We start from the raw sequence: 72,089 nt of genomic DNA on the forward strand, positions 1-72,089 counted from the left end.
ACAGATAAATTACCAGTACTATTTGTTTGTTAAGGGTGGAATTTAAGTACAAATAAAATTCTTTGTCAGAAGACCCTACAGGTCTTCCAAACTCGATTTGGATATTGAGAGATAAATACATTTACAAATAAAGACAGCTCAAAAGACATGATTGACAGGGGAAAGAGCAAAGACATAAAGAAGATGTGTTGAGGGGATGGAAATTTTAGCTCTGGCCCAAACAAAGTGTAATTAAGTAAAGGCAATCCACTTTCCATTGCCTCCCCTTCCCTTTCCCAAAATCACACAACACAGGCGAATGCTAATGCAAATAATGTGGAGCCTTGCTTCTGTTTCTCTCTACTTGTACGAACAAGACAAGATTTTGTTACTAACAACCACAAAGACAGCAACAAACTTGGGAACTATGTGCTTTCACATTACTATATCCCTGAACTTATGGGTCTTGGGAAATAATCAAACCAGACTTTCTGAGAATTGCCAGCTGACTAAGGCTACCTGCAATTAGGAATAAATGTTCATGCCAGGGCACAAGAAGTTTTCAAGAGGCTCAGTCAAGCTTTCAGGCCAGTGTCCTCAGCTGTGCAGTTGTATTGCAGAGACTGGTTGAGCAAGCAGTTACCACATTCCCAGGTCTTACTGGATGCCTCCAGTGGGCTCGTACCATGAGGTTATAGCACAGATGACTTCTCAAAGAGCAATGAAGCAGTATGGGGACTATCTTTTCTAAAGAAAGAAATGAAACCATATGGTCTAGTAACAGGACCTGATACCCAAATGTATGGCCATCTTGAAACTGTTAAAATGGAAGGGTGCAGCAACCATTTCTCTGAGGAGGATCTTCTTTCTATACCAATGCTGTATAATAAAAATATACAGTGTGTAAGGTATTTTTCCCCGCTGAGAAGGAAGGAACGGGGCTTGAGCCACAAAGTGTTGAAATAATAAACGGCTTTATTGAGTACAGAGCGCACATCCCACCCAGCAAGGTTCCCTGGCCCCGAGGAAAGAAAGATGGAGGAGAGATGGAGGTCAGGGAAGTTGCACAGATTAAACCACGTGGGAGATATTTAAAGGGTCCCTCTAGGGAAGTGGAGCTAACATGACGTGGTAAAATTTCACTGGCTGGCAGACGATCGCTTCTTTCCAAATTGTTCCTGGGAAGCTTCCTTTGGCGGGCTTGATTGTGGGCGGTCCTAGCCAAAGTTCACGGGCCTGGGTTCCCCACGTGACCATCCCCCATTATCCACCGACCTTACACAGTGAATTACAAAAGTGAATCATATATAAATTTACTTATGGACACATTAAAAGAGTAAAAGGAAAACAAGTGGAATTCTTTTTAATAACTATTTTATTTAACCTAACCAGTCTAAAATAATATAATTCCAAAATATAAACAAAATTTTTACAGTATAAACAGGTATTTTACTTTTTTTATTTTAAATCTTTGACATCCAATATGTCTTTTCTACAGGCAGTACATCTCAATTTGAACAAGTCATACTGCAAGTACCTAATAGGCATGGGAGTGTCCAGTGGCTATGGCATTAAAGAGTGTAACTCCAAACCAAAGGAACTATCTGTGGGCCTCCTTTCCCTGCACCACTCTGTACTGCTATAATCCCCCAATAATCAAAGGACTCACCAGGGCTAACCAAGATTCTGACTAAGAATTTATAGTAAATATCCTTGGTTTATTCATTCATTCACTCATTCATTCACTTAGCAAACATTAATTCAGCAACTATTATTGTGTGTCAAACGATATGCTTCATGTGGAAACAAAATACTCCATAAAACTTGGTCTCTTCTTTTGAAGTCTAGTTGAAAAGAAAAGAAGAAAACAATGATGCAATTTCTTGAATTTGTTGAGAGGCTTAGGAGCTCAGAGGCAAGTCAGGGAATGAGCACAGAAGAAATGGGAACTGAGGAATCATTCAGAGCACTGCAGGCCTAATGAAAGTTTAATTGGGACTATTGAAAAGTGAAAGAAAAAATAGACCTTAGGAAAAAAAGGAACATGTGTAAAAACCTAAGGCACCATTCTACAGAAGTCAAAAGTAAAATCTGTGATAAGGATGTTGAGCAAATGAGTTTGTAAAATTTGTGTTTTTTGAGTTTGCTCATTTTTATTGTTAAAAATGGCGCTGGGCAGCACCAAGTATGTGATCTGTGAAATTGCTAATTACCTTCCTGCTTGGGAAGGGCCATTGTTATGCTAATGTTTGCAGAAGGAAAGGTTTTGTGCCAGAGAGCAAAGTGAGAGAAGGGAGAAGGTGTGCAGATAGGGAGATAAGGGGCTTTTGCAAGCTCAGCTGAGACTGGTGAGGCCTTTGATTCTTGGAGAAACTGGAGAAAATTTTACTGGTTGTGGAACCAGAGAATGTGTCAGTAGCTTTGTGAGCTCTGAGTAAAAGGGAAGTGTTTTCCCTGTGTGTTTGCTAGTAGGCCGGTATGAGACTTTAATAAAGGAATGGCCCACTATTTTTTGGCTCCACTGTTTCTTTACCATTTGCCCGAATCCAGTGGAAACCTGCGTGTGAATGGCCGCGATGGCAGCATCCCCTGGCCTTGCAAGGAGTTTTCAGGGCTGGCAGAGAATATGTTAGGAAAACTTGTGTATCTGTGTTACATATACCCAGTAACAATTGGCATAGTGTGAGACCAGAGAACCTACAAGCTTCCAGCACTTAATTTAGAGTCTTCTGATAAGTTCTATACAAATCCCTACAACTTGTTTTTAGATAGGGACAGGAGATGCCTGTTATCAACATTCTAGAGCAAAACTAAAAATCCAACAAATAACGCTGCAAATGTAGAAGCTGGATGTGAATGTAAATTACTGTCATAGTTATTCAAACTTAAAGTATTTTCAAGCCAAAGGCTGAGCACTTAAGGTCAGATGTCTTACTTATAAAATAGAATTTTTGTACCAATTCAGAAAACTCTTTGTCAAATATTTTTGGTGATAGTAGCAGAATTACACTTACCTTGATTGACCCACTTTGACTTTAAGATGGAGGGCAAAGTTCATCATCCCTACATCTCCAGCCTCACCTCCACCATCTCCTCCACCTTGACACCACACTCAAGTACACTGCTCCCCTGTTATTATAAATTTTTTTTTGTATTTTTCTGAAGCTGGAAATGGGGAGAGACAGTCAGACAGACTCCCGCATGCGCCCGACCGGGATCCACCCGGCACGCCCACCAGGGGCGACGCTCTGCCCACCAGAGGGTGATGCTCTGCCCCTCTGGGGGGTCACTCTGCCACGACCAGAGCCACTCTAGCGCCTGGGGCAGAGGCCAAGGAGCCATCCCCAGCGCCCAGGCCATCTTTGCTCCAATGGAGCCTTGGCTGCGGGAGGGGAAGAGAGAGACAGAGAGGAAGGAGGGGTTGGGGGGTGGAGAAGCAAATGGGCGCTTCTCCTATGTGCCCTGGCCGGGAATCGCACCCGGGTCCCCTGCATGCCAGGCCGACGCTCTACCGCTGAGCCAACCGGCCAGGGCCCCCTGTTATTATAAATTACTTGTGGTTCCTGAAACATAGAGCTGCAATCTCTCAGTTGCAGACCTTTGCCCAAAATAATTCCCAGAATGCCATGCTAATTTCTACCTGGCCAAGTCCTTAAAACTCATCTCAAGTGCAATCTCCTTGAGAAAGCCACCCCATTCTCCCCACTCTCTGTACCTCTGGGTGGGTGCCACTCTTGTGTGCTCTGGTGGACCCCAGAGAATATCTCCACCATAGTTTTTCCTTCCATGTACTTGTTACCTCCCATGAGACCAACTCCTAGTGGGAAAAAATTTTTTTTTAATTTTATATCCCAAGCACCTACTTAAATGCTCAGTAAGTGATTGATAAATAGATAAATGAATTAAATAATCATATTATCTATAAAACAAAATGATTCAGGTTGAAAAATTTATGTTATAATAATTTAAACACAAAAAGAAGAGTTGTAGCTTATCAATCAAGTATTGTTGTGACTAATTTAAAAGAAGCCAAATTTGGGCTTAAGGTAAAACTTCCTAGCAGTTAGGGCTGTCCCACAAAAGAGCGGTCTGTCTCCATGTAGGCAAATTATGCCAATAGGCCAATTCCAGCCTACCACGTGTTTTATAAATAAAGTTTTATTGTAACACATTCATACCTGTATCTTTACATATTGTCCATAGATACTTTCAAACACAAAGATAGAGTTGATTACTTGCAACAAAACCCTAAAACCTACAAGGTCTACAATGTTTACTATCTGACCCTCTATGGAAAAAGTTTGCTGACCCATGGTCTACCAATAATGCTGTGAGATTACTATTGTAAGAAATAGTCAAGTAGGGGGTCAGATCTGTCCAGACTACAGAAAGAATATGTTCCTTAAAAGGGAGAATGATCACCTTTAAAATTCCTCTTTCTGGACAGGTCTATGATTATAAGCCTGCTTTATTAATGACAAAAATCATTTTTATTTGACTGACAGCCCTATAATGGGCAGCCTCGCTAGTAGAAAAGAACACTATCACCTATATGGTTATGGCTTAGGTAATGCACCTGACTTCCTTAATCCAGTGTACTGCCACTGAAGAATGAAGGTAATAGATTTTTGGCTTCAAGCACCACCAGGGCACTTTCATAAGGAGAAACCACAAAAGATCCGAAGGCAGCCAAAGAAAGAGTAACCTGACCTACTTCTCACTGCATTTTCCAACAGACCTAAGAAGTAGGCTCCCCTCTGGACCACAGATACTAATCAAGGGGCGGCCCTTCAGCCTTTGCTATTCATTAAGAAGGGGGACACCCATGAGATTACCTCTTCTGCTTGCTTTATTCTTACTGACTCCCCTCAGCAGTGGAGGAGGGCAGGTCTTGAAGAGGGCCTTTCCATCTTTCGGTGGGCATATTCACTAGGAATTAAAACTTCTCAAACTGAGGAAGCATTGTGGATGAAAAAGAATTCCTTTTCAGAAGTCATTTTATTTTCACATATTTAAATGACACTGTGAAATAGTTTTAGTGTTGAACTAGAGCCCCCATGTACATTTATTTGGTGTTTATTAGGAGGGTTCAAATGTCTGCATGCTTCCATACTTTTATTTTCAGAGGATGTAGCTTTGGGTAAATTAAGGACAGAGCTGCTGCATCAGGAAGGGCGAAGTGTCCCTGTATCCTGTGACACTGGGCAAGCTTTTGCCAAAGACAGCAGATTTGGGACAAGGTATGTACTCACTCCCGTTACCACATCAGTGAAACACATCAGAGATCTTAGCACATTTCTGGTATTACTAAAAATATTGTTTTACAAGTAAAAAAGGAATGGGAGTGATTCCCAAAGACTCTATTTTAAAGCGGTTACATGAGCTATCCCCAAAGATATTCACTCCATCCCCTCTCAAATGCCTTCTCTTCAACCATGTCAAGTCCCAGAAGAAACTAAAAGATGGAGGGAGCTGAAAAGCTCCCAAACATTTGTGGAAGAAACTATTTATAGCTGCTGTTTACTGCTTTCCAGTAGTCACCTTTGAAGATGCCATGGGTCTCTCTCTCTTTCCCGCCTGTCCCTTTAGGAAGTGGTCCAGTCTCCTTATTTACCATGGCTATTGTGCCAAAGAGCACACTCTCAGATTGCTGCCGACTCTTGTCATCAGTCCGCAGGACTTGGCTGCAAAGAGATCTCTCTGGCGTTCCGTAGTATAGTGCGAGCTGTGTGAGTTACAGCTCTGGCGTTCAGTAGTATAAAGTGCGAGCTGTGTGAGTTACAGCTGTCGGGGCCAGCATGCACAGATACTTGGCGTTTGTTCTTTCCCTCCTCCTCGCCCCTCCCCTGTGCTGGAGTATACCTGCTGTAATAAAAAATAATAGGGAAAATTTGCTCCAACAAAGCCTTATTGAAATGCTCCACTGGTAAGAGTGACTGAAGGTCAGGAGGGGAAACGCTGGGTCACTGGGATTCAGAACAATGCTCCCCCTTCTGAACTCCCGTGGCACCAAATGACTGAATTCGTCCATGACATTTATCAAGTCCTGCCCTGCTGTGTTGTCTGTGCATATCTGTCGCCTCCACTCAAAGAGTATGTCAAAATTACTTAAAGGTAATATAATCCCACATGCTCTCCTTTGTACCTTAATAGCTCCTAACACAGGGCCTTGCACCCTGAAGTCATTAGAAAAAAAAATTGATGTGCTACTTCTAAAGTCTATGAACTAGTTTGAATACATTTTAATATCTTTTGGAAAAGTTTTATAAGGAACCAGATCACAAAAGAGAAAGGGGCAGATCTTTTCATTTCTCCTCACTATGATAGACAGAGTGATAGTATCCCCAAAGATGTCGAAGTCCTAATCCCCAGAATCCATGAACATGTTATGTTACACAGCAAGGGAGAATTAACTATGCAGATGAAATTAAGGTTGCTAATCAGCTAACCTTAAAACAGGGAGCTTGGCCCTGGCCGGTTGGCTCAGTGGTAGAGTGTCAGCCTGGTGTGCGGAAGTCCTGGGTTCGATTCCCGGCCAGGGCACACAGGAGAGGTGCCCATCTGCTTCTCCACCCCTCCCTCTCTCCTTCCTCTCTGTCTCTCTCTTCCCCTCCCGCAGCTGAGGCTCCATTGGAGCAAGGGATGGCCCGGGCACTGGGGATGGCTCCATGGCCTCTGCCCCAGGCGCTAGAGTGGCTCTGGTTGCGACAGAGCAACGCCCCGGATGGGCAGAGCATCGCCCCCTGGTGGGCATGCTGGGTGAATCCCGGTTGGGTGCATGTGGGAGTCTGTCTGACTGCCTCCCCGTTTCCAACTTCAGAAAAATACAAAAAAATAATAATAATAAAAATTAAAAAACAGGGAGCTTTTTTCTTGATTATCTGGGTTGACCCAATATAATCACAAACATTCCTAAAAGTGAAAAAAGAAAGCAGAAAAAAATTAGTGTCAGTAATGCTGTGTGAGAAAGATTACTAGCCATTGCTGGCTTTGAAGTTGGAAGGGAGCTACAGGCCAAGCAATGCGGGCTGCTCTGGAATCTGGGAAGGCCAGAACACATTCTCCCTGGAGCTCCCCAGAGGGGAGCACGGCCCCGTTAATTCCCTGATTTTATTTAGTGCAGTTCCGATCCCCAGAACTGTAAGATAAGAAGATTGTGCTGTTTTAAGCCACCAAATTTATAGAAATTTGTGACAGAAGCAATAAGAAACTAATAGACTCAGCTATCCAAGATTCATGCAGAAGGAAGGTAAGTGTAATATTGAGACATTTTATTCTTGATAGTTTCTAATCCTATTTGACAAGAAAGTTTCTAAGTGATAAGGACTAAGGACTCAAACAACTATAAAGCAAAATCTTTGGTCTCCCAGGCCCTTGTATGTTCCATACAATTGCCCCTTGTGGAAGGCAGAGCTAGCCTTGCTCTTACAGGAAATGAGCAGTTGCCTCTGCAGTGATTTTGTGGGGGAAAAACTAAGGTCCCCTAACCTGCTTCCCAAGAAATGTCCCTCCCGCTTCTCCAGTGGGCCTTAAGAACTGGGAAGCTAATATCACAGTCAGTTGAATAGGGAACCATCTCTGCTTTCTCTAGGGAAATCTTATATCTGTTGATATAAAGGGTCTAGGTGGTGTCCCCAAACCTGATAATAGTGGATGTTGCCAAATGAGATCGGCTCAGAGCCAACAATACTTGCTGGAAACACAAAGGAATACATGTAGACACAAGTGTTTGCCAAGCCAGGAAGTAAAATAGAGATAATTGAACTCCAAAGACCATCATTGCTAATATCATCATTTTATTTACTGTCAACACTTAAAGGTACAAGCTCCCCAATTCAGCCTATCAAGTTGATTAGCCTAAAAAGGGCTGCCTCTAGTATAACCTCTGAGTAAAATAAGCCTAAAGCACTCTTGTAATTGTTCAGTGCCCGAAGTACAAGTGAACACTTTTATGGGACTTGGCCTCTACCCCACTTCTTATGAATACACATAAACACACCTTTTATTACTCAATAATGTTTTCCCTTTTGCAACTTTTGATGAGCCACTACGAAAAAATGGGGCTTGTATTTTAATTTTTTCAGGAGAAGAAACCAAAACTTTACCAAATTTTCCAAATGGGAACTTCTCTTGCCTGCTGCTTCAACCAAAAATTATTTGTCAGGGGAGTGGTCAAAGCTTCAGCATCCACAACTCAAGATATTAATTTGGTTCAAATTCAACTAACTTGCTCTCCAGACTGAATTTCTGCATTTCTCTTTATGAGCCCAACCTCCCTCTCTGGGGTACTTAAGGTGCAATGCAGCAGAATTCATCAGCTTTTATATCTATGGGATGTGCTCCCTACCAGTTCTGTTACAAATCAGCACTCTCTCGCCGTGGCTTCCATCCAAGAGAGCAAGAAGCTCTTTCATCCATGCACACCTTGTCATTACCACCTCCACACCGAGTTCAGACTTTCATGACCCCTTACTTGGACCATTGCACTAGCTTCCTAACTGGTCACCCTGTCACCAATATTCACATTCTCCAATTTATATAATCACATTGCTACCAGATTACTATTGAAGGAGCAATATAATACTGCCTCAGCTTAGATGTTTCGATTGTTCTTCATTTTTCACAAAATAAAGTTCAACCTCCTTAACCTGGCATTCAATCCAAATTACATTTTCAGATGTATGGCTCACTCCCACTCTCCTGCATTCTGCGCTGCTGACAATCTAGATGGTTTGGCACTCTGCAGCGTACCCCATATGTGCCTTTATACTTGCCACTTTGAGTTCTTTGTTGCAAGCCACAAAAACTTACTTTGGCTACCTTAAGAACCAGGGGATATATGCTGGACGTTCACAGAATCTAGAGAGCAAGGCACAGAAAGGATAGAAATCCGAGCTGTAAAGGAGGGCTGCTCAGTAACAGGAACTTTTGGGGACAGTCTCTTTAGGGCACAGCTAAAGTCAATAAATGAGCTCCAGATTTTTGAGATTTTTGTTTGTTTGTTTTGGTGTTGTTTATTGCCAGCCTACCAAGATTCTATTAATAGTTCCAAAGTGTTCAACTGACCTGACTTTGGCTAGAGAAAATCAGAGCACCTTAATAGATAATTTTTCAAATTTACCCAAGTGGAGAAGAGAATTCTCCAAAAGTAAATCAGAGCTTTAGTACCAAAAGAACAAACAACAGAGATGAATCAGACAAAAGCAACAAATACCTGCAACACGTTATCTCCACCTGGAATGCTCAAGACTCTGCCTATCCTCCAAGACTCAGTTCAGACATCATTTTGATATAAGTGCTCATATGTCTTGTTTTAAACTTTTAGTTCAGAGTGTGCTCCTCTCCTAGTCCTCCTTACTTTCTTCATGTTTTTAGTTTGTTTGTCTTATCCTCTTTCTTACTTTCTAACTTTGTAGTGGAAATTCACCTCCCCTCTCTAGGTTCTAGTTCCTAGATCTGCAACAAGGAGATAATAACAACTATCTCCCAGCATCATTGTGAGTAAGATTACAGTATGTGTGTAATGTAATTAGGTCAGTGCCTGAAACAAAATAAGCCTTCAGTATATGGTATTGCTGTTATTATTTCTATTAGCCTATCACCATTATTGTCAGTATATAACTCTTATAGACTAGGAGCCATGATTTACTCATCTTTATAAGACCCAGGTCAAATATATACAAAAAAAAATGTGCTACTTCTGGTGAATAAATGACTCAATCAATAAAGAAATCAATCAATGAAGGGAAAAAAATTGGAAGCTGACATTGAAACTGATATTTCAGTAGTCCTGCCCTTTCTACTTTCACAATCCAATAAAGAGACCCAACTGTGTAGAAGCAAGAATCATCACCAGTGTTCCAAGAAATGGATAGGAACAGAGCTTCCATTGATCATTCTGTAGTTCAGGGGTATTTGGAAATACAGGCCCAGTTCTGTTCTTTTACAGCATCAGCCTGTGTCTGCATGAAATTTTAAAATCAATAATGAAAGGAAAGACTGAAGGAGGGAGGGAAAGAGGAACAGAAAGAGGCCACTAATGAGAACATTAGGGTGACCCACTGTGACAGGAAACAAACACCCCACTGCTGACCTAATTTTCTCACTCTGCCAGTGGCTCTTCAGGAGATGTCCGTGGTGCTGCTACTGTGTGCCATAGTTAGGGATGCCCCTCAGGCCTCCTCATCTCCCCTGGTTACCATCACGGGCCTGTCTTCTATGAATTTATCCAAGCCTTCAAATTTATTTTTAGACTCATTTTTTGCCACTTTCCATTTGTAACTTAAAGCTTTGTTTTAAGTCTCATCTGAATGGCTAGTGAAAAATGAAAAAAACATCCCTTCCATTTAAATCTTACCTGTGTCACTCACTCAACATCCTTGGGCCAAACATTTGCCCTCTGTGATTGATTCACTTTGATTCATTTAAAACTTATATAATAATCTTCAGATTAGTACATTAAAGATTAATTAGATTTAAATTTTTATTTTTCATAACAGAATATGAAGGAGATTATATAAATGTTACATCTAATAGATTCTGAATAAGAATTTTTTTAATTTAACTAAATATTTATCCCTCCTGATTACACCTTTTTCCTTCATGTCATCATATTTTTATACATTTTGGATAAGCCCTGTAAGACCACAATATATGATTGTGGAGATTTTGCATTATATTACTCTAGGGTTTGATGGTCATATAATTTATCATAGATATGTCCATTCATTATGAAAATGTCCAGATCAATGTCAGTAAATTGTCTCAAGCCAAGGTACCTTTCTCTGCTTCACACAAAGATATTAAGAAGACGTTATGGCTAAATTTGAGACATGAGTATATCTTAACTCACTTTATCTTTGGGCCTTTCATAAACTGCCATTTGTTAAATAGATTCAAAAAAGTCCAGTGGTTATTTTCTGCACCAGACCTTCCACTCACACAGCAGACAGGTCTTTGATCTGAGCTGTTTTCCATGGAACTCATTTTTTGGGGCCCAGCACTTCCTCTTCCAGCCCAGGTTCTGAATCCAGAATATACACACTTTAATGCAGGTCTACAAATTAATCATGCTTGCATGTCTTCTCTTTAGATATCCTATGTCTGGCATAGAAATTGTCTCAGGTTGAATGTGAGGATGCCAGGCAACTTCACAGAGCAATATTAAATGATATTCCAATTAACATTATCTTTTATTTTCTTCTCAAAAGGAGATTGGCTACTGTATTTGGCTCCTTTTAGGCACTGCAGAGTATATTCTTAACTCTCAGAGTAGAGCCAAGAAAAACATCTCTTGATCTGTTTCTAGATTTAATATTTCCAGGTGGATTTAAGAAAACCACAATTAGGAGGATTCCAAGATGGCAAAGGAGTAGGCAGACATTTCAACTGCCACCTTCCAGGACCAAATTGGATTACAAGTTAATTTAAGAAAAATCACCCTGAAAAACCAACTTCAGACTAAAAGATGAGGAGTCTATAACCAAGGATCACAGAAGAAGCTACACTGAGACTGGTAGGAAAGGAGGAGAAGCAGAAAAGGCTGCCCCGCTCCCAGGAGCGAGCAAGGAAGAGGGTCCAGAGGGGAGGTTCGCCTTGAGAGGGGAGGGTCCTCAGCCTCAGACCAGGTGTCCCAGCCTAGGGGCATTAGGTGGTGAAAAAAACAGAGGTTTCTGTCTGCGAGAAAGAAATGGAACTCTCAGAGACACAGGCTCCATCTTAAAGGGACAGCACAGAAAGTCTCACTCATAGTCATTTACCTGGGGCTCCGGCAGAGGAGAGCTGAGAGGCCTAGAGTTGCATGAGGAGAGTGTAAAGTTGGAGGCCCTGGGAGAGACACTGTGAAGAACGGCCACTGGACCCCCTGGGCTGAGTCATTCTCCAGTACTACAGCCGCCATCTTTCTTGGGTGGAGCAGTCCCCTTGCAGCATCAACCTGGGGAGAAGCAACTGCTCTGCCCTTGGGAGCCTCTCCTGTCCCAATAGTGAAGACTGGGTCATTCTGAGAAGCCAGAAAGCAGGGGGCGCATCAGTGACTCAGTTTTCTGCTGTGGTGGCCGGAGTTTTCCTCACACGCTCCTGAGTCTATGACTGATCCTTCCACCTCAGGAAGACTCAATAGATAACTGTCCAGACTGCAGGCAGACCACACCTCTGGGTCTCAGAGGCCACACTCACCAGACTCCTGGGGCCATACCCTCCTGAGGTCTATGACAAAGTCTAGACGGACTGACACCTGGGGCCAAGGGGCAGAGCCACACCCACCGCCATTCTTAATCCATGAATTGCCACAGGCTCTAGGCTTCACCAGAGGTTTTCTCAGTGGTCAGGCCCAACAAGCAGCCAGCAGACACATGCTAGAGGCCGGATTCAGGGAACCTTGGCTTTTAAGCAGACATTCCCCCAGGCCCAGTGTGGGTAAAAGCCAGCCTAGGGGTGTGACTTGGTATTTCCATGTGCACCTGGGCCCAGCAGAGGCAGCCACAAACTCTGGATTGCTTGTGGCTTCAAGAGGGTTGCTGAGGGCCAGTCACGGGCAGCGTCTCCCAATGGTCTGTGCCAGGTTCCCTCCAAGGAGGCCCAGGGTTAGTACATCCAGTGGCCAGCTGCAAAGGGCTTTGGTTCAGGACCAAACAACCCTTGCTAATGGGCTGTCCTAAAGAAGGATTTCTAAAACCTAGCTCAGCTGAGGCGAGTTCTACTTTCTTTGATCAGCAGTAGCACAGCAGCTCATGTGCATTGGATAAGGTAGAACTGCACAGTCAGCTGGCCCAAGTGCTGGATATCTTGCCCCACTTGGCTAGGTTCCTCAGGGGAATGGAGAGAGGCTTGGAGCATAGACATTTAAAATATAGATCCCCACGAGCCTATAGTTGGGTTTGGTTGAGGGGTTTAGCCGCTTTCTGGGGAGGCAGAGTCAGCCCCAGGAGAGGACTCTCTCATGCTTCCTCCCTGAGCTCAGGGTCTCACCAGCTGTAAGAACTTATGCAAAGCGGACTGTCAGCACCATTGAATCTGAAACTGCTGCTCAAATTGCTGGGGAGAAATAAAATTTGAGTATCCAAGAGTGGCTAAGGGATTAGGCTCTAGAGAAGAGGACACTTCCCCTGTACTAAGCTCCTGACCAAGAGACCCATCAAGTAGAGGGTCCTCCAAATGTATTCCCAACCTCAGCTCCCATAACCCAACAAGCTTACAACTTGTAGAGGGGTTGGTTGGGTGAGGCCAGTCTAAGCCCATACTACAGACTTACGACAGAAGAACAGGCAGCTACAAGAGGAGATGGAGCAGCAGAAAATTGGAAACAAATCTTACAAAGCTTGGGGTTTTTACGGAGCTGCTGTCATATATAAGCAGGAAAAAGCTGATCCTTATTACAGGTTGGCCCCTCCCATAGTACCCAGGCACTGGAAACACAGACACAAAAAGTAAACAGAGTGGTAGCTCCAGACAGGTAGACCACAGCAGGTTACAAACAATGGCTGATGCCAATCTAAGAAAATCTAGAACCAATACAAACAGTAGTGGGTGGCAAACACAACAACCCAAGAATCAGCTAACTACAGAAGCACAAGCCCAAAGAAGAGTCCAGCAGGCACCAGACACTGTGGAGAATAAATGCACCCAACAGGACAGACATAGCTCTGTGTATAATACACATGATTAAGGTTGACCCTTAGAGCCAGCCAGCCTGAAGTGATAAATGCTCCCATGAAAGGACCAACTAACTGCATTCAATACTCGCATATAACAAGAGGGGAAATCGTACCCTCAAGAAACATTCCTAGAGCAAAGAAAACAGGTGGACTGGAGGTCAGTACTACCAAGCACATCTTTCTCATAAAGACACCACAAAAATTTCTAAGTCAGACAGAGCTACCTAACACAGACAAAATGAGCAAAGAACTGCAACCCAAGCAAATCAACAAGAGAAATCCCCAGAGAAAGAACTAAATGAAATGGAAGTAACCAAACTACCAAATGCAGGGTTTAAAATAATGATTTTTAGGTTGCTCAAGAATCTTAAAACAACAATGGATGTTCACAATGAGAATGAGAACTTAAACAAAGAGATAGCAAGCATCAAAAAGAACATGGAAATCATAAAAAAGAATCATTCAGGAATGACAAATGCAACATCAGATATGAAGACTGCACTAGAAGGAATCAACAGCAGGCTGGATGAGGCAGAGGATTGAATTAGCAATTTAGAGGATGATATAAACTGAAAGCACAGAAGCAGAGTAGTGAAAATAAAAAGAGGCAAAAAATCACTGAGGATATTCTAAGAGACCTCTGTAACAATATGAAGAGAAACAACATCTGCATCATAGGGGTTCCTGAAGGAGACGAGAATAAACAAGAGATAGACAACCTGTTTGAAGAATTCGTAGCTGAACATTTCTCTAAATTGATGAAGAAAGAGTCACACAAGTTCAAGAAGCACAGAGAGTCCCAATTAAAGAGGAACCCAAGGAGACCTACACCAAGACATCATAATTAAATGCCTAAGTTAAGAGACAAAGAAGGAAAACTAAAGGCTGCAAGAGAAAGGCAGTTAATTACCTACAGAGGAGCCCCCATAAGGATGACATCTAACTTTTCAACAGAAACACTTGAGGCCAGAAGGAATTGGCAAGAAATATTCAAAGTGATGCAAAACAAGAACCTACAACCAACACTACTTTATCCAGCAAGGCTATCATTAAAAATTGAAGGAGATATAAAAAGTTTCCAGGACAAATAAAAAACCCCAAGGAATTTATTACAACCAAACCAGTACTGCAAGAAATGTTAAAAAGCCTACTGTAAAAAAAAGCAAAAGAAAAAAGAAAAATATAGAGAAAAAGAGGATTTTAAATGGAAAGACTAAAATGGCAATAAATAAGTACACATCACTAATAATTTTAAATGTAAATGGATTAAATGCTCCAATCAAAAAACATAGGGTAACTGCATGGATAAGAAAACAGGACCTGTACATATGCTGTCTACAAGAGACCCACCACAGAACAAAAGATACACATAGACTGAAAAGTAAGGGATGGAAAAAAGTATTTTATGCAAATAAAAATTTTTTAAAGCTGAGGTAGCAATATTTATATCTAGCAAAATACACTTTAAAACAAATGTATAGTAAGGCATAAAAAAGATCACTATATAATGATAAAGGCACCAATCCAACCAGAGGATAGAATCATTGTAAAATTTATGTGCCCAGAACAGGAGCACCTAAATACATAAAGCAGATTTTGCTGGATATAAAGGGCAAGATTGACAGAAATACTATAATAGTGGGGAATTTCAATACCCCACTAACATCAATGGATAGATTCTTAAGAAAGAAAATTAACAAAGAAACAGCAACTTTATTACCTGTCTTGTTAATAATAGCTAATCTAACAGGTGTGAGGTGGTATCTCATTGCAGTTTTGATTTGCATTTCTCTAATAACTAAAGAAGATGAGCATCTTTTCATATATCTGTTGGCCATTTGTATTTCTTCCTGGGAGAAGTGTCTGTTCATATCCTCTTCCCATTTTTTTATTGGATTGTTTGTTTGTTTGTCGTTGAGTTTTATGAGTTCTTTGTATATTTTGGATATTAGGCCCTTATCTGAGCAGGTGTTTAAAAATATCATTTCCCAATTAGTTGGCTGTCTGTTTATCTTGTTATCAATTTCTCTTGCTGAACAAAAACTTCTTAGTCTGATGTAGTCCCATTCATTAATTTTTGCTTTCACTTCTCTTGCCTGTGGAGTCAAATTCATAAAATGCTCTTTAAAGCCCAGGTCCATGAGTTTGGTACCTATGTCTTCTTCTATGTACTTTATTGTTTCAGGTCTTATGTTTAGATCTTTGATCCATTTTGAGGTAATAGTAAATGTTGGAGAGGTTGTGGAGAAAAAGGAACCCTCATCCACTGTTGGTGGGAATGTAAAGTAGTACAACCATTATGGAAGAAAGTATGGTGGTTCCTCAAAAACCTGAAAATAGAACTACCTTATGACCCAGCAATCCCTCTACTGGGTATATACCCCAAAAACTCAGAAACATTGATACGTAAAGACACATGCAGCCCCATGTTCATTGCAGCATTGTTCACAGTGGCCAGGACATGGAAACAACCAAAAAGCCCATCAATAGATGACTGGATAAAGAAGATGGGGCACATATACACTATGGAATACTACTCAGCCATAAGAAATGATGACATCGGATCATTTATAGCAAAGTGGTGGGATCTTGACAACATTATACGGAGTGAAATAAGTAAATCAGAAAAAACCAGGAACTGCATTTTTCCATACGTAGATGGGACATAAAAGTGAGACCAAGAGACATTGATAAGAGTGTGGTGGTTACGGGGGGAAGGGGGGAGAGGGAGAGGGGAGGGGGAGGGGGAGGGGCACAAAGAGAACTAGATAGAGGGTGACAGGACAATCTGACTTTGGGTGATGGGTATGCAACATAATTGAACTTTAAGATAACCTGGACATGTTATCTTTGAATATATGTATCTTGATTTACTGATGTCACCCCATTAAAAATAAATACAATAAAAAAAAGAAACAGCAACTGTAAATGACACACAGATCAACTAGATTTAATTGATATCTTCAGAACTGTTACCCCAAAACAGCAGAATATACTTCCTTTGCAAATGCTCATGGTACATTCTCTAAAATCAACTACATGTTAGGACACAAAACAAGTCTCAATATATTTAAAAAGATTGAAATCATATCAAGCATTTTCTCTGATAACAGTGACATGAAACTAGAAATCAACTACAGTAGAAAAACTAAAAAACACTCAAATACTTGAAGGCTAAGTAGCACATTACTAAATAACAAATAGGTTAACAATGAGATCAAGGAAGAAATAAAAAATTGTTTTGAAACAAATAAAAATGAACATACAATAAAAAATTTAAGAGACACAAAGTCATGCTGAGAAAGAAATTCATAGCATAACAGGCATACCTTAAGAAGCAAGAAAAAGCTCAAACAAACAACTTAACCCTGCATCTAAAAAAAACTAGAAAAAGAACAACAAGTAAAGACCAGAGGAAATAAAAGAAAGAAAATAATAAAGATCAGAGAGAAAATAAATTACATAAAGGCTAAAAAAAGAACACAAAAGGTCAATAAAACCAAGAGCTAGTTCTTTTAAAAAGGTAAACAAAATCGATAAATCTTTAACCAGACTCATCAAGAAAAAAAGAGAGATGACCAAATAAATAAAATTAAAAATAAAAGTGGAGAAGTAAAAGCTGACACCACAGAAATACAAAGAATTGTAAGAAAATACTATGAATCTATATGCCAAAAATAAGACAACCTAGGTGAAATGGATAAATTCCAAAAAACATACAATCTTCTAAAACTCAATCTGGAAGAATCAGAAAACCTAAAGAGATGAATTACAACAAATAAAATTGAAACAGTTATCAAAAAACTCTCAAGGCATCAGCCTGGAACGCTGATGTTGCTGGTTCGAAACCCTGGGCTTGCCTGGTCAAGGCACGTATAAGAGTTGATGCTTCCTGCTCCTCTCTCATTTTCTCTCTCTCTCTCTATCTATCTATCTATCACTCTCTCTTATTCTTTCTCTCTCTCCTCTCTCTCTCTCTCTGAAAAAATGAATAAATAAAAATCTAAAAAAAAAAAAACTCTCAGCAAACAAAAGTCCTGGACCAGATGTCTTCAAAGACAAATTTTACCAAACATTCAAAGAAGAACTAACACCTATCCTTCTCAAGCTACTTCAAAAAATTCAAGAGGAGGAAAGAATTTCAAGCTCCTTTTATGAGGCAAGCATGATCCTCATTCCACAACCAGGGAAAGACACTACAAAGAAAGAAAACTATGCGCCAATATCTCTGATAAACATAGATGCTAAAATTCTCAACAAAATATTAGCAAACAGAATCCTGCAATACATCAAAAAGATCATACATCATGATCAAGTGGAATTTATTTCCGGGAAGCAAGTCTGGTACAATATTCACAAATAAATCAGTATGATTCATCACATAAACAAAAGGAAGGATAAAATTCACATGATTATATCCATAGATGCAGAAAAGCATTTGATAAAATCCAGCACCCATTTATGATCAAAATTTTCAGCAAGGTGGGAATACAGGAAACATACCTCAACAGGAGAGAGGCCATCTATGACAAACCCACAGCCAACATCATGCTCAATGGGCAAAAATTAAAAGCAATCTCCTTAAGATCAGAAACAAAACAGGGATGCTGCCTTTAATCACTTTTATTCAATATAGCTCTGGAAGTCCTAGCCACAGCAATCAGACAAGAAGAAATAAAAGGCATCCAAATTGAAAAACAAGTAAAACTATCATTATTAGCAGTGAATAAATTTAAGCAAGGAAGTAAAAGACTTGTATTTGGAAAATTATAAGACATTGAAAAAAATAAATCAGGGAAGATACAAAGAAGTGGAAACAGAGTTCATGTCCATGGATAGAAAGAATAAACATCATTAAAATGTCTATATTACCCAAAACAATACAAAGAAATGAAAACAGAGTCCATGTTCATGGATAGGAACAATAAACATCATTAAAATGTCTATATTACCCAAAACAATCTATTAATAAAACACAATTTTTATTAAAATGCAAATGGCATACTTCAAAGACATAAAACAAATATTCCAAAAACTTATATGAAACCAGAAAAGAACACAAATAGCCTCAGCAATCTTGAAAATGAAGAATAAAGTGGGAGGTATCACAATCCCTGTTATCAAATTATTCTACAAGACCACTGTAATCAAAATAGCCTGGTACTGGCATAAGAACAGGCATACAGATCAATGGAACAGACAGAGAACCCAGAAATAAACTCACACTTTTATGGTCAATTAATATTTGACAAAGGAGGTAACAGCATACATTGGAGTAAAGACAGCCTCTTCAACAAATGGTGTTGGGAAAATTGGACAGGTACATACAAAAAAATAAAATTAGACCACCAACTTAAATTGTTTATAAAAATAAACACAAAACAGATAAAAGACTTAAATGTAAGTCAAGAAATCATAATCATCTTGGAAGAAAACATAGGCAGTAAGCTCTCCAATATTTCTTTTTTATATAGATTCTTTATATTTTAATTTATTGTGTTTACATAGATTCTAGTGTCCCCCTGAATGCATCCCCCCTCCCCCGGATTCCCCTCAACATACCCCTTGCCCCCTCCCCAGAACGCCCTCTCCCATTCCCTCTAGGATTTGCTTTTCTGCTTTCTAAACACTGTGTTATTTGTATATAATTTCACCAATCCCTTTCCCTTCTCTGATCCCATTCTATCATTCCCTTTTCCCTTGTCTGCTTTCCCTCTGGTCCCTTTTATCCCGCCTCTGTCTCTATTCTGTTCCTCAGTTCACATTGTTCATTGGATTCCTCAATTGAGTGAAGTTATATGATATTTTTCTTTCTCTGCCTGGCTTATTTCACTTAACATAATAGTTTCCAGGTATATCCATGTTGTCACAAAAGGTAAGATTTCTTTCTTTTTCATGGCCCCATAGTATTCTATTATGTATATATACCACTGCTTTTTAATCCACTCATCCATTGATGGACACTTGGGCTATTTCCATATGTTGGCTATTGTGAACATTGCTGCCATAAACATGGAGGTACATTTCTTCTGTTGAATCACTGATGTGATGTTCTTGGAATATATTTATAAAAGTGGGATAGCTGGGTCAAAGGCAGTTCTATCCTTAATTTTTTTGAAGAATTTCCATACTGTTTTCCACAGTGGTTGCACCAGTCTGCATTCCCACCAGCAGTGCAGGAGGGTTCCCTTTTCTCCACATCCTAGCCAGCACTTATTATGTGTTGTTTCGTTAATGGTGTGAGGTGATATCTAATTGTGGTTTTAATTTGCATTTCTCTAATGATTAGTGATGTTGAGCATTTTTAATATGACTATTGGCCATCTATATGTCCTCTGTGGAGAAGGGTCTATTCATTTATTTTGCCCGTTTTTTGATTGGATTGTTTACCTTTGTGGTGTTGAGTTACAAGTTTTTTATAAACTTTGGTTGTTAACCCCTTATCAAACTTATTGTCGAATATGTTCTCCCATTGTGTGGTTTGTCTTTTTATTTTCTTCATATTGTCTTTAGCTGTGCAAAAGCTTTTTAGTTTCATATAGTCCCATTTGTTTATCCTGTCTGTTATTTCACTTGCCCATGGAGATAAATCAGCAAATATATTGCTGCAAATGATGTCTAAGAGCTTACTTCCTATGTTTTCTTCTAAGATGCTTATAATTTCATGACTTACATTTAAGTCTTATCCATTTTGAGTTTATTTTTGTGAATGGTGTAAATTGGTGGTCTAGTTTCATTTTTTTGTGGGTAGCTGTCCAATATTCCCAACACCATTTGTTAAACAGACTATCTTTACTCCATTTTATGCTATTACTTCCTTTGTCCAATACCAATTGTCCATAAAGGTGTGGGTTTATTTCTGAGTTCTCTGTTCCATTCCATTGACCTATATGTCTGTTCTTATATCAGTACCAAAATGTTTTGAGTATGATGGCCTTCTATTATAACTTGATATCAGGAAGTGTGATACCCCCCACTTTATTATTCTTTTTTAGGATTGCTGAGGCTATTCATATTCTTTTTCGATTCCATAAAAAATTTTGGAATATTTGTTCTATATCTTTGAAGTATGTCATTGATATTATAATAAAAATTGCAATAAATTTATAGATTCCTTTGGGTAATATAGACATTTTAATGATGTTTATTCTTCCTATCCATGAACACGATATATATATGCTTCTACTTGTTTGTATCTTCCTTGATTTCTTTTATCAATATTTTATAATTTTTTCAGTATAAGTCTTTAACCTCTTGGTTAAATTTACTCCTAGGTATCTTATTTTTTTGTTGTTGCAATAGTGAAGGGGGTTGTTTCCTTAATTTCTCTTTCTGACAGTTCATTGTTGGTATATAAAAATGCCTCTGATTTCTGTATACTTTATTAATTTTATATCCTGACACCTTGCTGAATTCATTTATCAGATTCAGTAGTTTTCTGACTGAGACTTTACAGTTTTGTATGTCCAGTATCATATCGTTGCTAATAATGATAGTTGTACTGCTTTTCCAATTTGGATGCCTTTTGTTTCTTCTTCTTGTCTCATTGCTGTAGCTAGGACTTCCAGAAGTATGTTGAATAAGAGTGGTGAAAGGGGGCACCCCTGACTTGTGCCTAATCTTAAGGTAATTGCTTTTAACTTTTGCCCATTGAGTATGATGTTGGTTGTGGTTTTGTCATAGATGGCCTTTATCATGTTGAGATATGTTCCCTGTATTCCTACTTTGCTGAGAGTTTTGATCATAAACAGGTGCTAGATTTTATTAAATGCTTTTTCTGCATCTATTGAAATTATGTGGCTTTTCTTCTTCCTTTTGTTTATGTGATGAATCACATTGATTGATTTGCAAATATTGTACCAGCCTTGCCTCCCCAGAATAAATTCCACTTGATCATGATACATGATTTTTTTTCATATATTGCTGGATCCGGTTTGCTAATATTTTGTTCAAAATTTTAGCATCTAAATTCATCAGGGATATTGGCCTATAGTTTTCCTTCTTTGTATTGTCTTTGCCTAGTTTTGGAATCAGTATTATGCTCGGCTCATAAAAAAAGCTTGAAAGTCTTCCTTCCTCTTGAATTTTTTGAAATAGCTTGATAATAAGAGTTAGTTCTTTTTTGAATATTTGGTAGAATCCGCCTGTGAAGCCATCTGGCCCAGGGCTTTTGTTTGTTCAGAGTTTTTTGATAACTGTTTTGATCTCATTTGTTGTACTTGGTCTGTTTGGGTTTTCTGATTCTTTCAGATCTATTTTTGAAAGATTATATGTTTCAAGGAATTTGTCCATTTCACCTAAGTTGTCTAATTTTTTAGCATGCAGTTCTTCATAGTATTTTTTTACAATCCTTTGTATTTCTGCTGTTTAATTTTATTTATTTGTGTCCTCACTCTTTTTTTCTTGGTGAGTGTGGTTAAACGTTCATCAATCTTGTTTATGTTTTCAAAGAACCAGCTCTTAGTTTATTAATCCTCTGTATTTTTTTAGCCTCTATGTCATTTATTTCCACTCTGATCTTTGTTATTTTTTTCCTTTTACTTCCTCTGTTCTTGACTTACTGCCTTTTTCTAGTTCTTTCAGATACAGGGTTAAGTTGTTTATTTGACCTTTTTCTAGCTTAAGGTATGCCAGTAATGCTATAAACTTTCCTCTCAGGACTATTTTGCTGTGTCCCATAAATTTTGAGTTGTTTTATGCTAATTTTTATTTGTTTTAAGAATATTTTTTATTTCTTCCTTGATCTCATTTTTGACCCATTGGTTATTTAATAACATGCTATTTAGTTTCCAAGTGTTTGAGTGTTTTTCAGGTTCTCTATTGTAGTTGATTTCTAGTTTCATGCCATTATGATCAGAGAAGATGCTTGATGTGATTTCAATCTTCTTAAATTTGTTGAGACTCGTGTTATACCCTAACATGTGGTCCATCTTAGAGAATGTATGATGACCACTTGAGAAGAATGTGTATTCTGCTGCTTTAGAATGAAAGGTTCTGAAGAAATCTATTAAATCCAGTTGATTTAGTGTGTTCCTTAAGTCTGCTGTTTCTTTGTTAATTTTCTTGCGTGAGGATCTATCCAGTGATGTTAGTGGGGTATTGAAATTTCCTACTATTATAGTATTGCTGTTGATCTCACCCTTTATGTCCATCAAACTCTGCTTTATACAGTGTGTCTGTAAAGTCATGATGCACTTTTGATTGGTCACAGGAAAGCAACAAAGGATGATAGAAATGTGAAATCTGTACCACATAAAAGGAAAACTCTCCCAGTTTTATACCTATTCAGTGCAATTCAATGTGGGCTCATGCACAGATTTTTTAGGGCTCCTTGGGCAGCTATCCCATGTAGCCTCTACAGACTCATCACTGACTGATGGCCTTCCAGAACAGGGTTTCTCCACCAAACTGCCGGTTTCCTTCAACTGCTTATCCCACCGAGTAATGTTATTCCTATGTGGTGGCGCTTCATTATAAACATGCCGGTATTCACATTGCACTTTGATCATGGATTCGAATGTACTGAGCCACAGAACATACTGAACTTTCCTCTGTACCATCCACGTCTCGACTGGCATGGCCATAGGCTGCTCCGGTGTATACATGGTGTTACGTCATCATCTGCGCATGCGCACATGGTGCCATATCATCCTATAAAAACTGGGAGGGTTTTCCTTTTATTTGGTGCAGATTTTACATTTCTATCATCTTTTGTTGCTTTCCTGTGACTGGATAAAAGTGCAACATGACTTTACAGACACACTGTATATTTAGGTGCTCCTATATTAGGTGCATAGATATTTATAATAGTTGTCTCTTCCTGTGGATTGCTCTTTTTTTCATTATGTAGTGACCTTCCTTATCCTTTACTAGAGTCTTTCTTTTAAAGTCTATTTTATCAAATATAAGTATTACTACCCCAGATTTTTTTTTTCATTTCCAGTTGCATGAAATATTCTTTTCCATCCTTTTACCTTCAGTCTATGTGTATCTTTTGTTTTGAGATGGGTCTCTTGTAGACAGCATATGTACAGATCCTGTTTTCTTATCCATGTAGCTACCCTATGTCTTTTGATTAGAGCATTTAGTCCATTTACATTTAGGGTTATTATTAATATGTAGTTGTGTATTGCAATTTTATTCCTTAAATCTACATTTCTCTTTTACTTGATTTTTTTTCCACTTTTTTCTATTTACAGGAGACCCCTTAACATTTATAGCAGAATTCATTTGGTTGTAATGAATTTCTTGAGTTTTTTTCTTTTGTCTGGGAAACTTTTTATTTCTCTTTCAATCTTAAAAAATAGGCCCTGGCCAGTTGGCTCAGTGGTAGAGCGTCGGCCTGGTGTGTAAAAGTCCCGGGTTCGATTCCCGGCCAGGGCACACAGGAGAAGTGCCCATTTGCTTCTCCACCCCTCCCCCTCTCCTTCCTCTCTGTCTCTCTCTTCCCCTCCCGCAGCTGAGGCTCCATTGGAGCAAAGATGGCCTGGGTGCTGGGGATGGCTCCTTGGCCTCTGCCCCAGGTGCTAGAGTGGCTCTGGTCGTGGCAGAGCAATGCCCCAGAGGGGCAGAGCATCGCCCCCTGATGGGCAGAGCGTCGCCCCCTGGTGGGTGTGCCGAGTGGATCCCGGTGAGGCGCATGCGGGAGTTTGTCTGACTGTCTCTTCCCGTTTCTAGCTTCAGAAAAATACAAAAAAAAAAATAGCTTTGCTGGAGAAAGAATTCTTGGTTGTAGGTCATTTTTCTACATTACTTTGAATATTTCTTGCCATTTCCTTCTGGCCTCAAGTGCTTTTGTTAAAAAGTCAGATGTCATTTTTATGGAGGCTTCTATGTAGGTGATTGACTGTTTTTCTCTTGCAGCTTTTTTTTTTTTTACAGAGATAGAGAGAGAGTCAGAGAGAGGGATAGACAGGGACAGACAGACAGGAATGGAGAGATGAGAAACATCAATCATTAGTTTTTTATTGTGCATTGCGACACCTTAGTTGTTCATTGATTGCTTTCTCATATGTGCTTTGACTATGGGCCTTCAGCAGACTGAGTAATCCCTTGCTGGTCCAAGCTGGTGAGCTTTTGTTCAAACCAGATGAACCCGTGCTCAAGCTCGCGACCTCAGGGTCTCGAACCTGAGTCCTCGGCATCCCAGTCCAACACTCTATCCACTGTGCCACCGCCTGGTCAGGCTCTCTTGCAGCTTTTACTATTCTTTCTTTATCTCTTAGCTTTGGTATTTTGATTATGATGTGTCTTAGTGGGGGTCTCTTTGGATTCTTTTTTAATAGGGTTCTCTGTGCTTCTTGAACCTGTATGACTCTGTCCTGCATCAATTTTGCGAAATTTTGGCTATGATTTCTTCAATCAGGCTCTCTATTCCTTGTTCTTTCTCTTCTCCTTCAGGAACCCCTATTTTGAGGATATTGTTTCTCTTACTGTTGTCACAGAGCTCTCTTAGATTTTCCTCAGATTTTCGGGGCTTCTTTTCTTTTTGCTGTTCTGTTTCCATGCTTTCACTTATATTGTCCTCTAAGTCGCTGATTCTATTCTCTGCTTTATCCAGCCTGCTTTTAATTCCTTCTAGTGTAGTCTTCATTTTTTATATTGTGTCGGTCATTTCTGTCTGGTTATTTTTTATGATTTCAGTGTCCTTTCTTATGCTTACAATTTGTTATTTAGGTCTGCATTAAATCCATCCATTGTAGCTTTGAGATCCTTAAGCATCCTAAAAATCATTATTTTAAACTCTGCATCCGGTAATTTTTTTACTTCCGTTTTGTCCAGTTCTTTTTCTGGAGATTATTTTTGCTGATTCATATGGCTTACAATCCTCTGTCTTCCCATTCTTTCTGTGTGTGGTTTTCAGACTTGTTTGAGTTGTGGTCTCCTTAACTTGTAGAGCTGCTTTAAAGTCTGGATTTGCCTGCAGTCTGTTTGCTTAACTCAGCAGGGAGCTTGTTTGCTGATCTTAGCAGGGGTCTTAGCTGAAACTGTATCCAAGAATGCAATGTGTGTGACCTCTGAGAATCTGAAGATGTGTTCTGCCAGTTACTCTCTGGGGCAGGATGCATTCTCAGTATTAAAGGGGTAGTGTAGCTCAGGTCTTTCAGGTAAACTGAGTCACTGCCCCTTCCCCTTACTTCCTCCTTTCCACAATGTCTTTCACACTGATTGAAGCTGGAGAGCTTTTTGGATGTGGGACACCTGGATCCACTTTAGGCTTGTGTTGGGTGGAGGGATCAACCTCTCCCCCAGCTATGGTCACCTCCACACTAGAGACTGAGTCAGCTTAACTCAGGTCATCCCAGGTGCTCCTCTTCCTGTCACCATTTGTCTTGCTCTCTCCACTTTCCTTATGCAAGACTAGCCAGTTCTCTCAGCCCTCCATGCCCCCAGAGCTCCAGGCAAGGGGCTGTGAGTGATATTTTCTGCTCTGTCCTTTTAAGGCACCCCAGCTGTTTCCCACATACAGAACTTTTGCTCTTCTTTCCACTCAATGCTGTCTGGCTGTCTCTTCCAGTCCCTGAGTTTCATGGCTGGGTCTCCGGTTCTGAGACAGATGGCCCCCATCTCTCAGGGTCTCTCTCCTTGTAATGAGAGCCCTTCTGGATCCTCAGCCTCAGGCTCCCCTTGCTCCTGGAGCAGGGGAGCCCCCACCATGTCCCCGCACTTTCTACCAGAATTAGTGTAGATTCTTCTGTGCTCCTTATTTTTTGAGTCCTGTTCTTTTAGTCCAAAGTTGGTTTTTCAATATGATTGTTTCTAAATTAATTTGTAGTCCAGTTTGCTGGTGGGAGATAGCAGTCTGTGCATCTGCCTACTCCGCTGCCATCTTGTGGTTCTGATATTTTTCATAGCAATAATTTTGCTAATATATCTCCATGGGTAGGTGAAATAAAGGACAAAATAAATAGTACTTTATCAAACTAAAAAACTTTTTCACAACAAAAAGACACCATTAACAAAATAAAATGACAACCCACACAAGGAAAGAGCATATTTGTCAATTCGTCTATTAGGGGTTAATAACAAAAATTTATAAAGAACTTCTAAGACTCAACACCAGGAAGATAAACCATCCAATTAAAAAAATGGGCAAAAGAACCGAATAGACATTTCTCCAAAGAGGACATATAGATAAACAATAAGCATATGAAAAATGTTCAATGTCACTAATCATCAAAGATATGCAAATTAAAATCACAATAAGATACCACCTCACACCTGTCAAGATGGCACTTATTAAATCAGTTCACAGTAAGTGCTGGTGAGGGTGTGGAGAAAAAGGAACCCTCCTACACTACTGGTGGTAATAGAGACTTGTGCAGTCACTGTGGAAAACAGTATGGTGTTTCCTCAAAAAACTAAAAATGTAAAATAAAAATACTAAGAAAAAAACAATAAAAAAACTAAAAATGTAACTGCCTTTTGACCTAGCTAATCCACTTTCAGAAATATGTCCTAAGAATCCCAAAACACTGATTCAAAAAAATATATGCACCCTCGTGTTTATTGCAGCATTGTTTACAATAGCCAAGGTCTGGAAATAGCCCAAGTGTCTGTCAGTGGATGAGTGGATTAAAAAGCTGTGGTACATATACACAATGGAATACTATAGAGCTGTAGAAAAGAAGAAAATCTTATCTTTTGCAATGGCATGGGTGGACCTGTAAATTATTATGCTAAGTGAAATAAGCTAAGCAGAGAAAGAAAAATATCATATGATCTCACTTACATGTGCAATCTAATGAACAAGATGATCTGAGGAATAAAATAGAGGCAAATATGGGTCACAAGGAGCAGAAGGACAGGTGTTGGAGGGTAAGGGCATGAGAGATGGGATCAAAGAAAGTGAAGGGATTAGTAAAATTATATATACATAACACATAGATACAGATAATAGGACAGCAATCCCAGAGGGAAGGGAGGTAGACAATGGGGGTGTAATGGATAGCATGCGGTTGGGGGTTGAGGGTGTTATATCAAGTGGGATATTGAATCCATGTTAACACAATAAATTAAAATTAATTTTAAAAAAGGGAAAACCACTATTATATTGCTCTAGGTGCAGGCATAAATTCATGTGTGGGCATACATATGCACATACACATCATTATCATCACCCATATAAAACAAGAAATAATTAATTAACAGGAATTGCACACTTTACAAATTTAGGAGCAAGAATTCTCAATGTGACAAAAGCAATCATACCTCAAGTGTTCATTGAGTTCTTAATACTCTGCTTTTGTTGAAACCACAGAAAAGGCAAAATTCTTGCTTCAGAATAAGAATAAGAAGATATCAAGTTGCTCTACTAAACCTCATTTTTCCTATTTTTAAAATAAGTATAATACTTACCTCTTGGACCATTAGTTAACAATAATAATAAACATGAAATCTCTTAAGTAACTAATAAATATTTAACAAATACTTTTGGAAAACCTGCTGCAGTAATTGAAAATATAAGCATTGTTCTTGCCTTCATAGTGTTTTCACTCATGTTAGAACATTTTTTAAGAGGTTCTTTAAAAAGGGAGTGACCAGTGGTATGCTAGAGGCAGCTTGCATTTGCTTGCAAAACCCATTACTAAATATACAAAACTAGTTGCTAAACCACTACCAGTTTGAAATATGGGAATATTTACACCACAGTAATTGCCAAGCACTATAAATCAGGCATTTTTCTTCAAAAAGCTAGCTTTCTTTAATACCTTTGTGAGCAAAATATGAAAGCATAAAAAATATAGCATAATGGTTAAGAACAGGAATTTGGCATTGGTGATACATGGATCAAAATCCTAGCTCTACCATCTGTAAGCTATGAGACTTAGAGCAAGTCATTTTGCTACTCTGAGCCTTATTATCTTAATATTATAATCTACTTATGTTAGTCTAGTCAGGCTGCCAGAGCAAACATAGACTAGGCGGCTGAAACAGCAGTTTTATCAGAATTCTGGAGACTAGAAGTACAAAAGCAAGTGGCCAGCAATGTCAGTTTCTGGGGAAGACACTCTTTCTAGCTTGCAAATGGCCAGCTCCTCTCTGCATCCTTATATGGTCTTCTCTTTAGTAGCTATATATGGAGATAGAGCAAACAAGCTCTCTCTCCCTCTAATATCTCTTCTTATAAAGATACTAATCTTTACAGATCAAGACCCTATATTTAAGACTTTACTTAACCTTAACACCTCCTTGAAGGCCCTCTCTCTAAATAGTCACATTAGGGGGTAGGGTTTCAACATATGAATGTTGAGAGGACAAAAAAATTTAGTCCTTAACATTGTGTTGTTAAGTTGTTGGGAATATGAGACACAGTACATAAATACAATGCCTAGTGCTTCCTGAGTGCTAATAAATATTATCTATTATTATTATTACTTCTTAGACAAGTGAGTCTGGCTTTGTGGGGTGGTGGGAAGGAAAATTAGAGATGGAAAGCCTACAGTCAAGATGGTTATTCAGCAGGCTATTGGAAAACCTCAGACAATTACAATCTAGACAAAGACAGATCTCATTAAATGAAAAATTAACAAGATATAGAAACTGACTATATATGAAGATGACAAGAAGAAATGGCCAGAAATAGCTCGAGGGAGCCTGGGTGAAAAGAATCAACAGAAAAAAGATACTATAAGATGAGAGTCAGTTTTAGAAATTTAGCAGTAAACTAAAGTTAAGATAATGCTCAGAAAAATCCAAAATGTTCAACTTTAAATTCTGAAAGTTTGTTTTTATTGATCAAATGTTTCTTGAGTTTTTGCTATGTGCAAGACATTGTCAGGGCTACAAAAATGGTCAGGACAAGGTTGCTGTCTTTGTGTGTGTGTGTGTGTGTGTGTGAGAGAGAGAGAGAGACAGAGAGACAGAGAGACAGAGACAGAGAAAGACAGAAAAAGAAACAGGTAGGGACAGACAGACAGTAAGGAAGAGAAATGAGAAGAATCAATTCTTCATTTTGGCTCCTTAGTTGTTCATTGACTGCTTTCTCATATGTGCCTTGAATGGGGGGCTACAGTAGAGCAAGTGACCTTTTGCTCAAGCCAGTGATCTTGGGCTTCAAGGCAGCAACCTTTGGGCTCAAAATGGCAACCTCAGAATTTCAAACCTGAGTCCTCTGCATCTCAGTTCAATGCCCTATGCACTCTGCCACTGCCTGGTCAGGCAGGTCCCTGTCTTTGATAGGTCTATGGCCAATTACAGGAAAGGACATGAAAAGAAAAATGTCTCACCAGCATGAAAGAGATTCAAATTAAGTGCACTGAATTTTTTTAAAAAGGAAATGGATTATTGTGGTGGATAAGTTAAGATGTTATGGAGGCAGGGGGTAGAACATAAAGGATATATTTAGGTAAATACATAGATGAGGATGAAAGTAGAGAAAGGCATCTTCATTTAGGCTTCTCTATAGCATAAAAAAAAGTATTCAGTTGAGAAAGTGTATTCAAAAGGCAGTTCAGTTCAGGCAAAGCATAGATAGCCAATTCAAGAATAGCAGAAAACTGAAGTAGGAAGGTTGTTGAAGACCAAAGCACAGAGAATCTTAAAATCTAGTTTAAAATTTTTGTCATAATAAAGCATTGATGAGGGAACTAAACAAGATACAGATAAGTGGAAAGACATTTCATGTTCCTGGATTGTAAGAATTAATATTGTTAAAATGTCATATTACCCAAGGTGATCTACAGATTTATTGTAATCCTTATTAAAAATTCCAATGGCATTCTTTACAAAAATTTTTAATCCTCAAATTCCTATGAAACCAAAAAAGACTCTAAATAGCCAAAGTGTTCTTAAGCAAGAAGGAAGATGGAGGTATTACATATCCTGATTTCAAAATATTGTGCCCAATGGAATAGAATACAGAGCTCAGAAACACATAACTACAGTCATCTGATCTTAAACAATGATAGCAAGGACAAACAACAGCCTATGCCAACCCAAGAAGACCTAGAAATAACACAACTGAAAATTAAAGGCAGACAACACCAACCCTCGACTTAGCCAGCTCTACAAACAACACACCCAAATGAGGAGAGTATACAGAGACAAAATGGGAAGACAGAGAAGTGCAATCCAAATGAACCAACAAAAAAAACCTTTATAAAATGAACTGAGTGAGATGGAAATAAGGAAACTACCCGATGCAGACTTTAAAATAATTATTATTAGAATACTGAAAGATCTTAGAACAACAATGGATGGACACAATGAATACATAAGTAAAGAGATAACAAACATCAAAAAGGACATTGAAATAAAAAAGAAGAACCAGTCAGAAACGACAAATACAATATCAGTAATGAAGTCTACACTAGAAGCAATTAAAAATCAGGCTGGATGAGCCTGACCAGGTGGTGGCGCAGTGGATAGAGCATTGGACTGGGATGTGGAAGGACCCAGGTTCGAGACCCCGAGGTCACCAGCTTGAGCAAAGGCTCATTTGGTTTGAGCAAAGCTCACCAGCTTGGACCCAAGGTTGCTGGCTCCAGCAGGGGGTTACTTGGTCTGCTGAAGGCCCGTGGTCAAGGCACATATGAGAAAGCAATCAATGAACAACTAAGAAGTCGCAACGAAAAACTAATGATTGATGCTTCTCATCTCTCTCCATTCCTGTCTGTCTGTCCCTGTCTATCTCTGCCTCTGTAAAAATAAATAAATAAATAAAAATTAAAAAAAATCAGGCTGGATGAAGCAGAGAATCGAATCAGATATTTAGAAGACAAGATAAACAAAAACATGAAAGCAAAGCAGCAAAAAGAAAACAGGCTGAAAAAATATGAGGAAACTCTAACAGAGCTCTGTGACAACCTAAAGAGAAACAACATCCATAACATTGGGGTTCCTTAACAAGAAGAGAAAAAACAAGGGATAGAGACCTTGTTCAATCAAATCATAGCTAAAAACTTCTCTAAATTGATGCAAGAAAAAGTCACACAAGTTCAAGAAGCACAGAGAACTACATTAAAGAGAAACCCAAAGAAACCTATACCAAGACACATTATAATTAAAATACCAAAGCTAAGAGATAAAGAGAAAATATTAAAAGCTGCTAGAGAAAAGAAGGCTATCACCTACAAAGAAGCCCCCATAAGGATGACATTTGACTTCTCAACAGAAACACTTGAAGTCAGAAGAGAATGGCAAGATATATTCAAAGTAATGCAAAACAAGAGCCTAAAACCAAGACTTCTTTATCTGGTAAGGATATTGTTTAAAACTGAAAAACAAATAAAAAGCTTCCCAGACTAAAAAAAAGAAAATTCAAGAAATTCACTAAAACCAAACAAATGCTGCAAGAAATGTTAAGGGGCCTGTTGTAAACAGAACAAAAAGAGAAAAGAATATAGTAAAAGAGGAATATCGCTTTAAAGAATAAAATGTCAATAAACAACTACATATCAATAATAACCTTAAATGTAAATGAATTAAATGATCCAATCAAAAGACATAGAATAGCTGCATGGATAACAAAACAGGACCCATATATATGCTGTCTACAAGAGACACTCCTCAAAAAAAAAAACATACATATAGATTGAAGGTAAAAAATATAGAAAAAAATATTTTATGCAAATGGAAATGAAAAAAAGCTGGGGTGACAGTACTTATATCAGACAAAATGGACTTTAAAAAAAGGCTATAGTAAGAGATAAAGAAGGCCACTACATAATAATAAAGGGAGCAATCCAACAGGAAGATATAACCTTTATAAATATCTACATACCTAATATAGTAGCACCTAAATATATAAAGCAGATTTTGATGGATATAAAGGGTGAGATCAACAGCAATACTATAATAGTAGGAGATTTCAATACTCCACTAACATCATTAGATAGATCCTCAAGAAAGAAAATTAATAAAAAAAAAAAAAAGGCAGACTTAAAGCACACACTAGATCAACTGGATTTAATAGATATCTTCAGAACCATTCACCCTAAAGCAGCAGAATACACATTCTTTTCAAATGCTCATGTACATTCTCTAAGATAGACCACACATTAGGGCACAAAAGCAGTCGAAATAAATTTAAGAAAATTGAAATTATATCAAGCACTTTCTCTGATCACAATGACATGAAACTAGAAATCAATCACAACAGAAAAACAAAAATATTCAAAGACATGAAAACTAAATAGCATGTTATTAAATAACAAATGCATTAACAATGAGATCAAAGAAGAAATAAAAAAATTCCTAGAAATGAGTGATAATGAGCATACAACAACTCAAAATTGATGGGACACAGCAAAAGCAGTACTGAGAGGGAAGTTCATAACACTATACATATACATTTAAAAGCTAGAAAAAGCACAAATAAACAACTTAAACCTTGCATCTAAAAGAACTAGAAAAAGAACAGCAAGTAAATCCCAGAGGTAGTAGAAGGAACAAAATAATAAAGATCAGAGTGGAAATAAATGACATAGAGGCTAAAGAAACAATACAGAGGATCAATGAAACCAAGAGATGGTTCTTTGAAAGGGTAAACAAGATCAATGAACCTTTAACCAGACTCACTAAGGAAAAAAGAGGACTCAAATAAATAAAATTAGAAATGAGAGTGGAGAAATAACAAATGACACAACAGAAGTACAAATATTGTAAGAAAATACTATGAAGAACTATATGCCGAAAAATTAGACAACCTAGGTGAAATGGACAAATTCCTTGAAACATATAATCTTTCAAAACTTAATCTGGAAGAATCAGAAAATCTAAACAGACCGATTACAACAAATGAGATCGAAACAGTTATCAAAATACTCCCAACAAACTAAAGCCCTGGGCCAGATAGCATCACAAGTGAATTTTACCAAAATTTCAAAGAAGAACTAACTCCTATCCTTCTCAAACTATATATAAAAATTCAAGAGGAAGGAAGACTTTCAAGTTTCTTTTATGAGGTGAGCATAATTCTGATTCCAAAACCAGGCAAAGACAACACAAAGAAAGAAAATTTTAGGCCAAAATTCCAGATGAATTTACATGCTAAAATTCTAAACAAAATATTAGCCAACCGGATCTAGCAATACATGAAAATATCATACATTATGATCAAGTGGGATTTATTCTGGGGAGGCAAGGATGGTACAATATTCGTAAATCAATTAATGTGATTTATCACATAAACAGAAAGAAGGAGAAAAACTACATGATAATTTCAATAGATGCAGAAAAAGCATTTGATAAAATCCAGCACCCATTTATGATCAAAATTTTCAGCAAAGTGGGAATACAGGGAACATACCTTAACGTGATAAAGGCCATCTATGACAGACCCACAGCCAACATCATAATCAATGGGCAAAAATTAAAAGCCATCCCCTTACAGGAATAAGGCAGGGGTGCCTCCTTTCACCACTCTTATTCAACATAGTCCTGGAAGTCCTAGCCACAGCAATCAAACAAGAAGAAGAAATAAAAGGCATCCAAATTGGAAAAAAAAAAAAGTAAAACTATCATTATTTGCAGATGATATAATACTGTATATAAAAAACCCTAAAGTTTTTGTCAAAAAACTACTTTACCTGATAAATTAATTCAGCAAGGTGGCAGGATATAAAATTAATACACAGAAATCAGAGGCATTTTTATACACTGACAATGAACTGTCAGAAAAAGAAATTAAGGAAACAATTGCCTTCACTATTGCAACAAAAAAATAAAGTACCTAGGAGTAAATTTATCCAAGGAGATTAAAGACTTGTACTTGGAAAATTATAAAACATTGATAAAAGAAATCAAGGAAGATACAAACAGGTGGAATCATATACCGTGTTCATGGCTAGGAAGAATAAACATCATTAAAATGTCTATATTATCCAAAGCAATTTATAAATTCAATGCAATACTAATTAAAATACCAATGACATACTTCAAAGATATAGAACACATGTTCCAAAAAATTATATGAAACCAAAAAAGAACTCAAATAGCCTCAGCAATCTTGAAAAAGAAGAATAAATTGGAAGGTATCACACTTCTTGATATCAATTTATACTACAAGGCCATGTACTTGAAACAGCTTAGTACTGGCATAAGAACAGGCATATAGATCAATGGAACAGAACAGAGAACCCAGAAATAAACGCACACCTTTATGGACAACTGATATTTGACAAAGGAAGTAAGAGCATACAATGGAGTAAAGACAGCCTCTTTAACAAATGGTGTTGGAAAAATTGGACAGCTAATTGCAAAAAAATGAAACTAGACCATCAACTTACACCATTCACAAAAATAAACTCAAAATGGATAAAAGACTTAAATGTAAGTGGTGAAACCATAAGCATCTTAGAAGAAAACACAGGAAGTAAGCTCACCGACTTCTCTTGCAGAAATATATTTGCTGATTTATCTCTATGGGTAAATGAAATATAAGACTGAATAAACAAATGGGTCTATATTGAACTATAAAGCTTTTGTTCAGCTAAAGACTATATGAACAGAATAAAAAAGCAAACCACACAATGGGAGAACATATTCGACATTATGTCTGATAAGGGATTAATAACCAAAATTTGTAAAGAACTTGTGAAACTCAACACCAGGAAGACAAACAATCCAATCAAAATATGGGTATAAGAACTGAATAGACACTTCTCCATAGAGGACATACAGATGGCCAATACACAGATGAAAAAATGTTCAACATCATTAATCATTAGAGAAATGCAAATTAAACCACAATGAGATACCACCTCACACCTGTCAGAATGGCAGTTATTAACAAAACAACACATAATAAGTGCTGAAGAGGGTGCAGAGAAAAGGGAACCCTCCTGCACTGCTGGTGTGAATGCAGACTGGTGCAGCCTCTGTGGAAAACAGTATGGAGTTTCCTCAAAAAATTAAAAATAGAACTTCCTTTTGACTCAGCCATCCCACTTTTAGGAATCTATCCCTAGAACACCATATCACTGACTCAAAAAAAAAGAAATGCCCCCCATGTTTATGGCAGCATTGTTCACAATAGCAAAGATCTAGAAATAGCCCAAGTGCCCATCAGTGGGTGAGTGGAATAATAAACAGTGGTACATATACACAATGGAATACTATGAGGCCATGAAAAAGAAGGAAATCTTACCTTTTGCAACAACATGGATGGACCTGGAAACTATTATGTTAAGTGAAATAAGCCAGGCAGAGAAAGAAAAATATCATATGACCTCACTTATTTGGGGAATACAAGAAACAATGTGAACTGAGAAACAGAATGGAGACAGAGGAGGGATCAAAGGGACCAGAGGGAAAAAGGACAAAGGGAAAGGGGATGATAGGATGGGATAAACTTGAAGGGAAGGGGGAAGGGAAATGTTGGGAAGAGGGCAAGGAAGATGTTGAGGGGAATACGGAGGAGGGGTGATGCACTCAGAGCAACACTAGAATCTATGTAAACACAATAAATTAAATAAATAAAGAAAGAAACAAACGATGGCAAGACAACTGGGTGAAGAAAGGATAGTCTCTTCAATAGATAGTAGTGGGAAAACTAGATAGCCACATGCAAAAGAAGAAAATCAGACCTATATCTTATACCATATACATCAACTTAAAATGGATTAAAGACTTAAATGTGAGACATGAAACTATAAAATTCCTAGAAGAAAACAAGGAGCAAAAGCAAAAATAGATAAATTGGATTGCTTCAAATTAAAAGGCTTCTGCACAACAAAGAGTAAAAAGATAACCTACAGAATGAAATAAAATATTTTCAAAAAATATATCTAATAAGGAGCTAATATAAAAATTAATCTCAGGCTCCATTTCCTAACCTCTGGAAAACTAAACCATCCCCAACCTTTAGCTACTTTACCTTTGAATCTCAGAACTTTCTCAAAAGGATTAAGTAGAAGAGTCTGCTGCTTTCACTTCTACACGCATTCCTACGTACAGTATGGTCCATAATGGTGTCAGTCCATAACAGTTATTAAGCAAAAGAAAGAGTAGCTAAAAATATCCAGGTGACTTACAAGAACCTTCAAAATGTCTCCTCTGATGACTTACTTTTCTTTGTCTCCTCCCTGGAATATCTGGGAAGAAGAGAGTCAGAGGAAGAGTGTGGAAGCCAAAGTTTTTGAGACCCCACAAATGTACATGCATACTGTCTCCCTCACAAGCATTTGCACCTAATACCTCTTGCTGCCTCCAAGTAAAAGGTTCCTCTTTGAGTCTATGAGTGATGGCTGCATTGCCCAATTCCTTATTTATGTCCATACCCCTTGTTAGAGGACATCTATCAAGAGGTGGACCTGAGAGCTGGACCCAGGAAACCAAAGGCTCCTCATTTCCTCTCCTGTCCTTGGAATATACATGCTGACCCCTGTTCTCAGAGACAGAGCCATTTTTAACGATGCAGTCTTGAGTGAGTATTGTTGAGATCATCTGAACATGTGATTGAACCCAGTTAAGGTTTCTATATAAACTTTAAAGAATTCAGTGAGCTGGTACAGAGATCCACTTGTCTTTTGGTTGCCATGTATGGGGGACAGTTTCGCCCAGGAAATTTCCAAAGTTACACATCACCACCTCAGCACCTGGCCTCAGGGCTAACACAAAATAGGCACTCAGTAAATGTTGACTGGAGGCAGGCATGGAAGGAAGGAGAAGGGGGAAGAACAGAAGGAACAGCAAGACAACAGCACTTTGAAAAGTTTGCCTCCACTTTTAGATTTGGGGCTTAAAAGCAAACACTGTAATCTATAGTCATCTTCATTCTTCTTGTAAAAATATCTAATATAGAATCAAACATGTACTGAACATTCAATTCACTAAATTAAATTTCCTCAGTGAGGTGAGTCTGATTTTTACTTTAACTTTTAGGGAATCTGATATTAGCCATATTTTCTACAATCCATGGATTTTTTAGGTGGATACCTTCTAAATCCAAAATCATAATGGGTTTATTATTTAGTAATATTAGTATCAGTACTAGCACTAGTACTAGTTTTACTGCTGCTGCTACTCCTACCTCTGGTGCCCAGGAATGCTGAAAGATCTCATGGATAAAAGAGGCTGGAGTCTTTTAAAGACTCAAAACGAAAGCAACCTGCCTTCCCTGTTCTCCAGCACACCAGTACAAATTAATTACGTACTTGGGGGGAATGATCAGAAACATTAGCCCATCTAGAATGGAAAAAAAACAGGCCCCCAGGACTCAGAAGCTTTCCAAACTAAGCCTACTAAACTGCATCAATTTAAGGAGGATTTAAATGCTCTACCCTGCTTCCTCTTTTTCAGAAGTGAATCACAATGAGATGAGAAGGAAGTCTAACAGTGAGAACAAGCATCTTGCATAAGGTCAATTGGCCTAGTCTAACCTACTTACATGAAGTCTAAAGGTGGCAACTATGTCTCTGGAGTTAGCATACCTTTGAATTATTAACAGGGATTACACGTTGTGTTTAAAAACAGATGGTTTTCACCTGACCAGGTGGTGGCTCAGTGCTAGAGTGTTGACTAGGATGCAGAAGACCCAGGTTCAAAACCTCAAGGTCAGCAGCTTGAGTGCAGGCTCACCAGCTTGAGCCCAGGATCATAGACATGACGCTGTGGTCACTGGTTAAGTCCAAAGGTGGTCACTTGAAGCCCCAAAGGTCGCTGGCTCTAGCAAGGAGTCACTTGCTCAGCTGGAGCGCCCTCACCCACCCCCACCCTCATCAAGGCACATATGAGAAAGCAACCAATGAATAACTAGGGTGATGCAACAAAGAATTGATGCTTCTCATCTTTCTCCCTGTCTCTCTCTGTCTCGCTAAAAAAAAATAAAATAAAATAAAGACAGATGGTTTTCTCTTAATTTCTAGGAAAATTAGGACTGCCCAGATGCTGCTGCTGATAGAATTAATGCCTAATAGAGTACTGCCACGTTGAGACTGTGTCATTTTGTTTTGTAAAATCCCAAATCCTTCAGTGCTCTCGACAGTAACAGTCCAAGCAAACTGAAGCTGATGAAGCTTTGTTGTCCACATCCATCTCCACCTTCCACTTTCCCGCTTCTGCTCGGCACCAAGCACTCTCTGATTAAAGGAAGTTACCCATATAATGAGTGCTGAAGCCCTGCAACAGTAATGTGTTCTGTCTCTTTGTAAAATGAATGGAATCTCAAGCTATTACCCAATCTAGCAGCACACCAGTTTGAAAGAACTTCAGCCAACTTCCTAGGTGATCATCAGTACAAAAGAACTCACTGATTAATTCAACAAACTTTTCTCAAGCATCTTTGTTATGCCAGAGATTGAACTTTCAGAGGTATGGGTCAGAGTCCATCACCAAGAGTTTGTGGCTTATGTGCATGGGAAACCCAGATCTCAGATGCATGCAGGCCAGTGTAGTTCAGTCAAATGTAAGTTGTGATATGTTCCCAAGGTTACACTGGCAAGATTGCAAGATGTTCTTCATAGTTACCATTGCAGACTTTGAAATAAGCTTTTATAAGTTATGTGACTACTTTGTGAAAAGCCTCTTTATATTACATTGTATTTTTGTGTTAAAAGAATCAATCATATCCTGACCAGGCAAGCAGATAGAGCATCAGACTGGGATGCAGAGGATCCAGATTCAAAACCCCAAGGTCGCTGGCTTGAGTGTGGGCTCATCTGCTTGAGCACAGACTTACCAGTTTAAGTGCGGGATCATAGACATGACCCCATGACCACTGGCTTGAGCCCAAAGGTCACTGGCTTGAAGCCCAAGGTTGCTGGCTTGAGCTCAAGGTAGCTGGCTTGAGCAAGGGATCCCTCTCTCTGCTGGAGCTCCTGGTCAAGGCACATATGAGAAAGCAATCAATGAACATCTAAGGAGCCACAACAAAGAATTGATGCTTCTCGTTTCTCTTCCTTCCTGTCTGTCCCTATCTCTGTCTCTCTCACTGTCTCTGTCACACACAAACAAAAAAGAATCAATCATAGATATACATATACATAAGCATACATATGTGTATTTTTTTTTCTTATATTCCACAGTTTTAATCCTAATTTTAGCATTTCTCCATTTGTAGAGATACTGAGTGGCTCACAATATAAAAGTGGCCCAACCCACTCTGAGAGTATAAAATGAAAAAGATAGCGTGAAACCATGGAAACAACATCATTTTCAAACACTTAAATAATCTCAAAGTAACAATTACTACCTTTTTCTTTTAATGCTCCATTCAAGGTTTTTATTGACTCTTTTATAATGGCATGGTGGCATTTCACTGCAGTTTGAAATTGTATTCTGCTGCACTTTAATCTAAATCCCTCCTGCATCAATTTCACTACATTTTTTATCTATTGGTGTAAACAGAAAAAAAAGTCATTTACCATCTTTTATACTGGCTATTTCTTACCTTTTTGCAGTGTTTGTGACAGACTACTTTGCGTATAGATGCTGAACAGATGTTGCTCAGATTTAACCAATGATGTCAACCCAATTTATATACCAAATATATATATATTTGCTATTAAACAAACTACTTCTTTAAAACACTTCATGTGTATTATTTTACAATTTTCCTGTAAAGCTCTTTTTATTATCCTAGATTATATAGTTAAGAAAACTGAGTGTCAGGCTAAATAACTTGCCATGGGTCATATCAAATGAATTACAGAATTGCCCAAGCCCATTTAACCTCAAAGCCATGTTGTAGGCCTCAGTTTTGGTCCTGGGGCTAGATTTGGCTCCTTTTAATTGCTAGTAGACTCCATGTGTACTTTCTAATGAAAACTATTCTTAACTATAAACAACTCTATAGAGAATCTGAAAAAAATAAAGAGTAAATTTAGAGAGGTCAGAGTTTTGAATTTTTTTCCCATAATATGTCTTGAAAGTACTTAATTGTTCAGAAAGATAAGATAGCACTTATTTCCAGTAAAAGTTTAATATTCCCAGAGATGCTAACTCTATTGTAATGGAGTATGACCCCTGGAACCACATCCCGTGTAAAGTAAAAGAGCTCCAGCAGACATGAAAGGGCCTGTCTGGTCAGCACACCTGTCCCCCTCACTTCAGTGAGAGTGTTCACGGGATACTGTCTGTCTGCTTGATGCTCACATTACAGGTTTGTGATAGAGAAGCCCAACACTTCGCAGGTTGCATCTCAAAATACGTAGCTACCAGGGTATTTGTTTTCTTTATAATAAACAAAGTTTGAAACTGATCACTTATTTGGTCTCCTTTACTATGGGGCATTTCGTTGTTTGAATTGTTTTACTTAGCCATTTGTGGGCAGTCACTTTTACAAAGTTCCGCCCCCAAAGCATATCAAGCCAGATGCTCTCCCAAACCCCCACCATTAATTCCTAGAACCTCTTTATGACCAAGATCTTAAAAGATTTATTTCCATTTTATCACCTCTCATTATCTCATTCATATACCTCCAAAGTGCCATATAAAATGAATATTTCCACTCCTTATTTATTTGATCTCTGCAATATTTGTTATCATTCGCCATTTCCTCCTGAAAACTTGTGTATACCTGATGTCCTTGGTATCATTCTGTTCCCATTTTCCTTCTACCTGGCCAGTCCTCTATTTTCATTCGTACACTAGCTTTCACATCATTAGTTCTTTTCTTCTTCCTGCATCTGAAATGTTAATCATTCATGGAATCCTGCTTCTGCACTTTTAACTACACTCTCCTTAGGTGACCTCATCTTTAAGGCTTCAAATGCACCCGTTATCCTGTGTCTGCCAAATATTATAATTATAATGAGGCTAGGGATCACACCAATCTTGGCCTGGAACATAGAAAATGATGAATAGATGTTTGTTAAATGCGTGAAATATTTATCTCATGCCCAGGTCTCCCTCCTGAGCCTCCAATGTACAGCTACTCAGTGGACTGCTCCACCCGAATGTCTGACAGGCTTCTCATTTATCTTATTTAAAAGTAACTTATTCTTGCTCTTGGTCAGAGCTTCATCCCCAAGCGCAGAGGTTACCAGTTTGATTCCTGGTCAGGGCACATACAGGAAGGGATTAATGTGCCTCTCTCTCTCCTTTCCTCTCTCACTAAAATTAATAAATAAAAATTTGAAAAAATAAAAAAATATAGCTTATTTTCAACTAGCCCCCAAACCTCTTCCTCACCTTTGGTTCTACATTTTAGTAAACGGCATCGTATAAATCAATTACCCTGGGGTTGTCCTTATGACTCCCTCTCACCCACAGGCCCTCTTTTTATGCCTTATTTACATAATTTGTTTATTATTCTCTTGTAGATCTCTCAAGTCTATCCTTTCCATCCACTCACACCACCGCAGCCTTAGACCGACTTTCATCCTCACGCAGCTGCCATAATCTCCACGGGGCCCCACTCTGTCCAGCCCCTGAGCAAACCCCGTGCGTCCTCTACACTGCTGTCAGAATGCTTTTTCTGGAAAGAAACCTAATCATGTACAATTATATGTTCAATATTATAAGTTCCATGAATTTTCCCGTTTTCTTCCCGATAAGCACTGCAATAGGTACCTTTTCCAAAAGATTTACTCAGAATGAATGCAAACAATACCCCTGCAACAGAAAGCCATCCAACCTTCTATAGGATTTCCTTTTTTTTTTAACATATTTTGTTGTTTTTTTTCTTTTTATTTATTCATTTTAGAGAGGAGAGGCAGAGAGAGAGAGAGAGAGAGAGAGAGAGAGAGAGAGAGAGAGAAAGGGGGAGGAATAGGAAGCATCAACTTCCATATGTGCCTTGACCGGAAAAATGCAGGGTTTTGAACCAGCAACCTCAGTGTTCCAGGTCAACGCTTTATCCACTGCGCTGCCACAGGTCATGCTTCTAATAGAAACTCTGGATCAAGACCACCCTAGTGTCACGTACTGCATTCCTGCGCGGGCAGTGGTTCCTGTGCCGTATGCCTAGCCAATATGCTGATCTTGAATACTACTTATTTCACTAATTTAAAATTATTGCTAGCACCCCTCCAGCTGGTTAATAAACCCTCCAGTGCTAATTGAGATGGCTGAGAGTTACACATTTACAGTAGCTACCTGATTAAAGTCGTTCAAATGCTAACTAACCTCCCCTGGAGTATGTATTTCTGATTAAGGTACTTCAAATATTAGCAAGCTGCCCCTGGAGGTAGGTTAAACTAGCTAAATGCACACATAGGTATTAGACTTTCTCTGCTGAATGATTTTAAACTAAATTACAGACAATATATTGCCCTGTTTTGCAGGGCCTTACATGCATGCCTAATTTGTCGAATGGGTAATTAAGCAGTACCAGTACTTACCCAACTCCCGGCATACTTGCCTTGATGCTCAGTACAGGAATAAATATGCAACAAATGTTTTGTTAATGAATAAATGAGTAACATAATTAATCCATTAGTTATAAGGACAAAAATTCTAGATATGAACTCAGAATTTATTTCATCTACCTGGGCTCAATCTTGCACATACGTGACAGTAGCTAATGCTGAACCATAAGAAAATGACATCTTTAAAACTGGAAAACATGCAAACACAGACAATTTTATGTGGTTCAGTCCCTATGATGCTACCAAGTCACCTTCAAATAAGCAAAGGAAAACTAGCTTAAAGCACTTGTAAAAAAATCAAGTTCTATTGAAATGCTTAATGAAGAAGCCCCAGAAAGAAAAACAGGATGACCCCCCCTACCCTCAATGTTGTGCTTCAGGCCTCCTTAATGTTCTTAATCCTTCATAGGGGGGCTGTGGTTGCAGGAAGTTGTCACAGATCAATTAAATCTTGAGCACTTTGGAGGTGACATTCAGATTAGTGGGAGGGTGAAAGAAAATCAATTTTTACTTTTCAGGCCCCAGGTGCCCACAGATTTCCTAGTGTGAGCAGTGAACTCTCATTTCAAACACAAAGGCAAAGATGGCCTCGCCTTTCAGGGCCACTAGCTGATTGCGGAGGTGACGCAGAGAAGAATAGGAACCCCGAGGGTCTTAACTCGTCATTTAGGGCACTAACACAAAAAGACCTCTTTATACCAGAGTTAGAAAGAGGAGAGGATGGCATTCCTATTTCACCAACCCTTTGAAGTAAAATTACCTTGAGAATTTGGGCTTCATACGGGGATAAGAGCACTAGCCTTTATTATCCGGCCAAGGCGAAAAGGGAAGAAATGGCTTTTTTGTGTGTGTGAGGAAAAGTGTCACTTCGAAAGGGAAAGGGGGAGAGACAATTAGTCAAGGTGAGACAAAGTGAATTCCACCATTCAATTAGTAATCACCCCTGACCCACCAGACATAGCTACTGTAATTCCTGAATGGGGAAGTCAAAGCAAAAGACCAGGTCATTAGAAAGCAAGCAATGCAGCATGGAGAAGTGTCACATTTCCAGAGTTTGCCCTGAGAGCAAGCTGGATGTATGTGCTGTGCTTCCAACATAGTCTGCTTTCTAATTAGCAATCAAGGCTGACTTGTCAGTCATTTCACCTACAATGCGTAGAGCACTGGAACATAGGGGGAAAAAAGAAGTTTGGAAAATCAATTATGCTTATATTTACACTCCCTCAAGGCATAGGCATTGCAAAAATTGCCAAAATATTATTTTTCTGTTTAAAAAGGAGCAGAAAGAAAGGATGAGATTGCGATTCAATATAATAAATAAATATTTGGCTGAGGAAAGGCATGACAGCTGAGTACTAACGAAATCTGTGATGGGGAGATTCATTTTAGATGATCAGCAATGATAGAAATAGTCTATCATTTTTCAAGAGCATAGAAGAATGAAGTACATGTTCAAGAAATATAGAATTGACTTTACAGGTAGGGTGTTAACAGAAAGTGTTTCAAAATTCAGGCTCTTTATTGGATAGTGACTGGCTGAATGGGAATTTACAATCTCTCTCAAATAGCCCCATGAGTGTAACAACATACTCACACAAAAGGTGATATACAGCTTCCTTCTAGCTTTCCCGAGACGGGAGTCTAAACTCATTCAGTTTAATTTCTAATTCTGGGGATACTTCCCAGTACTCATCTTAATAGATTTCCCTGTGCTGTTGCCATGGGTGATTTCTCCCCTCTTCAAATACTCTTGTCCTTGGTTTCCGTGATACTTCACCCTTCATTGTCCAGCCTCTCTGTTCCTCCCATTCATATCTCCTTTGTGAGTTCCTCTCTATCTACGTGTGTCTTAAATATTGGTGCTCCCAAATCAGCTTGCACATTTTCTTTAAGTGTTCCTTGCTTCTCACCAGTGGCTTTAACCACAGTTGACAGGTTGGAGATACCTAAATCTCGAGTTCTATTTATTACCTGACTGGAGTCTCAGGCTTAACTTCAGACTTCCAGATGGACACCTCAACCTAAATACTCACCAACGTTTTATACTCAGATGTCTGAAGTAGACCTAGTTATCCTTCCAGCTTTCGACCCTGCTCTTCCTTTTGCCCTCCTTGCTGCTGTCAGTTGTCTGTGGCAGGCAGCCTTCGGGACAGTCCCCAGTGACTTCCACTTCCAGTCCATGCCCTTGTATCATTACCTCTCCTTGAGTGCTGACTGGACCTAGTGACTTGCTTTTACTAAACAGAATACAACAATAAGTACTTCCAAAATAAGGTTGCACAAAAAATGGTGACTTACTTCCTCTTACCTCTTTCTTCTTCTCTCCCTTATTCGCTCTGAGGGAAGCTAGCTGCAATGTTGTGTGCTGACCTATAGAAAGGCTCAGTGACCAAGAGTCAATGTCACCAGACAACAACCAGGGAGTACCCGAGTCCTACCAACAGCCATGTGGTGAGCTTGTTAGCAGATTGAGCCTTGTGATGGCTCAGATCTAAATACCTTGATTGCAGTTTGCAGAGTTCATAGGCCATATTAATTCACTGTTTCATAGATTAAGCAATATTATTTAGAAAAAAAAAATACACAGGGCCCTGGCCGGTTGGCTCAGCGGTAGACCGTCGGCCTGGCGTGTGGGGGACCCGGGTTCGATTCCCGGCCAGGGCACATAGGAGAAGCGCCCATTTGCTTCTCCACCCCCCCCCCTTCCTCTCTGTCTCTCTCTTCCCCTCCCTCAGCCAAGGCTCCATTGGAGCAAAGATGGCCCGGGTGCTGGGGATGGCTCCTTGGCCTCTGCCCCAGGCACTAGAGTGGCTCTAGTCTCGGCAGAGCGACGCCCCGGAGGGGCACAGCATCACCCCCTGGTGGGCAGAGCATCGCCCCTGGTGGGCGTGCCGGGTGGATCCCGGTCGGGCACATGCGGGAGTCTATCTGACTCTCTCTCCCCGTTTCCAGCTTCAGAAAAATACAAAAGAAAGAAAGAAAGAAAGAAAGAAAGAAAGAAAGAAAGAAAGAAAGAAAGAAAGAAAGAAAGAAAGAAAGAAAGAAAGAAAGAAAGAAAGAAAGAAAGAAAGAAAGAAAGAAAAATACACAGATGGTGAAACCATAAAGAAAGAAGGATGTGAATAATGCAATATTGACAGCAGTGGTTATCTGTGGCAGGAGAGTGTGGGAATAAAATTAAGGAAGTAATTATAGAGACTTCGAAGGTGTTCGTATTACTTAAGCTGGTAAGAAGTGAATGTTTTATTATCCTTTAAATTTTATTTCTGCTTTATGCGTATGAATATTCAATATATAGATATAATGTACTCTTTGTGTATATAGATTTCACAATTAAAAATATTAAAAAAGTAAATATTGAATAGATCGCATATGATTCAGCAATCTGACTTGTGGGTACATATCCAGAGGATTGAAAGCAGGGACTCAGAGATATTTGTGCACCCATGTTCTTTGCAGCACTGTTCACAACAGCTCAGAGGCAGAAGCAACCCGGTGCCTGTCGACACATGAATGGATAATAAAATGTGGTAGATCCATACAATGAAATATTATCCAGCATTTTTTTTTTGTATTTTTCTGAAGCTGGAAACGGGGAGAGACAGTCAGACAGACTCCCACATGTGCCTAAAAAAAACCCTAAAAAAGTAGCTCAGAGTTGATGTATATACCATTCAGACAGCTTCCTTCAATGTTAATAACATAGATACCCATAGTTCATTTATCAAAACCAGGACATTAGCATTGTTACAGTGCTATTCTCAAAACTAGAGACCTTATTCCAACAACACCAGCTTCTTCGCAATAACTTTCTGCTCCAGGACCTAATCAGGGACACATTGCTTCCTTAGTCTTCTCTGCATAATCTGTGACAATTCTTCATTTTTTCTTTGTCTTTCATGTTCTTGCAGAGTGTTGGTCAGCTATTTGGGAAAATGGTGCTTAATTTGTTTTTTCTCATGATTAGAAGGAACTTAAGCCTTTGAGGCAAGAATACTACATAAAATAATGGTTTGTTTTTCTCAGTGACCATCGGAGGGTCATGCCTTATACTTGTGGTGTTAATTTTAGTCATTGTCTTAGGTGGTGTCTGCAAAGCTTTCCTCTCTAAAGTTACTATTATTCCTTTTGTAATTAACAAAGATAGTTTGAAAGTGTGCTAAAATGCAGTTTCTCCTCAAACTCTTGCCCGATAATTTTACTCTGTGGATCTTATTCTTTTATGCCTCCTATATTTTTTAATTGGAAATTTTCTGTAGAGAAGAGCTGTCCCTTCTCTTCATTTATTTATTTGATTATTTATTTATATCAGTGTTGACAGTTATCTCTACAACTACCTAGCTACATGTATATAAAACACCATGAATTCATATTGATACCTATGATTCCAATCCACCACCGTGCAGTTCATTCAACTCTTCTCTACCCATCTGTAACTTCTTTCTCCAATAGCGAGAGGCCAGGCTTTCATTACCTATAATATATTCACTTGTTTGTTCAACACTAGTATACATATAAAAATGTATACAACTGTTAGTCTAGTTTTGATGAGTACAGATTTACTGACTAGATAACAATATTTGTTTACAGTTCTTTTTATCTTTAACCTCACAATATCCAATCAAAATATGATTTTTCTAAAGCTATTTAGATTGGGGTTTTTTTTAATCCATTCAGTTCAGTACAGTTATGCCACTGACTTGTGATATAGTTTGGTTCATTTGATACTAACCATATTCCAGTTTTGATTTCCTCCACTACCTGATTGATTTTAATTACTTATTAAGGAGAAGGTTTGTATGTAAAACATTGCTATGATTCTAAAAATCAAACCTCTATAAATATATATATATATTTACACACACACACACACACACACACATATATTCAGATTAGTGTAATCCTTTTCATCCCTATTAACTTGTCTTGGTTCATTTTTTCTTTCCACACCTTTCTCACCAACTTCTGTAGATAGCAGTCTGTAGTTTCTCAGTAATTTTTTCTGTGTTTCTTTTGCACAGATGTGTAAATTTATATGTATTTTTTATATCCTTACATCCCTTTCTTTCTCACACAAAGGATAGCATGCTATATGTACTTTTTGTACTTTTCCTTTTCACTTAGCAGTACGTCCTGAAATCATTCCATATTACTTCACAGAGACCCTCCTCACTCCTTTTCACAGTACCATAGTGCTATATATAATTCAGCACACCTACACAATAGACTCTCCTTTGTGGTGGAATTTAAGTCATTTCCAATATTTTTCAAGTATAATATTATAATAAATAACTTTAGCATATCTATTTTGTTTATCTTCAGGGTAGATTCCTGAAGGTTGGATTTTGATGTCAAAAACCCAGTGCAGCCTGACCAGGCGATGGAGCAGTGGATAGAGCATCAGACTGGGATGCAGAGGACCCAGATTCGAGGTCCCGAGGTCACCACTTGAGCATGGGCTCAACTGGTTTGAGCATAACCTCACTAGCTTGGGCCCAAGGTTGCTGGCTTGAGCAAGGGGTTACTTGGTTTGCTGAAGGCCCATGGTCAAGGCACATATGAGAAAGCAATCAATGAACAACTAAGGTGTCGCAATGAAAAACTGATGATTGATGCTTCTTATATCTCTCTGTTCCTGTCTGTCTGTCCCTATCTATCCCTCTCTCTGACTCTCACTCTGTCTCTGTAAAAAACAAAACAAAACCAGTGCATGTGTAGTTTTGTTGGGATTACCAATTTGCCCTCCAGATAAATTGGACCGGTGCACATGCTCACCAGCAAGTGATGAGAGAGTATCTGTGTCCTAACAACCTGTTCAGACGCTTTTTTATTTTTGCCAGTCTGATAGGAAGAAGTGATACCTCAGTATTATTTGAATGTACCTTTCTTTAATAAGTGAATCTGAACTTTTTCATATGTTTGAAAACTATTTAAATATATTTGCTTTTTCTTTTTTTTTATTAATTTTAATCGGGTGACATTGATAAATCAAGGTACAAATGTTCAGAGAAAACATCTCTAGGTTATTTTGACATTTGATTATGCTGCATTCCCATCACCCAAAGTACAGTTGTCTTCCGTCACCTTCTAACTGGTTTTCTTTGTGCCTCTCCCCTACCCCAGGCCCCTCCCTTTACTCTCCCCCCACCCTGTAACCCCCACACTCTTGTCCATGTCTCTGAGTCTCACTTTTATGTCCCACCTATGTATGGAATCATATAGTTCTTAGCTTTTTCTGATTTACTTATTTCGCTCAGTATAATGTTATCAAGATCCATCCATGTTGTTGTAAATGATCCGATGTCACCATTTCTTATGGCTGAGTAGTATTCCATAGTATATATGTACCAAAGCTTTTTAATCCAATCGTCCACTGACGAACATTTGGGCTGTTTCCAAATCTACACTATTGTGAACAATGCTGCCATAAACATAGGGGTGCATTTCTTCTTTTCAAACAGTGCTATGGTGTTCTTGAGGTATTCCTAACAGTGGTATAGCTGGGTAAAGAGGCAATTCGATTTTTAATTTCTTGAGGAATCTCCATACTGTTTCCCACAGTGGCTGCATCAGTCTGCATTCCCACCAGCACTGCAGGAGAGTTCCCTTTTTTCCACATCCTCGCCAGCACTTATTCTGTGTTGTTTTGTTGATGAGCGCCATTCTAACTGGTGTGAGGTGATATCTCATTGTGGTTTAATTTGCATTTCTCTAATGATTAGTGATGTTGAGCATTTTTTCATATGCCTATTGGCCATCTCTATGTCCTCTTTGGAGAGGTGTCTATTCATTTCTTTTGCCCATTTTTGGATTGGATTGTTTGTCTTCCTGGTATTAAGTTTTACAAGTCCTTTATAAATTTGGTTATTAACCCCTTATCAGACGCATTGTCAAATATATTCTCCCATTGTGTAGTTTGTCTTTTTATTCTGTTCTTATTGTCTTTAGCTGTGCAGAAACCTTTTATTTTTATAAAGTCCCATTTGTTTATTCTGTCTTTTATTTCACTTGCCTGTGGAGACATATCAGCAAATACATTGCTGCGAGAGATGTCAGCAAGCTTACTGCCTATGTTTTCTTCTAAGATGCGTATGGTTTTATGGCTTACATTTAAGCCTTTTATCCATTTTGAGTTTACTTTTGTGAATGGTGTAAATTGATGGTCTAGTTTCATTTTTTTGCAGGTAGCTGTCCAATTTTCCCAACACCATTTGTTGAAGAGGCTGTCTTTACTCCAATATATGCTCTTAACCTCCTTTGTCAAATATCAGTTGTCCATAAAAGTGTGAGTTTATTTCTGGGTTCTCAGTTCTGTTCCATTGATCTATATGCCTGTTCTTATGCCAGTACCAGGCTGTTTTGAGTACAATGGCCTTATAATGTAACTTGATATTAGGAAGTGTGATACCTCCCACTTTTTCTTCCTTTTCAAGATTGCTGAGGCTATTCATGTTCTCTTTTGGTTCCATATAAAGTTTTGGAATATGTGTTCTATATCTTTGAAGTAAGTCATTGGTATTTTAATTGGTATTGCATTGAATTTATAAATTGCTTTGGGTAATATAGACATTTTAATGATGTTTATTCTTCCTAACCATGAGCACGGTATATGCTTTCACTTGTTTGTATCTTCCTTAATTTCTTTTATCAATGTTTTATAATTTTCCAAGTACAAGTCTTTAATCTTCCTGTTTATATTTATTTCTAGGTACTTTATTTTTTTGGTTGCACTGGTAAAGGGGATTGCTTCCTTAATTTCTCTTTCTGACAGTTCATTGTTAGTGTATAAAAATGCCTCTGATTTCTGAGTATTGATTTTATATCCTGCCACCTTGCTGAATTCATTTATGAGGTCTAGTATTTTTTTGACTGCGACTTTAGGGTTTTCTATATACAATATCATATCATCTGCAAATAATGATAGTTTTACTTCTTCTTTTCCAATTTGGATGTCTTTTATTTCATTTTCTTGTCTGATTACTGTGGCTAGGACTTCCAGAACTATGTTGAATAAGAGTGGTGAAAGGGGGCACCCTGCCTTATTTCTGATCTTAAGGGGATTGCTTTTAATTTTTGCCCATTGTGTATGATGTTTGCTGTGGGTTTGTCATAGATGGCCTTTATCATGTTGACATATGTTCCCTGTATTCCCACTTTGCTGATAGCTTTAATCATAAATGGGTGCTGGATTTTATCAAATGCTTTTTCTGCATCTATTGAAATTATCATGTGGTTTTTCTTCTTCCTTTTGTTTATGTGATGAATTACATTGATATTGTACCAGCCTTGCCTCCCAAGAATAAATCCCACTTGATCATGGTGTATGATTTTTTTCATATATTGTTGGATCTGGTTTGCTAATATTTTGTTGAGGATTTTATCATCTAAATTCATCAGGGATATTGGCCTATAATTTTCTTTCTTTGTGTTGTCTTTGCCTGGTTTTGGAATCAGAATTATACTTGCCTCATAAAAGGAGCTTGGAAGTCTTTCTTCCTCTTGAATTTTTTGAAATAGCTTGAGAAGGATAGAAGTTAGTTCTTCTTTGAATATTTGGTAGATTTCACTTGTGAAGCCATCAGGCCCAAGACTTTTCTTTTTTGGGAGTTTTATGATAACTGTTTCAAACTCATTTGTTGTAATTGGTCTGTTTAGGTTTTCTGATTCTTCCAGATTAATTTTTGGAAGATTATATGTTTCAAAGAATTTTTCCATTTCATCTAGGTTGTCTAGTTTTTTGGCGTACAGTTCTTCATAGTATTTTCTTACAATATTTTGTATTTCTGGTGTGTCAGTTGTTATTTCTCCACTCTCATTTCTAATTTTATTTATTTGAGTCCTCTCTCTTTCTTTCTTGGGTGAGTCTGGTTAAAGGTTCATCGATCTTGTTTACCTTTTCAAAGAACCAGCTCCTGGTTTCATTGATCCTCTGTATTGTTTCTTTAGCCTCTATGTCATTTATTTCTGCTCTGATCTCTAGTATTTCCTTCCTTCTACCAGCTCTGGGCTTTACTTGCTCTTCTTTTTCTAGTTATTTTAGATGCAGGGTCAAGTTTTTTATCTGAGCTTTTTCTAGCTTCTTAAGGTATGCCAGTAATGCTATGAACTTCCCTCTCAGGGACTGCTTTTGCTGTGTTCCATGAATTTTGAGTTGATGTATGCTCATTATTGTTCATTTCTAGGAATTTTTAAATTTCTTCTTTGATCTCATTGTTTACCCATTCGTTATTTAATAACATGCTATTTAGTTTCCAAGTGTTTGAGTATTTTCAGTTTTTCTGTTGTGGTTGATTTCTAGTTTCATGCCATTGTGATCAGAGAATGTGCTTGATATGATTTCAATCTTCTGAAATTTGTTGAGACCACTTTTGTGCCCTAACATATGGTCTATTTTAGAGAATGTTCCATAAACACTTGAAAAGAATGTATATTCTGCTATTTTAGGGTGAAAGATTCTGAAGATATCTATTAAATTGAGTTGATCTAGTATGTCCTTTAAGTCTGCTGTTTTTTTGTTAATTTTCTTTCTTGAGGATCTATCTAGTGACGTTAGTGGGATATTGAAATCCCCTACTATTATAGTATTGCTGTTGATCTTGCCTTTTAAATCCATCAAAGTCTGCTTTATATATTTAGGTGCTCCTATATTAGGTGCGTAGATACTTATAACAGTTATATCTTCCTGTTGGATTGCTCCCTTTATTATTATGTAGTGACCTTCTTTATCTCTAACTATAGTCTTTGTTTTAAATTCCATTTTGTCTTATATAAGTATTGCTACCCCACCTTTTTTTTCATTTCCATTTGTGTGAAATATTTTTTCCATCCTTTTATCTTCAGTCTATGTGCATCTTTTGATTTAAGGTGTGTGTCTTGTAGACAGCATATGTATGGGTCCTGTTTTCTTATCCACGCAGCTACCCTATGTCTTTTGATCGGGTCATTTAATCCATTTAGATTTAAGGTTATTATTGATATGTAATTTTTTATTGCCATTTTATTCTTTAAAACTGTATACCTCTTTTGCTATATTCTTTTTCTTCTTTGATCTGTTTACAACAGTCCCCTTAGCATTTCTTGCAGCCTTGGTTTGGTTGTAGTGAATTCCTTGAGTTTTTTTTGTCTGGAAAGCTTTTTATTTCTTCTTCAATTTTAAATGATAGCCTTGCTGGATAAAGTAATCTTGGTTATAGGCTCTTGCTCTGCATTACTTTGAATATTTCTTGCCATTCCCTTCTGGCCTCAAGTGTTTCTGTTGAGAAGTCAGAAGTCATCCTTATGGAGGCTCTTTTGTAGGTGATACTCTTTCTTTCTCTAGCAGCTTTTAATATTTTCTCTTTATCACTTAGCTTTGGTATTTTTTTAAATTTATTTATTAAATTTAATGCAGTGACATTGATAAATCAGGGTACATATGTTGAAAGAAAACATCTCTAAATTATTTTGATATTTGATTGTGCTGTGTACCCCTCCCCCAAAGTTAAATTGTCTTCTGCCACCTTCTATCTGGTTTTCTTGTGCCCCTCCCCTCCCTCAATCCCTCTCTCCTTCTTTGCCCCATCCCCCCTCCCCCTGTTGCCATCACATTCTTGTTCATGTCTCTGAGTCTCATTTTTATGTCCCTTCTGTGTATGGATTCATAGAGGCTCCAAAAGGAGAAATGCACCCCCATGTTTGTGGCAGCATTGTTCACAACAGCCCAAGTGTCCGTCAGAAGATGAGTGGATTAAAAAGCTTTGGTACATATATACTATGGAATACTACTCAGCCATAAGAAATGATGACATCGGATCACTTACAATAACATGAATGGACTTTGATAACATTATACAGAATGAAATAAGTAAATCAGAAAAAAAATAAGAACTATATAAATCCATACATAGCTTTGGTATTTTAATTATGATGTGTCTTGGTGTTGATTTCTTTAGGTTTCTCTTTAATGGAGTTCTCTGTGCTTCTTGAACATGTGAGATGTTTTTCTGCCTCAATTGAGGGAAGTTTTCAGCTATGATATGCTTGAACAAAGTCTCTATCCCTTGTTCTTTCTCTTCTTCTTCAGGAATCCCTATGATGCAGATATTATTTCTCTTCCTGTTGTCACAGAGCTCTCTTAGAGTTTCCTCAGCTTTTTTTCTTTTCTTTTTTCTGCTCTGCTTCTGTGCCTTTATTTATCTTGTCCTCTAACTCAATGATTCAATTCTCAGCTTCATCCATCCTGCTTTAATTCCTTCCATTGTGTTCTTCATTTCTGATATTGTATTTGTCATTTCTGACTGATTCTTTTTAATTATTTCAATGTCCTTTTTTATATTTGCTATCTCTCTATTTAGGTGTTTGTAATGACCATCTATTGTTGTTCTAATATTTTTAAGCATCCTAACAATCGTTATTTTAAACTCTGCATCTGGTAATGTGGTTATATCTGATTCATTCAGGTCCTTTTCTGGCGATTACTTTTGATTCATTTGTGTTGCATTTCTGTGCCTTCTCATTTTCTCTGTGTAAAGAAAGGTTTTTGCCACTGGTGTCCACTGGGTGTGGCCTCTGTTCCCTAGGTGTGGTCTGTCTGCAGGCACGCCACCCCCTCTGCTGTTGCTGCCAAGGGCATTTGGGTATGGGCATTGCCAGTGCCTACCCACTGGGGTTGTTGCTTTGGTTTCTGCCTCTTCTTCATGGGAGTGGCTGTGATCAAGTGCTTGGGTGTACAAGCCTTGGTGACCTTGGCCTTTGCCTCACCTCCATGGGTGGGATTATGCTCAGCCCTGAGGGCAGTGGCAAGCACCTGTGCTCAGCTGCAGGTCTCTGCCTGTTTCTGGGCTTTCACCCCGCGCTTGCAGGAGGATCCCGCTCATGGGACGGCTGCAAGCCTTGGCTCCACAAGCCAGGCAAGACTGCGTGCCCACGCTCAGTAGTGGGACTCTGCCTGTTCTCTATATTTGCCTTTGTTCATGGTTTTTCCCCCATTTGTCTAATATTTCTTGGTCCTTTACTCTCGATTTCTATAAGATCTATGTATACCTTCTTGTCTGTGGAATATGTTACAGAACTATTCTCCTAGTTTGTCATTTATCTTTTTATTTTACTCATGGTGTGCGTATGTGTGTGTGTGTATGAGTGAAATATATATTTTTAGTCAAATTATTCAATCTTTATTTTTATTGACCCTAAATTTTGAGTCATGGCTAGACAACATTCACTACATCCTTAATAAGTTTAAAGAAAAATTGATCATGTTTTCTTCATTCACTTCATTTTCTTACATTTAGATTCCTAACCCTATAGAGTTTATTCTTATGTATAGTGTGAGAAATGGATCTAATTGTATCTTTTTCCAAATGGCTACCCAGTTGTACAGCATCATTTATTAAAAACTTCAGCTTTACCCTAATGATCACAGATGCTCCCTAATAAACTAATTTCTAAAGCTATAACAATAAAGAGATTATGAAAATAATCAACACACATGAAATTTTAAAAAAATAATATTTATTTTAAAAAAGCAGGTAAGAGAATTGAAAGATTAAGCTAAACTAAGGAAGCTATGCCTAAAATACATATGGAGGAAGAACATGGTATAATGATAAAAAAAAGGTTATCAAAAATACATAACAATCTTAAGTATTTATCAACTGCAGTGTCTCTTAACTGATTTTCAAATCTAACAAAATGCTGTGAGTGTCATTTATCCCAAAAGTTGGGTTGGAAAATCATTATTTGTTCTTCTGAAATTGTTTTCCATTTCAACCCACAGAACCAGAGGTAGAATGAGGAATTCCCAGTCACATTTCAGGTACATCTTGACACTCCGACATACTTTTAGATCCTTAGAAAACAGCTGGGTGTAGTATTCATTCAGTTCTTCTAGCTATGAGTTTTTAGCTTTTGGTTTGGGCTTTTAAAGTTTTACCAATTCATTTCCATTCTCCTAGAAAAGCATCGGATAATGAAAACATCAATTTGTTTTGAAGGGAGTGGTTTGGATGAGGATTTTTCATTCTGAAAGACTGTGAAAAACCAAGTAAAGCAGGTCTTGGCTACCCTGCACAGGCAATCCAGCTCCAGGTTAGTCCTGAGCTTTGCTTTGCCTGACGCCCTGAAAAAGCATTGGTAGGTGAATCATTTCATTTCAAAAACACTTTGTGTTCATTACAAACTGGATGATGAATTTGGCTATAAATAGGATCCATTTGACATTTAGGAAACTCTCCAGAATCCAGCTTTAAGGTGTACACAAGAGAGCAGATTGAGTAGGTAAGACTCCTACCAAAAGATTTATCCATAGCTCTGAACTAGTGGAATCAGTGAGTCAGCCAAAGTCCTCCCTTCCTTTTTATAAAATGTCGATTCTCCAGAGAGTTCTCCTCGCATTCATTACTGCATTAATCATCCACTATTACTCAGGAGAAAGAGAAGTGGGTATACCTAGGCTGTAATAGCTCTTTAAATCTCAGGAGAGAATATTGAGACTGAGAGTGAACAAATAATTTGGTAATCCAAACCTGTAATAGTAAAAAAAAAAATAAAATAAAATGATGTCCTAGAAAAATGTGGAGTAATCATAAAAATTTTGTTGTTGTTTTAACCCCTACAATTGATACTGAGAATAAAAGGTAAACTCTTCCCAGCAAGCATCATTAGTGTTAATTTGTAATTTAACCTGAAAAGAACTTTAGAGCACTGTAGCAATAATGTTGATCAAAATTTTCATGTAACACACAAACCTATCGGAGTCTCTTCCGGCCAAGCTGCTAAAGGTGCTCTGCCCTTGCTCAGGCTACCAGGACTTCTGAGGTCTGCCTCAGGGGTAAGTCACTGAATTTTCTTATCTGTAAAATGAGTCTTCAAGCCTAGCCCAAAGTACTTATTGAGAATGAAAGATTTGAGAAGTTCTTTACTCCTTAAAAAAAATAATTATATACATTGAGTCAAGCTAATTATTACAGGTCAAAAGCCCCAGGACTTTAAGGAAAACAAGGATTTTTTGTCACTATGACCTGAGTGACAATTTTAATAAAAATTAAAGTATACCATGCAGATACCTTTTGCTGTTTTGTGGCTCCAGATCATTTTTTTTCTGGTTAATTGAGTCACAGTTTCAAACAATGAGGCTTTTACAAGTTGGTCACCATTTAAAGGTATTGACATATTTATTGCCCATATGAAAGATTGGAATTAATTAACACTTTGGTGATACTGTCTTTGCATGCATAATTGTAATTATTCCTGACAACAAAAAGAAGAAAACATTATCCTCATTTTATAAATAAAATGGGGATACAGATAAAATTACAAAAGAAACTTACTCAGGATACCCCAGCCAGTAAGTGGTAGAGCTGATATTTGAACTCAGGTCTTTTAATCCTTAAAGATATGTTTTTCCTGATACATGGAACATGTGCCAACAAGGACACAGCTCATCTTAATCTGATGTATTCTAATATCTTACACTATGTAATTCACAAAATGAACAAGAACAATCCTCAGATGACTCAGCTATGAGAGGTAGGGAGGTAGGAAGACCCAATTTCCTACCAGCCCTTATTAGAAGAAACAACCCATGCATTAGTACAAATTATTAGAAATAACAGCCTGAAAAATGACAAAGAAGTTCCTCTTCCTCATGGCCCCATACCAGGGCATGCAGCTTGATACAAGTACAGGCTGTATATCCTGACTCTCTTCTCTGGCCTTGTTGGGTATATAACCCCTGCAACCAGAGGCAGTGTCCAGCTCAATGATATGAAAGCACAGGTCTCTACACTTCAGCTGGCTCTAAGTACTTGTTAAAAGATTAAAAAATTAAAACTTCAATTTCTTTGCCCCTCAATAATTATCAGTCACTTAGGTGATTTACTAAAAAAAGAAAAGCTCACACACATCATTTACACTGATGAAGGTAAGATGTGATAAGTCTTAGGCACTACTGCTGGAGGGTTGCACGTAGGTACAAACTGGTCAGAAAGCGCTGTGGCAAGGTGACTCATAAGATGAAGGCAAAGGCTACATACAGTATGGTTTTCACTATACGATATTCTGAAAAGGCAAAACTAAGGAGACTGTAAAAATATCAGTGGTTTCCAGGGGTTAGTGGAGAAAAAGAAATGTGGAGCACAGAGGACTTTTAGGTCAGTGGAAGTATTCTGCATGATACTGTAATGGTAGACACATATCACTATACATGTGTCAAATCCCACAGAAGGTACAACACGAACAGTAAGCCCTAACAACTACAGTTTTTGGGTGGTACTGATGTATCAATGTAGGTTAATTGTTCGTAATAAATGTTGATAGTAGAGGAGGCTCTGCCTGTGTAGTGCCAGGTGTTTTGCAGGAGCTGTAATTTTTGCTCAATTTTCTATGAACCTAAAACAGTTCTAAAAAACAAAGTTTTGGTTTTTGTTTTTGGGTTTTTTTTTTTAAAGGCCTGACATGTGGTGGCGCAGCAGATAAAGCCTTGACCTGGAATGCTGAGGTTGCTGGTTTGAAACCCGGGCTTGCCAGGTCAAGGCACACACGGGAGTTGATGCTTCCCGCTCCTCCTCCTGCCCTTCTCTCTCTTACTTTCTCTTTCTCTCTCTCTATCTCTCTTTCTCTCTCTCTCCCCTCAGCTCTCTAAAATGAATAAATAAATAAATAATTTTAAATAAATAAATTTTTAAAAGGCGAAACTGTCCAAACCCTTTAGTTCAATAATCCTACTTCTAAGAATATGTCTTGAAGAAACATTCAAGATGCAAAATGCCTGACTGGTGGTGGCACAGTAGATGATACCTCGACCTGGAGTGCTGAGGTCACCAGTTCAAGACCCAGGGCTTGCCCAGAAGTTGGGTCAAGGCACATAGAGAAGCAACTACTATGAGCTGATGCTTCCCACTTCTCCCCCCTTTTTCTCTCCTCTCTCTAAAATCAATAAATAATTCTTTTAAATGCAACCAAAAAGTTACATTAGGGATGTTCATCAGAGTAGTTGTGAAAATATAAAAACACACTAAATACCTACCAATAAGGTAATAGAAAGATTATTAACGGTACAGCCATAATAAAGTATTATGCAGACATTTAAAATCAAGCTTTTGAATAATACATAACAATATAAGAAAATTCTCAGGTGTTAAAACCAGTATAGAAAAGTAAGTATCATCCCAAGGGTGTCTATTCCCTGGATATAATAAAAATCTATATACAAGAGAAAATGTACAGTTTTTTCTTTTAATATTGAAATGGAGAAGGTTTTCTAAAGCATGATAATAAAAACAGAATCCATAAGTAAAAAAATGTGTGTGTATATGTGTGTGTGTGTATAATATTTTAACTTCTGGATATCAATCCAAACAGAAATATAAATAAAATTAAATGAAAAACTGGGGGAAAATACTTGCAGCTTATGTGACTTAAAAAAAATTTAATAAACTAACTTCACAATCTGTATTAGATAAACCTGGGTACAAATCACACTACTTAATGTTTGATCACATTAGACCTCTCTCAATTCTGTTTCCATTTCTCTAATGTGTGAATACCAACAAGCTCCCTGATAAGGATATTGTGAGGATTAAATGAGATAAAGCTTTTGCAGTTCATAGCAGTTTATGACAGATAGTTCTAAATAAATAATGGCTATTACTATTAATAAGCTAAAGAAAACTCTAACAAGTCAGCATTTTCACACAAAATATTAGTGAGAATTAAAATTAAAAATAGCATCCAGTACTGGAAAAAGAAAAGGAACTAGCACTCGTAGATCACTGGTGGGACTGTAAATCTGTAGTCTTTTGCAGTTTGGCAATACATCAAAATTATTAGAATGTTTACATATTGACTGAAAAGTTTTTACTTCTAGGAATTTATGCTAAGGAACATTACACACAGTATAAAGAAGGTCCAAGGGTTTTCATGTCAAAATTGTGTGTATTAGTAGTTCCTCCTTATCTCTGGGGAATACCTTCTTTTTTTTTTTTTTTTTTTTTTTTTTTAATTAGTTCTAAGACCACCAATGGATGCCTGACTGAAACCATGGGTAATACCAAACCCTATGTACACCATGTTTTCTCTTATACATACATATCTTTTTACTTAAAGGAAGCACTAAATAGCTTCACTTTGTTTTTTTGTTTGTTTGTTTGTGACAGAGAGAGAGACAGAGGGACAGATAGGGACAGAAAGACAGGAAGGAAGAAAGATGGGAAACATCAGTTCTTCATTGCAGCTCCTTAGATGTTCACTGATTGCTTTCTCATATGTGCCTTGACCCAGGGACTACAGCAGAGCGAGTGACCCCTTGCTCAAGCCAGAGACTTTGGGCTACAAGCCAGTGACCTTTGGGCTCAAGCCAGCAATCATGAGGTCATGTCTATAATACCATGCTCAAGCCAGCGACCCGGCACTCAAGCAGATGAACCCATGCTCAAGCCGGATGAGCTTGCGCTCAAGCCAGTGACCTCGGGGTTTCAAATCTGGGTCCTCTGCATCTCAGTCCTACACTCTATCCACTGTGCCACTGACTAGTCAGGCTGGCTTTAATTTGGTATACCGGAATTGCTAGCATCACGACTATTGTGTTTCGGAGACATTATTAAGTACAATAAACTCACTTGAACACAAGCACTGTAACACCACAACAGTCGATCTGATAATTTTAGACAGCATCAAATGCAGCATGGATACATTGGGACAGACAGACAGGAAGGAAGAAAGATGAGAAGCATCAGTTCTTCATTGCGTCTCCTTAGTTGTTCACTGATTGCTTTCTCATATGTGCCTTGACCCAGAGACTACAGCAGAGCAAGTGACCCCTTGCTCAAGTCAGAGACTTTGGGCTCAAACCAGCGACTTTGGGCTCAAACTGGACAAAGGGATGATTCACATCCTGGGTGGGACAGAGCTGGGTATAACTCAGAATGGCACGCATCTTAAAACTTATAAATTATTTATTTCTGAAAATTTCCGTTTAATATTTTTGGACTGCAGTTAACCACAGGTAACTGAAACCTCAGAAAGTGAACCCATGGGTAAGGAGGGGACTACTGTAAATTGAAAGTTGCAAATAATCTTATGTTTAACAATGAGAATTGATTACATGAATTATAGTACATTTGTACTGTTAGATTTTTGGGGTTATAAACAGAGATCCATTCAATTTGCTTTAAGTGAATATTTATTGGCACTATTAATGGCACAAAAAATAAATTGGGAATGTAATCCACATAGTTATGCTTCAGTGGAACTCAAAAAATTTCTCACAGGAAGCAGAAGCCCCAGTCATCCATTAAGGCTTCCCAAAGACTAGAATGAAAGGAAAGGAACCGAAGAGTCATGCAGGACCCAGCACCTAGGAAACCAGAGTATTTGTTCTCTCATCACTCTGAATTGTTAGTCCTGACTATCATGACTCAGCTATTATCTGACTGCTTCTCCGATTCCTCCTAACCCACTACCTCAGCCTCAACTCTATATTACTCAGCTATGAATAATCATAATTTTCCTTATTCTTGGAATCCGCTGCTTTATTTTCCTCCTTCCAACCTTTTCCATGGGGATTTTCTCCCTTCTGTTCCCACTATCATTGACTAAATCCATGCATATGTTCAAGTCTCAAAATAATACAATTGATTGTGTTCATTGCCATCATCCCTGACTTAGCAAGCTTTTGTGGCAAGCCATCTCATAGGTTCTAAGTCATTAGAATGTCCATATATCAACTGCTCTTAGAAAGGTTAGAGGCTGTAAATAAATCACATGAGGACTAAAATCTAGCCCATAGATATGTTCTGTTTGGCCTGAGCTTTGTGGTCCACGTAGTGAGAAAACTAAGGAATTTTGTTTTAAAATGGGAAATTTTAGCTTTTTTTGAAAATCTAAAGATATGAGTAATATTTAATCTTTATGTCTGGATGACAACAGTTGGCAAAAGCTGTGCTTGGCCTCTCCCTTAAGACAGGGCGTGTTTCTGTCCAGTCCTTTGAAGCATCTGATGAGCTCTCCTTGTCTCATGTGTATGTCTGCTTACTTGTGGGCCTCTTGGCTTTTGAGTTTGCAAGCTCAGAGGAAAGTGCCCTTTTTGCTCCAATCATTAGTGACCACAGTGGAGGAGTCAGGTGATAAGAAATAGCTTCCTGGTTTTTTGTAAGAAATAATATAGTCCTGCTCCCTGAACAGAGGGCCATAAATAGGAAACCTTTGGAAGGGAGCGAAGGGTGTGACTGATGTGCTGAGGCTCGGAACTTACCCATTACACAAATAGAAAATAATATGTTTTCTTAAATATCTATATATCATTTATTTACATAGAGATATGGTCATGATTTATTGTAAAAGAAGATTCAAATCGGTAAAATAGTACCCCATTTTTTGGTAAAATATAAATAAATATACAGGCATTATATATTATTAGAATTAAATCCTTTCCTGGTTTGATATGTTAGATATCAAATTTGGAAGTAATGGGAGAATGGGCAAAAATATTCAATTATTTTAAATGGAAAAAATTATAATCTGTTTCAAACTCATCCAAAAACCTCAACCAATTTTCCAAAATTTACTTAAATATTCTTAAATATCTATATAATAACATTCTCAAGGATTTCTGTCTAAATATATTATATACAACATCAACTACAATACTTCCTGGACCTTTTAGTGAATATATTTTCATGTACTATGCAAAAGTACAGTAAAAATTTATTTTTCCTTGTGTACTGCAACAAGCATATACCATAATGTAAATTTTAAAATACTATGTACAGGGGGTCCTCAGGTTATAACAATTTTGACATACGATGTTTCAAGTTTATTACGCTCACTCCCACAAAAACTTTTAAAAATTTGAGATGTGAGTGTTTTGGCTTACACTGTTGGCATCGTACTTAGAGACTACATGGACGAACTAGTTTGGTTGCGCACAGTGGAAGAATATGCAGTAATGCAGCATATGAGTGAGGGAGTTGGAGTCCCCTAGTATGCTTAACCTTTAACAGTCATTTTGGACTGTTAAAAGCGCAAGTATTCCATTTGTGTTAGGCTAGGCTATGTTTTTTTGTTTTTGTTTTATTTTGTTTTGGTTTTTTTAGGCTGTGTTTTGATTTACACCAAATTTGGGTTACATCACTTTCATGGGAACAGAACTGTGTTGTAACCCGAGGATCTCTTGTATTTTTAAATTTATGTAATGCATACAAATAACAGTTAAATAAGCAAACATGAAAATTTTAAAAAATAATTGTGTATAAAATAAGGAGCAATTTCAGAAGAGAAAGATGGAGGCTGCTATTAGGCGGACACTGGTGCCACTCAGAAGTGGGAGTGAGTGGGAAAGACATTGCAGATAGCAAGTAAAACAGCAAATGCTCCAGTCCCTTAATTTATGTCCAATGATCTTGAGGACAATCATCTCTTTTTAGCATTTGAATCTAGAAACAGATGGCTATGAACCATTATCTAAAATGGTAGATAACCATGAACCCAAAAAATAAAAGTTGCAATAACAACCATTTTATCTGCATAATTCCAAGTTTTCTAAAGATCTAGCAAGTATTTATGGTTCCTCTTCCTTTTCCTTCCTTTGACCTGAACAAATATCAGGTTGAACAAATTTCTTGGTCATAAGTTCTGTGTACCATCCACCTCACTAAATCTAGCCTGTTCCACAAGATTTAGGATTTTTGTTTTACATTAATCACTTCCCCAAAACCTTGGGAGTCAGCAACAATTTTAGGATCAGTTTCTCTCATACTCCATTCATTGTTTGTTATGATACCTGCCAAGCCCAGTTGATAAATTTCAAGACCTTCTGAATGTCAAAACTCTTCCATTGATCCTTAATCGAAGCAGTATTGCTGGCATGCTCCAACTATATATCATCATATAAGCACCACATACTGCATCGCCATCTGTAAACAATATGCCTTAAAGGCTGCAGCAACTCTTAGGACCAGAGGCTACAATAATGACATAATGCTGGGAGGCAAAAAGACCGCTGAAAATGATCTCCATAATTGTCAACCGTGGAAGGACATCTGGGAGAATTTTCTGTTATCAAAAAAGCCTTGGTTGCAAGTTTTCCATCCTTGTGTACTCTTTAATGAATAGTGACAGTTGCTCTTATGTAATCCCTGAACACTGCCTTGGTCACCCAGTCTTTACAAGTTGAATAGCATTATCAGGCAATTCATTCTTCACTAGTCCTTAAAAGGCACTGGGATTTTTGCAGGGATACACCAGCAAAAGTTTTCGCTTAACATCACATTCACTTTAAAGCAGTGTTAGCCTATTTTACATGGTTTATGTGCTAGCACTTCTGTCTCCTTTTCTGAAATGAACGTACAGGGTAGCATTCGTTTCCAAAATAGTGCAATTTCATCAGTGTTAAAATTTTGCTTTGCAGTTCAATCACCTTTGTCAATAGTTTTCTGCAATTCATGGGCTCATCTACTTTTTTTGCAGGCTTTTCGGCATTCTTAGGAGACATGTTCTTATAATAATATAGGGAATCTGATGAGATGATAAACAACATGTCTAAGCTGTGCAAGCACAAGATTCAGTATTATCAAAAGAAAAGCTGAGAATCGTCTACAGCATGCTCAATATTTTCTCCCTGGAATCGTGCACAAATCAAATGGGTTTGCTGCTATGACAATGTGGATTTCTTATAATAAGTATTCCTTCCAGATGGTGAGTTTTGCGGGAAAATTTATAAGTCATTTAAACAAAGATTTAAATAGTGAAGTTTAGATTGCATTAAAAGCATATAAAAGGAGGCCCTGGCTGGTTAGCTCAGTTGGTTAAGAGCGTCCTCCCAAAAAGACAAGGTTGCCATTCGATCTTCAGTCAGAGCACACAGGGGAAGCAACCAATGAATGCGTGACTGAGTGGAACAACAAATGAGTGCTTCTCTTTCTTCTCTCCTCTCTCTTCCTTCCTTTCTCTGTCTCTCTAAAAATCAATCAATAAATAAAATGCTCTAACAGAATAACTTGGTTGGTGTGGAGGAACAATGTATATATACGTATATATAAATTTGAACTCAATTTACCATGAACAAAAAGGGTCACAAAAGCTTCAGGACTGTCTGAGTCATTTACTCAGGGCGGTATAAGACCTCCTGCTGCAGTTTCCCCTGAAGCCAGGGAGGGTGGTCTTAACACTTGGTTTCCAGCCTAGATAATTATTTCAGAATGTGGTGACCTTTCTTTATTCCTAGAGGCTATGCACAAAGGGCCCTCGTGTGATAACTTCCCGCCAAAGTTTTCCTATACATATAGGTATAGGGTCTCAGGCCACACGTGAAGCACTAGAGAACTCTTCCTCATGGATGTGCATGGCCAGTGGCTGAGTCTGGAGCCCAGATTCAAGCTTCCCAGTCTGGTGATGTTCTCCTCCCTGGTTTGGTGAAATTTGTACATACTCATTATTCTCTTTTTCTTAGTCCATTGCTTTAACTAGCTATTACTTTAGAACCCAAGCTGATGTTTCTTCATCTGGTGATGTTGTATAGAGCTGTGTAAGGCCAGTAGCCATGGCCACCTTCACAGCCGCCTGGCCCATGCAGGTTTGCATTTGATTCGGACAGACGGTAATGAAACAATGGAGCCAAGAACTGGTGAGCCATCATTTTTAATCCTAGCTTGCACCCGGTGGGCGAGAAATACACACAGTGGGAAAACACTTCCCTTTCCATTCAGAGCTCCCAAAGCCACTGACTCATTCGAGTATTGCTAGAATCAAAGGCCTCACCAGCCTTATTTACCTCTGTTCCCCTTCTCCTTCTCTCTGCACAAACTCTGCACAAACTGGCTTCTCCTTCAGCATTCTGCCATCTTGTCTGCTTCTCCTCTGCAATGCTAATTTCAGGAACCGAGAGAGAGCAAGCCCCTGGTCTGCCCCATTTTATAGTGTAGAAATCAAAATCTTTAATCCAATATACAAACAAGGAAGTCTCTGATACAAAGTCACTTATCTGAGGCATAATGGGATCTTCATAAGAGTGCACCACCCCACATTATGCAACAGTCAAGGGTGTGGGGAAAAGCTTAGTTTTGAAAAGATCTTAGTATTATAAGGGTGGGAAAGGCTTAGTCTTGAAACTAAGCCTTAGGCTATAATGACTTTGCTGGCTTACAGCCTGTCCCCCACACCCAGTACAAACTATAAGCGAGCAAACATATATATCATATTTGCAAACTTATTTGACCAACAAGCTGCTACTCTAGAACCCACGCTGATGTCTCTTCATCTGGTGATGTTGTGTAGCTTATTGTTGTGTTGATTCTTTTTCTTTATTCTACTTTGGGTTATATAAGTTCAGAGCCCCTTTGTATTCTGTCCTGATTATTTTTAATTGTTATTAATCATAATTAATTTTCCCCTAAGATCCATCAGTGAGTAATTGCAACTCTGTGCCCTGCCCCCTGCACAGCACAGAGGTTGCCAGTTTGATTCCTGGTCAGGGCACATACAGGAACAGCTCAGTATTCCAATCTTTCTCTTCCTGTCTCTCTCTCAAAAAAAAAGAAAAAGAATATAAAAGGATATAAACTACGGTAAATATAATAGTAACTATCCCTGAAAGAGGGGACAGGGTAGTTTTAATAATCCGCCTCTTTGCTCATCAGTGCTTCTTGAAAATGAGTATGTATCAAGTCTATAGTTTCAATGGGGGAAATAGAGTAATCAATAAGAATAAAACACTGTTGGCACGAACCAGCAGAGCACTTCATACCTGAACCACATTGTTTTGGGCCTCCAAGCAGAAATGCACTTAAATAATACTTTCTATTCACTAATATGGCAGAACTCTTTTGAAAATGTAATGAGATATTAAAATGGGACTCTTTTTTGTATCAGTTTCAGCAGAGGCCACCAAGAAATTGAGAGCCAAACAATAGGTGACAAAGGAGACTTGCAGAGGAGGTGTCAGAAACCTGCTTTTTCAACCTTTAGTTCAACACCATCTCAAAGGTATAAAAAGGTTTTGTAGAAGAAGGAAAGAAAGAAAAATTGGCAGTGCTCTGACATTTTTCTTTCCTCCTCCACTGGGAGAAAAAAGGATGTTTCCCTTTTGCCTCAAGCTTAGAGAAGGGGCCCTAACGAGAAGGCTTACAGAGCTTCATATGTGTTTCCTGGAGGGCGGAGAGCACAAGGGGCTGGCGTCTGACATGCGCTGAAGGCTCCAACCCCTGAGGGAGCTGCAGGAGGCGCCAGCTACATCTGCACCAACAGCGTGGACACAGTACTGTCCATCAGTTAAGGACGCTTCTTGACCCTGACCTCCTTTTTCCCCCAAATCAGAAGAATCTGGGACAGCTTGTTATGAGGGTAGAAAAGGAGGGTGTAAAACAACAGAAGTAAGGAAGGAGAGAAACAGAATGTCAAGACCTAGAAGGAAGCACAATACAAGAACACCATGCCTCCTTTATAGCTGAGACTTCCAGGCCAACCTGTGGGAAAAGAAAAGTTTAACTTTGAATAAAGTTCAGAGTTCTTATCATTCTGTTGGACTGAACATTGTATAGGAGACTATTCTAGTGACTTAAAGTGAACAGAAACAATTGATTTTCAGAGAATGATACAAAAACCTCAAGGGACTGTCCTAAATTTCACAAAAGGTGTGGACCAAATCTACAGGCATCAAATGGTCACTGACTGTGGTGTGGGAGTGGGAGAGGGAGGACAAAGGTGCTTATAATTGTCCCTTATAGAGTTCTGCTTGTTCAGTTACAACACCCATATGCACCATATTGCTATCATGATTATAACATCATACACACAACATTAAACAAACCTCCACCAGAGCCCACAAGAAGTTAAGTTGCCCCAGCCTTTATTCTAGCAATAGCTCTCTTCCACAGCAACCTGTTTTTATTTTACAGGTGCTGTGAATCAAAGGGCTGGTCCTGCTGGCAGTGGATCCAGTTTCTATTCAGTTGTTAGAACACTCAAAATATAATGCATGGTGCACTTCCCACAAAGGCCCAGACACTCTGCGGGAGCCTGCAGACTCTCAACTTCAGCCCTAACTTCATCTTTTTATTCCCACTCTTTTTGCCATTTAAAAAAAATCTTTTGCGGTAGTATGTTTTTATGTGAAACACCTGAAATCCTTTCTGTAATATGGCAGGGCAATAAACATATTTATTACAAATGTCTACAGACCTGGCTTAAAATAGTTTGTACTGAAATTAATCTGGAACATAACTGAACTTTGTTTTACTACTTATAAAGATACTTTGCGGTGTTGTATTGCCATAAGCACATCAATGTGAGTGAGCATCACTTATTATTACACCATAAGTGTGCTTAACCTGATAAGGAGCCTAATTAATGATGAGTCTAACACCAAAGTGTTCCTTGTGTTACTAGCCAAGGGTAGGTGCAAAGTGGAGAATAATATTTTGAAATCATCTTAATTTTTTGATATTTCTAAGTCATATTTCTATTCACGTATATCTAAGGCAGTTAGTTTTAGGGAAAAAATGGTATTTTTATGGATAATGCTATTTATATACATTTCAAATTTTACTCCTCCCCCCCACACTATAAAGCTTTCCCTATGACATTTAGAATGTGGAACAAATTAGGATTTCTAGTTCAAATGTAGTTCAAATACAAATGATTACCTAATATGGACTCGAATAAAAAAGAATGAAGAAATAATCTGATAAAAGTGGACAGAAGGAAGACTCACTAGAGGAGTTTTGAATACATTTCTAAAAGGTGGAAAGAGGATGAAAGCCTTTTGAAGGATAAACCCAATTGAGGAGGCAGGGATCTAGAATTCACAGAGGGAGAAAAGCAGCAAAAAAGGGACTTGATGTCAGAACCCCAGAGAGGCTCCAAATTCAAGGTCAGGGTGGGGAAGAAGACAGTAAGACAGGGAGGGAGCTGAAGAGATTGAAGAAAACTCCTCTGCTCAGTAGCACTCCAGAGGGGGAGTTACAGAGGCTGTGGTTGCCAGGACAGGGGAGGGGAAGAAAACAAAAGGAGCACAAGAAGAAAAACCTTTACAAGAAAGTCATGTCCCAAAAACCATGTCAACTAAAATGTGGTATGATTTTGAACAGCTGGAGGAGGGCTTGCTGAAAAGAAGTGTCAATCCATTTGAAACGGCTATGAGGATCATTTGGCTCTGACCGGCTTCAAGTTCAAACATTGCATTTATAACCCTAACACATTACTTGTCGCTACACTGGACAGTATTCACGTAGTCATAATCATGTAAATGCTGTGTATAAAACGCTAACCCTTTAAATTAACCTATAAGCAAATAAATAAATAAATAAATAATAAATTAACCTATAAGCCAAAGCTGGAAAACCTAAAAGTGTTATATAACTGAATGCATATGTTATTAATTTTGACAATATAAAATTTATTTCTTTTTCAGTGCCGAGTTTCATGCTCTCCACCCCCATCACCTGCCCCTCTGTCCTCGGAGGGCCTCCGCCCCGTGCCCCTCACACTGGAGCCCCCGATGCTGTGCACCAGAGCACGCCCACCATTGGCACCGCCCTTCCCAGCCTCCGTGGCCTGGACTTGGAGGGGCTGTCTTTTCTCTTCTGGGACCTGGAAGCAGATAGAACAAGTGCTTTCTCTGAAGGCCAAGAGCCACAGAGTAAAAAAAAATAATGATAATCTTGCTTCAGAAAGTGAACAGGATGTATGTGGAGAGTGAAAAGGAAAAAAAAAAAAAAGAGCTGTCCATGCAGGGGGCGGTAGATGGTGAAAGGGGAATTGGAGAGAAGCTAGGTGTTCTGACAGCCTTCACTGCGGGAAAACAGTGGAGCCTAATCATTAATAGCACAGATGATAGAGCCATCCCAGCTCTACCACTTACTAACGAGTAACTGTGCACAAGTTAGGTAACTGCTCTGTGCCTCAGTTTCCATGTCTGAAAAATGGGGATAATTAATCTCTATTTCATGGTCTGATGTGAAAAAAAAAAGTGAGTTAATAAATACAAAGTGCTTAGAACAGTTCCTGGCATATGGTAAGTACTCAATAAATGTTTAATATTAATAATCTAACATCATTGGAAGTTATGCTATACTGTCTCAGTAAAACTAAAAATAAAACAAAAAATTACAACTATTTTAAATCAGAGGAAGAGAAGCAGAGAAATTGTAGCTTCAGTAGATAAATGTGTATGTTTCAGCTTCTCAGAGTGCAGCAAATGAAGATCAGTTGAAGAAATAGCAGTATTTTGTATTATTTACAGTTAAGGAGGTAACCAATAGTAATACTAAAACCAGAAATAGTTACAAGCTTTTATTATTGTTCTAATCAAGTAAAGAATTATATAATTATTTGTTTACAAAATTAAGTGATAATAAATTTGGCACAAATTAATTCTGTGAATGCTGAAACCACAAAAGCCAAACAAATCAAGCTGGATCTAGTCTTTTGTAAATAGATTCAGCCTGGAAGATTTATTTGTAAGTAGGAAATAATCTCTCAGCTAACAATGTTTCCCAAGCCTTTGCCCTACTGTCCAGAGGTATAGATGGCATTGCCAAGCCTCTTGCCCTACGGTCCAGTGGTATAGATGGCATTGCCATGCCTCTCGGCAGACAAGGTCAGATCCTGAGGAGGTACAATTTAGTGCCTTATGTCACAATTTCAAACTCTACAAAAATTCTCTTGGTCCATAGCCCAGTTTCATCCAGGCTCATGTGGCTGCTTCTCTAGTTGAGGGTGGGGGCGCAAGTACCTGGAGGCTGAGACACTGCCTGTAAGGGATTGCTACACAGGTTATCAGTTTTACACTTCTTGCAGGCAGGTGACCCGGAAAGGCTTGTTTCATCAGCAACAAGACTGCTTTTTGGACCATTCTAGCATGTCAGAGCTGCCACCATTTTATCTCTTCTTCTAATAGTCTTTCATGCAATGTTTAAAAGCTACATTCTTCCTAAGGCACCCCTGACAGGGACATGTTAGATTCACACCTGTGGAGAGGAACTAAAATTTAAAGGTATTAAGACATACATGGAATGTGGTTACTCTTTTCTTCAATAATCTAGTTGCTTCACTTTCCCCATCTTACAGCTTTCACACAGATATTGGAACAATTCCAGTGGTTTACGAGCACCTAGTATCTGTCAGATTCTTTGTTAGAAACTGACAATCTAGTTTAACCGCTAAATTAGACAAAAACCTCCAAAGTAATGGAATATAATACGTTCTCTGATGAAGGTAAACACAGGGTGTGCTTCTGGAACATGTATGAGGGGAACTGAGCCAGCTGTGAAGGAGAGTAGTTAAGCAAAAATAAAGATGGTCATTCTAGAGACACAGCATAGACAAGGAGCCTGAAGAAGGGGGGGCACACTCTAAAGAGGGCTTAATGGGGAAGTGCTGAGTGATGGCTCTAGGGAGGGGCCAGATAAGTAACAAAGGCCTTTAGTATGCTAAGGAGTACGTACTTTCCTAAAAGTCTCCAGGAGAGACATGGAAATATTTTAAACAGGAAAACAATTTTGTTTAAGGAAGAATACTCTTGCTTTAAAGAATGGATTGCAGGAGAATAGGAATATCAGTTAGAAGGTAAATCAAACACTTCTTATGAACCACTCCAAACACTCTCCACCTCATCTCTTCCTAATGAAGCCATTGAGGAGGTATGTTCTACCTCTCACTCCTGTACCAGACTTCTGAGGCTCTGGGGTAGCAAAATCCCTGGGCATGCATACAAGAGCGGCCTGAAATTGCAACAGGCTTAATATCCATAGAACCGCCTTGAACAACAGAAAATGGAAACTGAGAAATCAATGCTTGCCCATTTCACATAAGAGATGGAAGTTTTCCACAGGACTGAGCAACAGTGGATTGTGGTGGTGGCCAACTTGATGGCTTTCCCTTCTTCTCTGTTTCTCCATTCCTCCTCACCCAGGATAAATTACCAAAATAAACCTGAACATAACGCCTTTGTTCCAGACTGGCTCAAGATTACAAGCAGATCTAAAAGTTTACATCAGAGACCTGAAGATGGCAGCAGAGTAGGCAGACACACAGACTCCCAGCTCACACCACCCAACTAAATTACAAACTAATTTAAGAAAAATCAACATGAAAAACCAATTCTGGACTACAACAAGAGTTCTCAAAAACCAAGGAGCAAAGAAGAAGCCACAACAAACCCGGTAGGGAGCGCCTGAATCTCCCTTGCTTGCAGGAACAGGGTGGGGGGTGAGGCTGAGAGCCCAGAAGGGCT

This window comes from Saccopteryx bilineata, chromosome 8 (assembly GCF_036850765.1).
Source record: "Saccopteryx bilineata isolate mSacBil1 chromosome 8, mSacBil1_pri_phased_curated, whole genome shotgun sequence".
Lineage (NCBI taxonomy): Eukaryota > Metazoa > Chordata > Mammalia > Chiroptera > Emballonuridae > Saccopteryx > Saccopteryx bilineata.